The sequence below is a fragment of the Oncorhynchus tshawytscha genome, linkage group LG14, assembly GCF_018296145.1.
Source record: "Oncorhynchus tshawytscha isolate Ot180627B linkage group LG14, Otsh_v2.0, whole genome shotgun sequence".
In the NCBI taxonomy this organism is placed as follows: domain Eukaryota; kingdom Metazoa; phylum Chordata; class Actinopteri; order Salmoniformes; family Salmonidae; genus Oncorhynchus; species Oncorhynchus tshawytscha.
Window position 1 is genome coordinate 22,257,592 of NC_056442.1, and position 72,089 is coordinate 22,329,680.

Sequence of the window (72,089 nt, forward strand, 5' to 3'; positions counted from 1 at the left end):
GGGCATACCCTGAAACCAATATTTCTCAAGCTGGAACCCGTGGCATAACCATCACATTTATGTGCACATATTCCATCATATTCCGATGATCTAATACATATTTCTGTTTGGCTCTAGCAACAGAGTTAGCCACCCAGGGCATCTACCACTTTTCACTCTCTTTCTCTTGTTCTTTTCACTTTTCAAACGGTTTCCAAGGCAATCTGTGAGTGAAGCTTTCACAGCAGCCGGGCCCATCTGTTTAAACACTCTGTGAAGCAGGCTAGGATTAGTATCACAATCCCTGCCGTGCTGTCCCCACTGAGGCAGGGCTGCTCAGACAGACACTGTCCATGTCACCATCAAGTCAATCTCTCTCTCTCTCTCCCCCTCTCTCTTCTTGTGTTGTGTCACAACGACGTCACTCTAACCTTCATGACTATCCCTCTGGCAATGTTACGTAAAACTGTCCTAAAGGCAGAGTGTGTTTCCTTCCACCCAACTCCTGAACGGCGTGCGCTCGGGCGTGCGCGCGGGCCGTGTGTCTGTGTGTGTCCGTGCATTTGTGCGTCAGTGAGGTCTACTCCCTTTCACAGTCTGTTTAAGTCCAAATATATCACATACCTCCCTCTCAAATGCCTATGTTAGAATAATAATGTCAAATCATGATGTTGTTACACAATACACATTCAATGTATAATTGTTATATAATTACTGTTTTGTCCCCAAGCAGATGGCTCTATTCACTGTGGATTATACTGTATATTGTTCACAGTGGGTTTTTTATAAATATCAAAAACCTGTTAAGGACCTGCTTAAGGCTAGCCTAACAATGTCAGTGAACTGATACGCTACATCTGCAGAATGTCTTGTAGTGGTGATTATAATCGGTCGATAAGAAGAGGCTCTCCTCTAGTCTATCATTTCTCCGTTTAAAGCCTCACTTTCAGCCATGAAAAAGGTCTGTGTGCTATGTACAAGCTGAAAAGGGAGTCATAAGACCTGTAGAAACTCCACTAAAAGAGTTGTTTCCTCTGATCTCTGGTAAAATACATGAACCACTTTCCAAAGATCACAGACAAGATGAACACTAAGAGAGAATTGATCCAGCTCAATTCTGCCATTTTTCACAGACACGCTCTAGGAAACACCTGCTCAAGCAGGAAATGGATTATGTGATAAGAGGAAGATGTTTTCGGCATCTGCTGGCAGGCAGCATAATATTGGCAGATTTCTCCCAATGTGCTAATACCTTTCACAGTTCCACGCTACCCCGTGGCCAGTAACAACCTTTGAGTCTCTCTCTCTGTCTTTCTCCTCTCTCACTTCATCTATCACACTGTCTCATGCTCTCCCTCACTCTCCTTTTTTCTCCCCCCCCCCATAGGGACAGTCTGGAGGGATTTAATTTGGGTCTTGGTAGATTCAACCTTCAGTACCTTCTGACTGGATGGAGTAAGAGGTACGTGAAGTGTTGGGAGAGGAGCTTGTTACCTTGTGTGATACTTTGCCCGGTAGAACCACCATAGTCCTGGCCAATTGTGCTGCTCCTTTTCCTGGAATCTGAGATCACTGAAGCATCTCCAATCTGAGCTTCAAGAAAGCCTATTGTTCTACTTTGTTTCTTTTATTGAATTCTATTGTCCTCCAAGAGTTGCTGAAACTCCTCTCTCCTTCAGTTTGCTCTTCAATTCGTGGACCTTGGTTGGAAAGGTAGCACCAGTGATCCCTTCCCTTAACCCTATTGATCAGCTTATGTGTTGCATCGCCCACGGTTCTCAAGCACACTGTAGACTTTTAGCCACACTGAGGAGTAGGGACCGTGGGGTTTGCATTCTTTGTTCGAGGACAAAGGATGAGATGTCAGGCAGAAATCTCGCGGTCCTGTGGGTAATTAATTACTGCATGTAGAATGATTACTTTGATTGAGCAGGTGTTGAGCAAAATGGTTGATCAATATAGATCCATCATTAGAAATCACAAATCATGGTCATGTACCAAAATACAAAGATACTGGTCTGGTGTTCTGCAAGAAATTGAAAAGATCCTAGGGGTTGATCTAGAATTGGACCCAGTTTCTTTACTGTTAGGTCTCCCTAGTAGGCATGTTACTTCTGTGGGTAAAAGGAGGCTTTACAACATCCTTACCTTCGCAGCGAGGAAAAACATCCTTTTACAGTGGATTAGTGATAAGGTTCCTTCTATTAAAGATTGGCATAAGATACTATTTGAATGGGTGCCTCTGGAATATCTGACGTGTACATTGCATTCTAAAACAGACCAGTTCTACAAAGTATGGGAACCTTATCTAAATTACCTAGAACCTGAGGTATCAGCTATTATGCTGCAAGGATTCTCTTAGAATGGCGGGGATCTATGTATTTCAGAACTACACTGTACGTTCCATGTGTGGAACCTAACCTCTTGGTTTAAACTGAGCTTTTTTGTTTAATTTCTGTTTGTAAGTTTGTTTAAAATGTATGTATTGAGAGACGCAATGATGGTGATGGGGTGAGAGAAGCACCGAGCGGGAAGAGGAAAATGGTGTACGTATGTATGGGTGTGTATGTGTGTGTGTGCGTGCGCGTATGTATGCGTATGTGTGTGTATATGCATGGGTATATGTATGTGTGTGTATGTATGTGTATCTATGTGTATATATGTGCGTAGATATGTGTAAGTGGGTGCTGTTTTTCTTGTTTTTGTTCTGTGTGCTTTGTCTCTGTTGTTGTATCTCTTAATATGGGTGAAAATTGTGAAATTCCAATAAAAATACTGTTACAAAAAAAGAAATCACAAATCGTTAGTTGTTAAGTTGCTGGGTTTTGGTATAGAATGCAAATGTATCATATGTTAGGGTTGACCATTTTCATCTATAATCATGTTGACTATAAAGTACTGTATGTTCATGCACCACTGCACATGGAGCACATAACTACTGTATGTCTAGACAGTCAGTTTTAGACCTACTCTTCCACCATCTAGCTTTGTAGTTTCATCAAAATGACATGGATGGAGGATAGCTAGACTCCAGAGCATTCTGTCTCTCACAACATTGTAGCCCACTTTGTGAAGAATAATATCTCCTGATGATTTACAACCTCAGACAAACTTGGCAAATCAATACAGATTCATCTTTCACCAACCGGTCCAGAAATAACAGGGTTTTGACACGGCCACTGCCTTTATTGACCACAGATCATGTCGAATCAAGCAAGACCTTGATCGATGCTCGAATGGCGCTTTTGAAGTGAGCAGTGACAGCGACCACTACATATTTATTCCTGGTTCTTGTTGTTGTCTTCAAAGGGAGTAAACATCTGTCACGCCCTGACCTTAGAGAGCTTTTTTTTATGTCTCCATTTTGGTTTGGTCAGGGTGTGATTTGGGGTGGGCATTCTATGTTCCTTTTTCTATGATTTTCTATTTCTAGGTTTTGGCCGGGTATGGTTCTCAATCAGGGACAGCTGTCTATCGTTGTCTTTTCCCACCTGTGTTTGTGGGAGGTTAACTTTGTTTGGTGGCACAATGCTTGAAGCTTCACGTTTTGTTTAGTCGGCGTCATTTCTAAAATAAAGTGAAAATGTACGCTCACCACTCTACACCTTGGTCCGCTCCTTTCAACAGCTGTAACAACATCAATGTGTGGAATACTGGAACAATGTGAAACAGAATGCTATCACATCAAAGTGACTGACATTCTTGTCTAGAGTAGTTACATATAATGATCTCCTGTCACCAGTCAATCCCTCCTGTCAGAAATTGAGGCAGATTCATTCCGAGGTGAATCTCATTAATCACATGGGGGTATGTTGGTTGGGGGGAGGGGTGTAGCAGTGTCGATATTTTTCCTCATTTGGAAAAAGAGAGCAGAGTGGTAGCAGTGTCAATATTTCCCTGTATGAATTGTTTGTTGACAAGTCAAATGCAATAGGTGAACTAGCTTTTTCACATTGTGTTGCATTTCAGCTCTTGAGTATGGAGGCTCTGAGTCTTCAGGGTGTAAATCCTGCAGGGATTTAGACTCAAATTGAATCAGGGGCCAATTCATTCAACTGGGATATTGGCTGGATTGACTGAAGTCTGAAAGTTTTGAGGAACTTGAGTAACCTTAATAGAATAAGTACTTATAAAGCCAGAAGACCCAGCTACCCTTGAAGAACTTGACTGGCCGTCACTGCTCTCTGACAATGATATGGCTAATGTCTCCTCTTCAGCGTCAGTGTCCGATCATAGCTGTGAATGAAAAAGCGAATGAGGCATTTGTGATCCAGGTAGTGCTATCACTCAGTGGAGAGCATCAAGAGGAAACCTTTAATGTAACAGTGAGAGAACTGCCATGTCGGACACAATAAAGATGAGTCACTGAAATGTGACCTAAACTGACTGGGCCAGGATGTTTTGATTGGTGCATCAAAGGAACTCACCTGTCACCTGAGTTCATCACACCAATTGTTTCTGTCAGCTAAGGGCCAATTGGACAATTAGTGAGCTATTGGAAGGTTTTTGATCAGAATTTCCTTCAACCATTTAGATGTTACAAAAGAGATAAGAGTAGTAGACCGCATCTTTGGATGAAGAGAGCTGTTTTCTTGTCTCCTGAAGCCCAACATGAGGCACTTTAGACTGGCTTGCAGGCAGCAAGACCATCTCTTCTGCCTGGCACTACCAGGGAAACCATAGGGGACAAGGAATCAGCACAGTCCATCTGCCACTGCAGCCACCCTGCCAAGACAACATGACACTCCAACACTCTCAGAATTTTGGGTATGGGTCCGTGTGTGTGTGTGTGTGTGTGTGTGTGTGTGTGTGTGTGTGTGTGTGTGTGTGTGTGTGTGTGTTGTGTGTGTGTGCATTTGGGCGTGAACGTTTGAATAGGTGCACACATATAATCATGCAAGTATGCAATGCTGGCAACCTAGGGAAGGTGTGCTTTGACTCCACCTTCTGGCGGACTTTTTCCACATACTCATCTCCCATATCGACAGCAACAACAAAGGCATCATGGGAATTGGTCCCCTCCCCACACTTCCCCTTCCTTTCTCCTCCCTTCCCCTCCCCCCTCCTCTCACTGATCCTGGGGTTGGCAGGGTTTAGGTATCATGCTGGGTGGCTGTAGTGTTTGGAGGGCGTGTAGATGAGGTACTCTTCAGATTGACAGCTGGTGGGTGAGCATGGACCGGGCCACTCTCCAGGCGAGGACAGTATCATCTCAGCCCATCAGGCTTGATTCTCCCTTCATTGATCCGCCCAGTACTCTGCCACGGTGAAGTCTTAATGAGCAGTTTACAAAGACGCTTGGTGAGTAGGTGGGTGGGAGAGAACCATCGGATCCGATTGCATCATAGTAGGGGTTTGCGTTATGATGTTTTAATCATAACCAAATTGGAAATATAAATATTGACGATCACCAGGGTCAGCAATGAAAGATAGCAATGAAAGATACAATGGCAATAGACCCCATCTTGAGATTGTTTTGGAGGATGTCATCTTTAAAGACACTAGAAATCTTACCCTCAGCCCTGTCCTCTCTCTCTCTCTCTCTCTCTCTCTCTCTCTCTCTCTCTCTCTCTCTCTCTCTCTCTCTCTGTCAATTGTATCTCTTGGGTTCAGCTCTGTAGCAAATCTGAGGGCTACAGACATTGATGAAAGATGCAAGAGAAGAGTAAAGGCAAGAAAGACAGGTGAGCAAGATGCAAGAAGAGCGAAAGAAGAGGAAAGAGTGTGAGAGACAAGTTGACTTAAGGGAGAGATATTCAGAGAGCTGAAACCACTTATGCAATTATTCTCCTAACAGATAGAGAGTGACAGAGCGAGAGAGAGAGAGAGAGAGAGAGAGAGAGTGAGAGAGGGATAACAGAGGAGATTTCTAGAGGCGTGTTGGAGCTTTAATCTGGGATTTGGGAGACTTCCGCTGGGCTGAGAGGCGAGCAGCGGCCCGCGATGCAGGCCCTGTGTCTCAACTAATACGACTGTTTTTGCAAAACCTCTTCGCCCCCTTTCCCTCCTCTGTCTTATCGCCCCGCACCAACACCACTGCTGTTGTTGTCATTAGCGATACTATTTTCAGACTTGGGGTGGTGCCATGTGCATATTATCTCCACGTCGAGGAGACATGGAGGGTTTTAATATAATCATTACAATCACACAGAGAGAGAGAGAGAGAGAGAGAGAGAGAGAGAGAGAGAGAGAGAGAGAGACGAGTCACTGAGCCCCACGTATGTCCAGGTAGAAGCTGTTCTGTGGATCCCAGGGGGATTTTGTGATGCGTTGTGCTATATAACTGGCCACCTGCAAGCTTATATAACATGTTGTTGGTGGTTGAATGTGTATGTTAAATAAAACTATGCAAAAACCATGAAATGGTACATCGAGTAGGCTATGAATGCAGGTGAGGCACATAGGAAGATGTTCATCACCTGTTAACTCGGGGTCGATGACTCTGTATTCATGACTGGTTGAGCTTGATGCTGTTGTCAAGAACAGCAGCAGTTTTTATATTGAGTTTATCATTTATCTCTGTTTACATCCTCGGTCTTGTAGGTAGGAGTATCCTGGCTGTGCTCCAGGAACACTCACGGAGCTCCAGTATGTCATTATTACAGCACAGTGTTCCCAGCCTGCCCAGATTCCATCATGGCTGTCCCAACAGGGCACAGATCCTCGTAATTACAGCCTTGTACCCTCCTCCTCCTCCCCACCACCACCACCTCCTCAGTTCCTCCTCTATGGCACATCGCCTAATGTTAGGCCTGCATACCCCCTGCCGACTTCCAAGTCACACGCAGAGACTTTTGCTACGCAAATCAGAGAGAAATCTTTATTGAGATATGCGGAATGTGTTCTTTGGGGAGCCCAGAAGAGAAAGAAGGCCACGTCTCATTTCCATAATTCAATTAATATCTTATCTTATATTGTCCCCTCATTATTGGCATTACCATTCGAGGCAAAGCGTAGTTACGCCACAGGGGATTTCCTCCACAAGATGAATGTGTGAAGATTGTTCTGGCACCAAGAGACCTGCCTGCCACTGAAACAGCCTATCTGCTATGTATTTTATAATTAGCCTGGAGTGATAATTGGCATCATCAGTCCTGAGGAGTGTGTTCATGCTAGTCTGCTTCCGTTGTTCTTTCTCACTACAGTTCAATGGGCCCGTCCCATACATATTGAAGTCTGAGTTTACAATGCTGCATCTTGTCTCTGGGATTTGTAGTCCAGCCAGCTACTTACAAAAAGAGCTTCATGAAATACAGTAAGAATCAAATCAAATTGTATTTGTCACAGTGTTACAGTGAAATGCTTACTTACAAGCCCTTAACCAACAATGCAGTTTTAAGAAAATACCAAAAAAAAGTATGAGATGTGATTAACAAATGATTAATGAGCAGCAGTATATAACAGTGGCGGGGCTATATACAGGGGGTACATGTACAGAGTCAATGTGTGGGAGGAAAAGGTGTTGAGGTAGTTGAGGTAATATTTACATGTTGGTAGAGTTATTAAAGTGGCTATGCGTAGATAATAACAGAGAGTAGCGGCAGTGTTCCAGAGGGGGGCTGAGGCAATACAAATAGTACGGGTTTCCGTTTGATTAGCTGTTCAGGAGTCTTATGGCTTGGGGGTAGAAGCTGTTTAGAAGCCTCTTGGACCTAGACTTGTCGCTCCGGTATCTCTTGCCGTGCAGTAGCAGACAGAACAGTCTATGACTAGGATGGCTGGAGTCTTTGACAATTTTTAGGGTCTTCCTTTGACACCGCCTGGTACAGAGGTGCTGGATGGCAGGAAGCTTTGTCCTGGTAATGTACTGTACTGTATGCACTACCCTCTGTAGGGCGGCGGCCGAGCAGTTGCCATACCAGGCAGTGATGCATCCCATCAGGATGCTCTCGATGGTGCAGCTGTAAAACCTTTTGAGGATATGAGGACCCATGCCAAATCTTTTCAGTCTTCTGAGGGGGAATAAGTTTTGTCGTGCCCTCTTCACGACTGTTTTGGTGTGCTTGGACCATGTTAGTTTGTTGGTGATGTGGACGCCAAGGAACTTGAAGCTATCAACCTGCTCCACTACAGCCCCGTCGATGAGAATGGAGGAGTGCTTGGTCCTCCTTTTCCTGTAGTCCATAATCGTCTCCTTTGTCTTGATCACATTGAGAGAGAGGTTGTTGTCCTTGCACAACACGGTCAGGTCTCTGACCTCCTCCCTACAGGCTGTCTCATTGTTGTCGGTGATCAGGCCTACCATTCTTGTGTCACCAGCAAACTTAATGATGGTGTTGGAGTCGTGCCTGGCCGTGCAGTCATGAGTGAACAGGGAGTACAGGAGGGGACTGAGCACGCACCCCTGAGGGACCCCCGTGTTGAGGATCAGCATGGCAGATGTGTTGTTACCCACCCTTACAACCTGGCGGCGGCCCGTCAGGAAGTCCAGGATCCAGTTGCAGAGGGAGGTGTTTAGACCCAGGGTCCTTAACTTAGTGATGAGCTTTGAGGGCACTATGGTGTTGAACGCTGAGCTGTAGTCAATGAATATAGGTGTTCACGTAGGTGTTCCTTTTGTGCAGGTGTGAAAGAGTAGAGTGCAATAGAGATTCCATTATCTGTCGATCTGTTGGGGCGGTATGCAAATTGGAGTGGGTCTAGGATTTCTGGGATAATGGTGTTGATGTGAGCCATGACCAGCCTTTCAAAGCATTTCATGGCTACAGACGTGGCTACAGTCAGTAGCCATTTAGGCAGGTTACCTTAGTGTGCTTGGGCACAGAGACTATGGTGGTCTGCTTGAAACATGTTGATATTACAGACTAAGACCGGGAGAGGTTGAAAATGTCAGTGAAGACTCTTGCCAGTTGGTCAGCGCATGCTCGGAGTACACGTCCTGGTAATCCATCTGGCCCTTGAGCCTTCTAAATGTTGACCTGTTTAGGCTAGGCATTCCGCTAGCGGGACACCTGTCGACGACATCTGGTGAAATTGGAGGGCGCACAATTCAAATAAGTAATCATAAAAATGATGGATATTAAACATTTATCTTATATTGGTTAAAAGCTTAAATTCTTGTTAATCTAACTGCATTTTCCGATTTACAATATGCTTTACAACGAAAGCATACCATGCGATTGTTTGAGGCTGGCACTCCTCATCAACATATTTTTCAACCAGCACAGGCTTCATAAAATCACAAATAGCAATTAAATAATCACTTACTTTTTGAAATTCTTCCTCTGATTTGCAATCCAAAGGGTCCCAAATACAACATTCATGGTCGTTTTGTTCGATAGAATTCTTCTTTATATCCCAAAAAGTCTGTTTAGTTGGAGCCATCGATTTGAGTAATCCACTCATTCAACGTGCAGACAAAGGAATCCAAAAAGCTACCAGTAAACTTTGTTAAAAAGTCAAACTATGTTTCTATTTAATCCTCAGGTACCCTAAAATGTAATTAAACTATAATATTTCATACGGAAAGAAGTATGTTCAATAGAAAAGTAAAATTATCAAGTGCGCATCCTCTTCGTCTCGAGCCCACAGACTGATTTCAAACTGTGACTCCCAGTACCAAAACTCAAAATTCTTCCTCGTTTGGGAAGAAACAAGCCTGAAATGTTGAACATAGACTGTTGACATCTAGTGGAAGCCATAGGAATTGCAATCTGGGAGCTGGAATTGCATAGGACCCATAGCTTTCCAATGTAAGAGCATGGGATCTAAAACAAAAAATAACATTTTTCTTTGGATTTTCTCCTACCATATCAATTGTGTTATAGTATCATACAGTATTTTAAGATTTCCACAAACTTCAAATGATTTTCTATCCATTGGTACCAATTATATGCATATCCTGGCTTTTGGGCCTGAGTAACAGGCAGTTTACATTGGGCATGTCATTCAGGAAGAAATTCTGAAAAAAGGACCCTAGCCCTAAGAAGATTTGTTAATTAACATGCTGATAGAAATGATATAAAACTGATTTAAGATGCCCTGCATTAACTTTTTGGATATAGGGGGCGCTATTTTAATTTTTGGATGAAAAAACGTTCCCGTTTTAAACAAGATATTTTGTCACGAAAAGATGCTCGACTATGCATATAATTGACAGCTTTGGAAAGAAAACACTCTGACGTTTCCAAAACGATATTGTCTGTGAGTGCCACAGAACTGATGTTACAGAAAAAACTCAGATAAAAATCCAATCAGGAAGTGCCGCATGTTTTGAAACCGCCTCATGGCAATGACTCCGTATATGGCTGTGGAGGAGCTAGGAGTCAGCTTACGTTTTCCACATTTTCCCCAAGGTGTCTGCAGTATTGTGACGTATTTGTAGGCATATCATTGGAAGATTGACCATAAGAGACTACATCTACCAGGTGGTCGCTTGGTGTCCTCCGTCGCAATTATTGCGTAATCTACAGCTGCAGTATTTTTCCGTTTACTCCTGATGAGAAACCAACTGCCACGAATGATTTATCATCGAATAGATATGTGAAAAACACCTTGAGGATTGATTCTAAACAACGTTTGCCATGTTTCTGTCGATATTATGGAGCTAATTTGGAAAAAAGTTTGCCGTTGTAAGTGACTGCATTTTCGGGTTTTTTTCTTAGCCAAACGTGATGAACAAAACGGAGCTATTTCTCCTACACAAATAATCTTTTTGGAAAAAATTAACATTTGCTATCTAACTGAGAGTCTCGTCATTGAAAAAATCTGAAGTTCTTCAAAGGTAAATGATTTTATTTGAATGCTTTTCTTGTTTTTGTGAAAATGTTGCCTGCTGAATGCTAGGCTTAATGCTATGCTAGGCTATCAATACTCTTACACAAATGCTTGTGTAGCTTTGGTTGAAAAGCATATTTTGAAAATCTGAGATGACAGTGTTATTAACAAAAGGCTAAGCTTGTGTTTCAATATATTTATTTCATTTGTGATTTTCATGAATAGGAAATGTTGCGTTATGGTAATGAGCTTGAGGCTATGATTACGCTCCCGGATACGGGATTGCTCGACACTAGAGGTTAAAGTCCCCGGCCACTAGGAGCACCGCCTCTGGATTAGCGTTTTCCTGTTTGTTTATGGCGGTATACAGCTCATTGAGTGCGGTTTTAGAGCCAGCATTGGTCTGTGGTGGTATGTAGACAGCTTGGGGCTGCCTCTCGGGCTTCCTTGCTAGCCGTGTTCCCTCGTAATGCTGCTGTTCTGCTTTCGCTGCCTCCAGTTCCTTCCTTGGACGGCGATACTCCCCAGCCTGCCTCCAGGGTCCCTTACCATCCAGGATCTCTTCCTATGTCCAGGAGTCCTCTCTACCATGCTGCTTGGTCCTTTGGTGATGGGTAGTTCTGTCACGCTCGTCTGATGAAGAAGGAGTGGACCAAAGCGCAGCATGGTACATGTTCATGATATTTCTTTAAATCTGAACACTAGAACAAAAATAACAAAGTGAGAAACGAACAGTTCTGTAAGTTAACTAAAACTATACAGAAAACAACTACCCACAACCCAGGTGGGAAAAAGGCTACCTAAGTATGATTCTCAATCAGAGACAACGATAGACACCTGCTTCTGATTGAGAACAACACCCGGCCAAACACAAAGAAATAGAAAACATAGAAATAAAGAAACTAGAATGCCCACCCTAGTCACACCCTGGCCTAAGCAAAATAGAGAATAAAAGCCTCCCTATGGCCAGGGCGTGACATGTGATCTACAGCTTATCATGAGATACTCTACCTCAGGCGAGCAAAACCTCAAGACTTCCTTAGATATTGTACACCAGCTGTTGTTTACATTAATCCCCCCCGCCCCCGTGTCTTACCAGAGGCTGCTGTTCTGTCCTGCCGATAAAGTGTATATCCCGCCAGCTATATGTTTTTAATGTCATCGTTCAGCCACAACTCGGTGAAACATAAGATGTTACAGTTTTTAATGTCCCGTTAGTAGGATAAACGTGCTTTCAGTTCATCCCATTTCTTTTCCAGCAATTGAACTTTAGCTAGCAGGACGGAAGGCAAGGGCAGATTAGCCTCTCGTCACCTGATCCTCACAAGGCACCCTGATCTCTTTCACAAAATCTGCGTTTCCTTCTCCAGCAAATAACGGGGATCTGGGCCTGGTCGGGTGTCTGTATTATATCCCTCCCATCCCTCCCAGTTATATCCCTCCCAGTTCTGATGTCAGAAGATCTTTTCGGTCATAATAGACGGTAGCAGCAACATTATGTACAAAACAGGTTACGAACAATGCAAAGAAAATATATTTTTAATAGTATGGTTGGCAAAAGCATTTGGGGCAGCCTTCCCCTCCGGTGGCATCATTAGACTTATCATTATTATCATTATCATTATTATTATCATCATTAGACTTATCATTATTATCCTTATCATTATTATTATCATCATTAGACTTATCACCTCCAGGCATCATTAGACCATATACTGTATGTTACAAAGAATACCCGTCAGAGCATTCATCAAACTTTTTGAACAAGTTTTAATTACCATGGCTACTTTTTTAAATTATATTGTGAGGCGATCAATAACATACTATAAATGATGTAGTCGTTTTGTAAATGAACATTTTAGATGAGTGAAAGTTTTTTTCTTCCCCCGTCTGAAATGTTTGTGTGACTCACCCAAATGTTCATTATTTCCGGCGACATTGCGCTGATTTAAAACAGACAAATAGATAGGATTTGTCTCAATTTCTTCTTCCCCCTTCTTTCATTGTCATAATCTCTTGGAGCCTACTCAATGTGTCTGTGCATTCATTCTGGTGCTGTCACCATGCTTTGGGCAGACTCGTGTAGAATTTCCAACATACAATTTAAGTCCTGAAATTTTAGATGTCTCAGTCTCTGCCCCCAATCCTCAAAAATGAATATGAATGTCAGGAGGCGGACAGGGTGTGTAGGGCCAGCATTGGACAATGGACTGATCATCTCTGCTCTCCCTCTCTCTCCATCAAACCGACCCGCTACTAGCGATAATTCCGCAGGAAGGCAGATATTATAGGCCGCTCCTCTGTCTCCTTTCGATAAATATTGAGCCACCTCCTTGTGAAGATGTCACCATGACATGCTTAATAAGCCTGGCGTGACTTTGATTGCTTACAGACGGGGGGGACAAACAAGCCAGTGTGTCTCATTGACAGGCATGTAGTTTATGGCCCGATGCTGGGCTGGCTGCCTCCGATGCTCATTACATACAGGCCAGACATCCTCATACTGAATACACAATTGACAAGTTAAAGTGACTATCAGGACTCGTCTCGTCAAGGGCATGTAGCTTGTAAAAGATCCCAGTCAATTGACAATATAAAAAAGGTTACACTGGATGCCTATAGAAATCAGAAAGTGAGACGAGACAGTATATGAGCTTAGACATGTTTAGAAATTGACTCAGTGCTTCTGAAGTATAATAGATGGTCTTAAAATATGAATAATGGTTCTCATCGGACCTATTATGTCGCTGGCAAATTATAATCTTTATGTACACGTTAGAAGTAGAATGTTTAATAAAGGGCTCTATACTGTAGAGAGGCCTCTTCAAGGCCTTGCAAAGAATGAAGGCCCCATCACAATGAAACTTTATGAAAGCTCAATTTCAAACGTCCGATTAAGTAGAAGAGACATAGGTATTAGCTTGGAATTAAATAAATATGTAGCTATTGTGTTGTAGCATATTCACCCAAGGTTGTCTGTTGCTCATCTACTTTTTATAGTACCGGGTAATTTGGATGAATGAAGGTGGATAATTCATTTAATGAGATGGTTTGGGGAATGAGGACAAAAGCCAAAGGACAATGACACACCACTTGGCCACAGTGCGGCTACGGCGGCCTGAATCTGATGACATGATGGGAGCTGCCATGCAGCATTGCTAAAGAGAAGCTGAGAGTTTCACACATTGGATGGCCCTCTGGGTCATCTGGGTCTGTCTCTCTGGCACAACCTCCCTGTCCCCGGAGAAGGCAGTACAGCACGGCAATGCACGTATTACTCTGGAAGGCTAATCAAATCAGCCTTTTGCTGGGGAGGGCATTTTGAATGGTTCGAAAAAATATTATATTACTATTTCCTCGCCGCATGGGGGTTATATTGGAAGTCATCTGTGCTCGGCTAAATGGACTGGAGATGGAATTGAAATTGCAGACATCGGAAGGTCTGGAATTTTAAATGTGCCGTTTTCAACAATAAAATATTCTTGTTAAACCATTAAATGTTTTTGTGAGTCAGCAAAAAAGTCTCAAAATGGATATGAGGCATTGCAGGGCTGGGTAATTGCCAGCTGCTAGATGGTAGGCACAACACACACAACACCTGTCTAGACAGAAACTGCAGGATAGAACTCTACCCTTGACACTGCCCTGTACTGCTCTGTGCGGTATGTTCATCAGCTGGCTAACTTTAGCCAACCGTATATATGTGCACACAGTTTAAGACATACAGTGCCATAAGAAAGGATTCACACCACTTGACCTTTTCCACATTTTGTTGTGTTAAAGTCTGGATAAAACAAATATGAGTGGAGATGTTTTGTCACTGGCCTATACACAATACCCCATAAGGTCAAAGTGGAATTATGTTTTTCAAAGTGTTTACAAATGAATTTAAAAAAAATTCTCAACCCCTTTGTCGTGGCATAAGTTCAAGAGTAAAAATGTGCTGAACAAGTCATAATGACATCACGTAATAAGTTGGATGGACTCAAATCTGTGAGCAACAATAGTGTTTAACATGATTTTTGAATGACTACCTCATCTATGTCCCCCACACATATCATTTTCTGTAAGGGCCCTCAGTTGAGCAGTGAATTTGAAACACAGATTCAACCACAGAGACTAGGGAGGTTTTCCAATGCCTCACAAAGAAGGGCCCCTATTGGCAGATGGGTGTAAAAAAGCAGACATTGAATATCCCTTTAAGCATGGTGAAGTTATTAATTGCACTTTGGATGGTGTATCAATCCACCCAGTCACTACAAAATGCAGGCGCCCTGAGATTAAGTAAACCGCTCAGGGATTTCACCATGGGGTCAATGGTGACTTTAAAACAGTTACAGCGTTTTATTGGCTGCGGTAGAAGAAAACTGAGGATGGATCAACAACATTGTAGTTAATCCACCATACTAACGTAATTGACAGAGTGAAAAGAAGGAAGCCGGTACTGAATAAAATATTCTGAACCATGCATCCTGTTTGCAACAAGGCACAGTTTAAGCCTTTATACTTAGGCGTAAATGAATCCACATACTTTCAGAAATGTATCTTCTCCAAAAATGCTTGATTTCAATAGATATCCTTACATGATATGTAGGGAACTAGGGGTAAAGTACTAGGGGGAAACTAGTAAAGGACACCAATAAGAAGAAGAGACTTGCTTGGGCCAAGAAACACGAGCAATGGATATTAGACTGGTGGAAATCTGTCCTTTGGTCTGATGAGTCCAAATATGAGATTTTGGTTTCCAACCGTGAACGGATGCTCTCTGTATGTGGGGTTCCCACCGTGAAGCATGGAGGAGGAGGAGGTGTGAAGGTGTGGGGGTGCTTTGCTGGTGACACTGCCAGTGATTTATTTAGAATTCAAGGCACACTTAACCAGCATGGCTACCACAGCACACTGCAGTGATACACCATCCCATCTGGTTTGTGCTTAGTGGGACTATCATTTGTTTTTCAACAGGACAATGACCCAAAACACATCTCCAGGCTGTGTAACGGCTATTTGACCAAGAAGGTGAGTGATGGAGTGCTGCATCAGATGACCTGGCCTCCACAATCACCCGACCTCAACTCAATTGAGATGGTTTGGAATAAATTGGACCGCAGAGTGAAAGAAAAGCAGCCAACAAGTGCTGTAGAAAATAGTAAAAATATAGAAAAACCCTGGAATGAGTAGGTGTGTCCAAACTTTGACATGTACTCTACATCAAGTTGAAATTCAGGGATAAGCCTCTGCACATCAAATGTGCTATTAAGGTCCCACTCTTTTCTATTACCCCTCTATTTTCCCATCAATCAAAGAAAAACTGTCTCGGGATGATGTTAATATAGAATCCAGTCTTGGAATGGAGCCCATGTAGTGTATCACACCTGATTGGGACACATGTTCTGAACTCGTGCGCGAGTGTGGGAAAACTAAACAAGGCATCGTACCTGGCTTTGTGGCACCTGTCAGCAACGTGGGCCTCCTGCAGCAGCGCCAGCCTGCCTCGCCAAGGTCAAAGCTTCCACGTCATGCTGTTGTTTGTTCCGCATGCATATGTTCCCCTACCTACAAGCTGTCATGTCTCTAGAAACACGCCCAGCGGAAATTTCCACTACCGCTAACACTTCCACGCATCCTTTGGATCTAGCTCACTGTACTGTACACACAGTAGCAACTGTATTACTGGGGAATTTTCCCACCTGCAAGCCATTCTGTGCTCTATAGCTGCCAAGTTTCTCCCTGGGTGGCGGATGATAAATAGAAGTCATTCTCTGAGAATCTACGGCAAATGTGGAGGGCCACTTCTGGCGGATAATGCGGGAGGGAGATCCCTGCCGTTGCCTGCCGGGGAGAAATCCCTCTGGCATGGACTCTTCACTTATCCTAGATGAGGTCCCAGTGTATGGGGAAAAGATTAGCCAATCTCAAGTGTCTCCATCACTATCGTATTTCTATCATCTCCATGATCTAGAGTCAAGGGAGCGTAAAGCTGACAAGAGACTCTCTACTACCTTCCAGGGGCTCGGTAGAGAAGCACTCACCAAACATTTGCCAGTAAAGCCACATAGTGTATACCTTGGATACATGCGGTGAGGACTGTGTGGGGAAGTTGGGTGGAGAAGCTGTGTGTGGTCATGAATGCATAATTAACGTGTGAAGAATTCTAACTTGCTGGAATTATGTGGGGAAATGAACCTGTGATACACTGAACATTCTTAAGACGAAGTTGGTTCACTTTGCATAACATGCCGCAGTGTAAATCTGTTATGTGCGATACGTTAATAAGGAATAATTTTCCTGCAAAGTGTAACCGTTACAAAGTGAATCCGCTATTATGACACAATATCGCCAAATGTTCAACGGTTGCTAACTTTTGTTTGTTGTGAATATGGGAAAGAGACTAATTTGATTATTTAGCTACAGCTATGGAGTGATAATGGCAGCTAACATATCAGCGGGCTGATAATCTTCTGCTCCTCCGTTGAGAGAGGTTTTAATCCGTTCACCCGGTCATGGAACTCACTGGGCTGAAGTTGTACACATGGTGTAATCTTTAACATTCTGGCATTCCGTCTTGTGGCTGATATTCACGTCATGCTGGCATTGTGGCTGATATATTCACGTCATGCTGGCACTCACATCCTTTGTTCGATTTCAAGACATCAAACAATACAATTGGAATTTTAGAGCACTTTTTACAACACAATGTGTCGATGAATGCTTTATAAAAACTATTTTAGGAAAGAGACCTTGACAGGAATCAACCCCTGCTATGAGGTCATCTCAATAGGGGAGAGGTTTCTTTATTTTTCTCGATGATTGTAACTTCCCTATGTGGGTCGCATTCATGTTGTTGCATTGTGATGGGTAAGCATAGAGCATTATTCCATGTCATTTAGGAGCACAAAGCAGAAGGTGCCTCTGATGGAATGCTGTGTGTGTGTTCTTGTTTACACGTTGAAGGCCAGTAGTGGGCATTCCGGCAGTGAGGTATCCAAATCATGGTGCTATCCTATCCTCCCCACACAATATCATAGAAAGGCAGGGAAAATAATGACTCTTATAGTCCAAAGGCTGCCGAAGTTTGGTCAATATCCTACATTTCTCCATCGAAATGAGCCTCTTGAGCTTTACTTTGAGTCTAAGCACACACCTATTCAAAGAAAGGTGAGATTCCTGTGTGTGTGTGTGTGTGTGTGTGTGTGTGTGTGTGTGTGTGTGTGTGTGTGTGTGTGTGTGTGTGTGTGTGTGTGTGTGTGTGTGTGTGTGTGTGTGTGTGTGTGTGTTCGCTAGCATTAGCGTGTGCATGTGTGTAGTTTAGTGTTTGTCTTCATAAGCTAGAGTGTTGGTTCTGCTGAGTGTGTGGGTGGAGGTGTAATGCAGTCCCTGGCATGGAGCAGTGTGGGGGAATGGGGAGGCAGACACAAATTGACTGGGCCCTAAGTCACCTCAGTCTATTAGCAGTGAAACTGGAGAGCTCAGCAGACTGCAATGGAGCACATCCAGGTCCAGCTTAACCAGCCCTGCTTCTAACCCAAACCTTCCAGAGCACACATCTCAAACTGATCCAGAAACAACACTTGGCCACTCTAATCGCCTATGTGCCTAAATCTCAATCTAATAAGAAAACAGTAAAGTATTACTACCAGATTATGCTATGTACGTATTATACTTTGTCCAGTTGTTCTGCATAAATGATGCTTCATAGAATTGAAATGAAGTGATCCTTCAAGAAAACGCCTGAGACTTTTTTTCAATTAAGGAGGAGGGGAGAGGAAAGGGAGGTGTAATGTCTGCCAAGGCAGAGTGAGGGAGAAAGGGAGGGAGACAGAGGGCAGCTCCCTCGCTTCCGTCTCAGCTGTGGCTTTCCGAGCTGTGCTTCTCGCTCTGACTGACTCCAGGGCTAGCCAGACATTAGCATTCCCATCTATACCAACCACAGCACAGCAGTAGCCTTTGAAGGTAGTACAGGATGTCAACATGTAGCAGCTGTCCTCTTCCTGGCTGAGGGGCGCTCGTCCGTGAGTTCACTGCCCAAACTGCCGAGCAAAAGCCTCTGCACCGTGATGGAAATAATGCTGACAGGAGACTCTCACTGCTGCCTCTTAAGAGGTGATGTTTCCAGCTGCCCCGGTGGCAGGCTAGGCTGTACCCCGCAGATTTAGAAGATGTGCACTCAGAAAATGGGACAAACCTTAGCCCATAACAAAAGCACTTAAACCCTTCTAGCATTCATCACACCCAGCACCTCGCTGTCAACAAAAGACAATAGCTAAGTAAGGTGAGATTTGGCTAGTGCTTGGAGAGGAGACAACTTTGGGAATGTGTCTCAGTGGGCCAGTATGGGAGATTCCTATGGAAGATCCAAAGTCCCATAGCAGTTGTAGGGACACAGTGCTGTACGGACCTCATTGCTGGGACGGATGTGCCTTCAAAACCAATGTCCTGAACCTGATTCTGGGGTCATAAAGATCCTCTTGCATTTCTTTAGTGAGCCAGGGTGTTCACCCAGCTGTCATGGCCACGTTCCCAGAGTATAATCACCCTCCTCTTCACTTCCATAACTGATGATTGGTGAGTGTTCTGGCTGCCAACCTGTCCAGAATATGCTCACACTGCTACAGAAGGATGATGCATGAGGGGATCTACAGCCCAATGCAATGTTGTGTAGTTGTTTAAAGATCTGAGGATTTATTTTGACCAATGCATTATTATCGTACCATCGTTATATGTCATAAGTGGTCATAGCCCAGTGGTGATAGATGTGCAACTCTGTTCTTTCATGCCAGGCGGGTGTCGACTACAACCCCGGCTGCCTTTTGTCCTGGAGGCAGAGCCTCGTCTCCGTGAGCACATCAGGTCTCCAGTCCTCACCACCACTATCACAACAACAACAACAACAACAACAAGACCTATGTCATTGCAGGGGAGGTCGACACGGCGAAGCGGAGTGAGAGTGTTCTTCTGACCAACGTCTTTGAACAGCTCGTCTTTGAAAGGGAGGCTATGTTCAGCAGAGGACTAGTTTGGGAGAGCATGGAGTTTGGTCTCTAATGGGTGGGAGACACTTAGCCGTTAACATTAGTGATGGGGGGAAAAGTCTATGCAGTTACGTATCGGGATATTACTTTTGACAATATATCGTATTGTTTTGACAATATCGCAAATACTATTTTTTGAGCTAGTGGGCTGTACCTGCACCAACATTTCCCTTCATATCTGTTTCTCCATCTTCTTTTTCATTTGTTTTCAGCACTTTTATTTCCATGACTGAACAAAACGTGTTTCTTCTTGTCCCTCCGCAGTAGACATATGGTAAGCAATATCTTTGGAGAATCGCAATACAAATCGTATCAGCACCTAAGCATCGTGATGTCATATTGTGAGGTCCCTGGCAATTCCCGTCCCTAGTTAACATGTGTAAACTTTGACAGCCTTTAGTGTCACTAGCGACAGAGCAGCTCGCAGCCACTGTCATGGTGGCTTTGTCTGGCTGTAGTCATTGTGTGCGTGCGTGCATACTGGTACGTGTGTGCCTGCTTGCCTCTACGTGTTTGCATTAGTGTGTGCCATAGCCCTAGCAGTTCGCCCCCTGAATGCATCATGTTGCTTTGACAGTCAGGGTAGAGGAGAGAGAGAGAGAGGCGGGAGATGGAGCGAGATGGACCGAGGTGGAGGAGGGAGCGGGCGTACACAGCTGACTTAGGGAAAGGTCAACGGTGTTAAAGCGTACGACAGAGGGATCATGGGCTAATTACGAGCTCTAACTGTCATTAACTGGTTTGGCACTGGGAGTGGAATACCATGTTGCTGCTTCACCTCAACAACGCTATCCTGTTAACCATCGCCAACAGTTGACAGTCTGATTGGGGAGTGGAGGGTGTCCAGTGATGGGAGTGAAATGTGGGGGGTAGAGGGAGGAGAGGATAGAGGAGGTGGGGTGTATTTGCCTGCTTGGGTAATCAGAGTGACAGAGGCACTCCGCCAGCCATCTTGCCATTGTCTTAAAGGGAGACAGCGTTGGCATTTCTGTCAACTAGTTGGCACTCTCTCATCTGTACTGTCAGACTTGTTGCCTGGCTACAATCTGCCACCACCTAGCACCTCCCATTGTATGTGTTATGGCTGTGGGTGAGATATGCTGCAGAATGTCTTGTACTGTACTGTGTCTGCACTGCCTGGTTAGGTGTTGCAGGGCAGGAACTCGCTGCTGTGTTAATTTATGTTGATGTGGAGGTGAATTCCCCCGTCACTGCACTGGAAGTCAAACACGATAGGCCCAATGGAGCACTGTGTTTCCTGAACATTGTTGTAATGCCAGCCTGTTTTTTTTTTGTGTGTGTGTGTGTGTGTGTGTGTGTGTGTGTGTGTGTGTGTGTGTGTGTGTGTGTGTGTGTGTGTGTGTGTGTGTGTGTGTGTGGAGAGATGATGTGTGTGTGTGTGTGTGAGAGATGTGTGTGTGTAGAGAGATGTGTGTGTGTAGAGAGATGTGTGGTGGGTGGGCATAGGGTTGGAAAGGGGGGGTGTATTACTGGACACTTTTGAAGTTTGGTAACTTTCAAGTTGTATTTTGAATTGTATAAGATGACATCTAATGGCCTTTTGGGGTATTTCAGATTAGCACATGCATCTGTAATTATTTCAGGCCCTCTGTGTGTCCTTACCACACTTACAAATAATGAAATAGGTTGACAAAGCTGTAAAACATTATCATAATTATAAACCATCAACTTGTTGAATACCATTGGTGTTTAATATGAGTGTTTCAGCATGAAATGAGTTGCGCCCCCTTTGCCCTCAGAACAATTCGTCGAGGCATGGACTCTACAAGGTGTCGAAATGCTTTTCACAGTTGTGTCAAGTTGGTTGGATGTCCTTTGGGTGGTGGACCATTCTTGATACACACGGGAAACTGTAGAGCTTGAAAAACCCAGCAGCGTTCCAGTTCTTGACACACACAAACCGGTGCAACTGGCGCCTACTACCATACTCCGTTCAATGGCACTTAAATATTTTTGTCTTTCCCATTCACTATCTGAATGGCACACACACACACAATCCATGTCTCAATTGTCTCAAGGCTTAAAAAATCCTTCTTTAACATATCTCCTCCCCTTCATCTACACTGATTAAAGGATTTAACAGGTGACATCAATACCCTTTCACCTAGATTCACCTGGCCAGTCTGTCATGTTACTAATGTTTTGTACACTCAGTGTATATTTATTATTTTACACACTTGAATTGTTTTGGCATCAAACTGGTGGCAGTTGTGAAAAAAAGTCAATAGTTGGAAGACTATTAATGTAAAATAAATGTAATTGTTGATTAGATGCCTTTTCCAGTAATTAGGATATTTTCTCTTGAACCATACAATATGAACACAGGTATAAAAAATATATATACTGTATATATGAATAGATTTGTGTTTAAGTTATTCAAGTATAAATAACCAAAGTTACCATAGATGCTAATTATCAAAACTGCAGAAGATTCCGCTAAATTGGGCACGATTGTTTATCTGTATATTAAATACATGTTTGTATGAAAGAGTTCAAAGTTCAAGGTTGACTCATACCATGCATGATGTACATGTATGCCTTAGTGTTTATGCTAAAGTGGTATAGACATATTGTACTGTATGTATGTGTGTGGGTGGACGGTTGTTTTAAATGAAAATGTTGTGACTTTAGTAAATGTGTATGATTATATGAGGATTTGGTTAAAGATACAGGCTTATCCACTATCCAGTGTATTGGCGTGTATTGGAGTGTTTTCCACGTACACAATACCCCCACTATAACCTCCAGCATAACAACTGTTTACTTACTAGGTTTCTTGAGAAGTCTCTGATGCGCTAACAGACGACATAGAATTCAGTAATGTAACATCTGTCCCACTGAACGAGCCCCCTTGGGGGAGAGTTCAACCACTGTGCTACAATGTTCGCACAGAAAATGTCTCAAAATGAACTGGAACAAAAATTACTCCGCCACACACAATCCCATGAAAGGAATGCTTATGCGAATCAAAATGGGCTATTACATTTATGGCCAACAGCAATGAGGAAGAAACAAAACAACAAAAATAAAATGTTTCCCATTAATCGAAAAGATAGGTATGCTCTCCATTTATTAATTTCTCGCTTTCAATTTGCACTTAGCAATTACAGGTTAGTTGGGCACAATGGAAAGTGATGATTATAAAATCTCTAGGACATTCCATTCGGTCCAGGTGGACTTCCATTCAGGCCACAGAGCGTGTGGAAATGGCAAGTGGCTCAAACCTTTAGTAATGGTTAACAAATACATGGCAACACTGTCGCAGCTGCAATGCATCACCGATAAATACCATGTCAACATCAACAATAGGCTGTTGTTTTTTTATCTCCGCAATGCAAATCTCCATGGACAAAAAAAACCCACACAGAAATGATAGGAGCTTTGGAGAATGCCTGTTACAGTCAAAATCCATTGGCCTGCCACCACAGCAAAAACATTACCCTCCCCATCTCCTCTTTAAAGGCAACCGGCTGCAATTAGTCACTGTGTAACTCCACATCAATAAAACAGCCTCCCTCCCCAGCTTTCCCAAGTAAGTCAGGTCATTAAGTCATAGATGTAGAATTGACCAATCCGCTTGATCCTCTTGATCACTCTCCCTGTCGTTAGGAGATAGCATGCAAATGACACTCCTGCTGATGATGTCCCGATAACACAGCTGATTTGTGTCACGGGCTCTGTCTTGTAATGGAGGGGGGGGTTGCATGAGGGTGGTGTATGGACGTGACCCCTGCCCGTCGTTGCGTGCCAGCCAGGCCGGCAAGCAGAGGCATTCAGTGAGAGAGTTAAGCCAGGCTCAGTGACTCGTCTGCTCCGGTAGCTCCGGTAAGCCCCGGTGACAACACGGGGGAGAGAGAACACCGCAGGCTGCAGGCCCTAGTTGATCAAATACAGTTGCCCTACTTACTCATATTTACAGTGCTGATCACAGGGGCGATTGTACCCACGCACTGAGCCCAGGGAAAGCGCTGTGTCTCTTTTCTATCTGGCACTGGGAGAGGGATGCTTTTAGAGGGCTGGAAGGTGGAAGGGGATTGGGTGGCATGAGCGATCCCTCCCTCTCTCTCTGGAGGAGGGAGGATGCAGGGTTGTGGATGGCTAATACACCCTCAGAAATGTTATATTGCACTGAGAAGTGGAGTGGATTGTGGAGGAATCCGCTTTCACCACACTCGTTTTATCTCACTCTCTTTCAGCTGTCTACCTCCTCTCCTTCTCTCCCCCCCTGCCTCTTTATCCCACTCTCTCTTTCTTTCTCACTCACTCAAGGTCTCTCTATCCTACTGTTCCTTACTCCGTCTCTCTGTTTTTCATTTGTGCGCACACACCATCCCTTCCTCTCCCGTGAGATTGTGTTGATGAAAAAGGAAGCCGGTTCTAAGAGTAGGATATCCACTAACCGGCAGTTTCTGTGTGCTGCCTGTTTTTATCACCTCCTGATCATTATGCCAGCAGGAGCTTGTCGGTAGTGTGTCACTCCATCTCGATCTTCCCCCCACTACCTCATGTTCGGACACTCTCTCCTTTCTTATCTTCATTGAAATGGAAATCCCCCTGTTAACAATAACAACAATGGCTGCGGGTGATGAGTCGCTGTATTCTGTATTCATAACCTAGCATCCCCTTTTAACCACCTGTGCATGTGTATCTGTATCAGTTGGCATGTATTGCCAGTCCTCCTTCCATAGTGAATGTAGGAGAAACACGTCACGTACAGCTTGATCCTTACACAATGCAGTGATTGCAAGACATCCATATGACAGAGTATATACTGTGTATTTACTCCTGAACGCATTAGTCTCTTATTTAATGAATAACATTGCAAGGGGTTACCCACTCTGCTCCCCCTGTCAAGCACTCCTCAAATGATGCTTCACTGAGATTTTGATGGCGCTGGTCAATGCTGTTTGTTCCAGTGCTGGAGAATGGATTGAAAGTTGTTGAACTGTGCACAATATGAGATTCCTGTCTATATTTGCTTTTCTCTGCCCAGACGTACTGAGCTGCTACAGTTTTACAATGCTCAAATACAAATAATGCCATCTTATGTAATTCATAAGTAGCGACATACTGTAATTAAAGCATTGAAATTCCTTGAAACAATGAAAACACCCACCCGTTGCACGCGCTCCAGCAGGTATATTTCACTGGCCATCCCCAAAGCCAACTCCTCCTTTGGCCGATTTTCCTTCCAGTTCTCTGCTGCCAATGCCTGGAACGAGTTTCAATAATCATTGAAGTTGGAGACTTATATCTCCCTCACTAACTTTAAGCGTCAGCTGCCAGAGCAGCTTACTGATCACTGCACCTGTACACAGCCCATCTGTAAATAGCACACCCAACTACCTCATCCCCATATTGTTATTTATTTTTGCTCTTTTGCACCCCAGTATCTCTACTTGCACATCATCGTCTGCACATCTATCACTCCTGTGTTAATGCTAAATTGTAATTAATTTCGCCACTATGGCCTATTTATTGCCTTACCTCCCTAATCTTACTACATTTGCATACACTGTTCATAGATTTTTCCATTGTGTTATTGATTGTATTTTTGTTTATCCCATGTGTTGTATTGTTGTTTTTGTCACACTGCTTTGTTTTATCTTGGCCAGGTCGCAGTTAATGAGAACTTGTTCTCAACTGGCCTACCTGGTTAAATTAAAATAAATAAATAGAATTACTCATGTTAAGCTATTTTCCCAAAAACAATACTTGTAATTAGAATAAGAGCCAACCAGAATGTCAAGAGCCTAAATAATTACGGATTTCATATCCTATTAACAAACTACACGTGCTGTGCTGCTGTGTGCATTTTTAAGGGCACTTATTGTAGATGCCTGCTTCAACATAATTCACTTATTAGTACACAACAAATTGGCCAGTGTTACCTACTGTTGATTTTTCAATGTATAATTTCTAGTGGTGATTCAGGTGTTCAATTAACTGTGTAATTGTTCAAATAACAGGCATTGATGTAAAAGAATCCCATTGTTAAACCAAAACCACACCCATCTATTATATTTCCCAGCATGCTCTAGTGCAGGTTGATTTTTAGAATAGTTTGTTTTTATATCTATGTTTTTGCATCTACATGGATTGCTTAATTATCTTATGCTACTCAAATATAAATAACATACTTTTTTTTCTAAACTAATACGATCTGTTATTTAGACTCATTGCAACCGTTACTGAAATGGTTGTTCCAGTTTAGATGGTTTAGGTATTATCATACCTCTGTCTTCCCAACACGGAAGTCACTCTGACATCAGGTTGAGGCTAGGAACATGCAGAGAAGGGACTGCCGGATCTGTCATAATGGCCCGTTAGTAAAGCCACACTGGGAGACAAATTTGAAATGGAATACATGGAGCAAGGTGGAAAAAAATCTAATTGAAACAGTATTTAAATGTATTTTCAGAAGGGCTGTGGTCACCATTCATGCAATAAAATAAATACATCAAATTTTAGTATTTCCGTGTGGATTCAGCCTATGTTTACTGAAGCCATTAGAAGACTGTTGTTGACTGAGAGGAAGTATGTACAATTGTTTATAATAAATTGTAAAGTCAGTCTTGGTGATTAAATAGCCTTGTTCAGGGTTTCCCAAACTCACTCCTGGGCTCCCCCTGGGTGCACTACACAGCTGATTTAAATAACCAACTCATCATCAAGCTTTGATTATTTGAAACATTTCTGTAGTGCTAGGGCAAAAAACAAAACGTGCACCCAGGGGGGCCCAGGACAAGTCTGAGAAACCCTGGCCTAGTTAATCATTACATGACTTTTAACACACTATCTGTTTTTTGCTCAGTCTGGCAGTAACCCAGAACTATCAGACAGAGGATCTCTCTTTCAGCTGCTGCTGACAACAGCTGCATGTAAGATGTTATTCTACATCATAATAATTATGTCTGCATAGCATTAAGGAAGATTAGCTCATACGTATTTCTGAAAATTAACTTATGTTTTTGCTATTTTTTTCTTCTTTGCTAAAACCAGTCAAGCAGGTAGCCCGGCGGCTAAGGAGTTGTGCCTGTGGCAGGAGTTGGCCGAAAGGTGACCGGGTTTGAATCCTGGGCCGGGTGCTGTAAAAAAAAATGAGAGGAATTTATCTGACAACTGGAGGCTGCTGGGATCACATCCTCAAAACAACGTTCCTCTACTGTTAGGCCCTTGAGCAAGGCCCTTAACCCCACAACATGCTTTCTGTCCAGGGGCAGTTTCAACTGTGTGTTTGAAGGGGGGTTGAGAATGGAGCAGAAGACACATTTTTGTTGTTCACTGTAACTAATGGACAACGTATATTGTTTTGTAATGCAAAGTCGTCAGCCAAAGTTGACATGGGCCATTATTCAAACAAAGAGATACCTCCCTGTCCACCAGTGCATATTTCCAAACTATGTTTGCATATAATGACAATAAATTCTAAAATCTATGGTTTTCTTTTGTCCCTTATTTAACTGTTTATTAACTTATATTCTTAACTCAAAACATTACAACTGAATAGTATTTTGATATTACATTGCCTTATGAACTTGTCCATTTCCTTTGTGATTATTCTGAAGAAGACCGAAACGTCAATCTTTTAAACTTGTTGCGATTTCGTTCTGAAGGTAGGTAAGGAGTCAAGCGCAGGAGAGCAGAGATGTCAATGTAGCGTTTTTTTAATAGGCAAGTCCAAAAATGGAACAGATACAATCACAACAACAAAAAACGCCCAAGACAATGGGAACTCACAGTTACTCACGGAAGGAGAAAAAAACAACGCTAATTACTATAATAAACACACGTGAATAAATTGAAAGCCTCCACAAGCAACATGAAAATAATCCCGCACAAACCTAAGCAGGGAAACAGGGGTCAATATACTCACAGGAATTAAAGCAAATGAAATCCAGGTGTGAATGAACCAAAGACAAAAGAAGCGGAAAAAGAAAAATGGATCCGTGATGGCTAGTCAGACGCTGACCGCCGAGCACCGCCCGAACAAGTTGAGGAACCACCTTCGATGGAAGTCGTGACAAAACTTGTCTAATAAAACCCCAAAATATACATGGTGAGCTAGCGTTGTGCCTGTTCCTGTCCAATTATATTTAACAGTAGTAGCAATAATTCATAAATAGCACCATGCAGGGTTCTATATGGAACCATTTTAGGTGAAGAAGAACCTCTAGGGTTCTGATCAAATAACTATAAAAGGGTTCTATATAGAACTTTCAGGGGTTCCATATATAAAGCAAGCAATAGAACCCTTTTTGGTTCTATAAGGAACCATTTTGTAGAAGAGTGTAAGCTATCACTGGAGTAGCCTATAGGCCTACTATTTCATTTTTTTTCACGGCATCTAAACTGATTGGATCCCCATCACCCATCATCTCCCATCATGTCGGAGAAATCAGACAATAAAATGGCATGCACTGCACGCTTCAGGAGGAGTTTCATGGCTGGGATGGAGTCAATGGAATGGTATCAACAACATGGAAACACGTGGTTTCCATGTTGTTGATACCACTCCATGAACTCCATTCCAGCCATTGTTAGGAGCCGTCCTCCCCTCAGCAGCCTCCACTGATAGGCCTATGGCTAATGTGCCTGCATGAAATAGTCCACCATTGGCATGCGTTGACATGGGTAGCTTTTCCTGTTGTGCTTTTCTTAGTTAGTTGAAGAGAGGTATTGGCTCTCTCTCCGGGGGTGCTGTGACTTCTCATCCTCCCTATAACAGAGAGCAGGGAGCTCAGCCCTGCCTGGGCGTGTCACTGAGACACCGCACTGTCTTTTTTTCTGCCTCTGATATATGGCTCAACTTAGCAGAGCAGAGAGCAGCTCTCCTCTCTCAGTCCCTACCGATAGCCCATGTGTGTGGCTCAGTATCTCCCCCACCTGGCAGAGAGCCATAACTGCACTTCCATGTTTTCTCCACCTTCTCCCTCCTCCTCTTCCCCACTTGACAGTCCCTCTCTTTCATGTCCCTGCAGTTAGCGCATTGATATTCAGAGTGGGTTCTCTGGAAGTGGGAAATAATTATGTTGATGCATTTCTATGTAAACGCTATGAGAATGGAAGGGTGTGCACAAACAATAAACAAAGGATCTGGAATCAGATATCCATTAGCTATTCTGGAGCAGTTCTGAACATATTCATAATGGATTCCCTTGTGAAATACTATTTTAGTGTGTGTTATAGACAGATGGGGTGTCAGATATCACTTCTTTGAGGTGGTGGGGTGCGGTGGAATGAAGTGCAGTGTCAAGGGAGCAGCACTCTCTCTGCAGCCTCCACAGATTTCCCTGTTATCTTGGGGCAACCTGCTCCAAATTCACATCATGACATTCTGACTAAACTGTAGTAAAGCGTGCATGTTTTGATATCCAAGCACACCTTTAGGGAACAGGTCGGGGAATGGAGTAGATATCTTTCCTTAAAAAAAAATCTGCCTTATGTAAATGTATTTTCTGTTTTTCTTTTCCCAATAAAGATGTAAGCATTTCATTTGACAAATATTTAACATTTGCAGCTCGAGGTTCTATCTATCCAACGCAATGATGACAGTGTTGTTGCTTTCCTTGTTGTCCTTGTTTTTCATTGTTGTTGTTGTACGCTAACAGCCTTTCCCCTCCCCTCGTCTTCCAGGAGCCTAGCCATGGAGAGCCTGCTCCTGTTCCTGGCCCTCCTCGCTACGCCCGTCGCCTCCATGCTGTGCCCCAAGCGCTGCACCTGCCAGAACCTCATGCCCTCCTACACTGTCCTCTGCACCAAGACAGGCCTGCTCTTCGTGCCGCCGAATATTGACCGGCAGACGGCCGAGCTGCGCCTCATGGACAACTTCATCACCACCCTTCGTCACCGTGACTTCGCCAACATGAGCAGCCTCATCCACCTGACGCTGTCGCGCAACACCATTAGCCAGATCAAGCCGTACGCCTTCGCCGACCTTCAGGACCTGCACGCCCTGCACCTGGACGCCAACCGACTCACCATACTGGACGACACCCACTTCCAGGGCCTGGTCAACCTCAGGCACATGATCCTTGCCAACAACCAGCTGCACAGCATCTCAGAGGGGTCCTTCCAGGACTTCCTGGAGACCCTGGAAGACCTGGACCTGTCCTACAACAACCTGGTGAACATCCCCTGGGAGACCATCGGCCTGCTGGCTAGTGTCAACACCCTCAGTCTGGACCACAACCTCATAGAGATGGTCCCCGAAGGCATCTTCTCCAACCTACACAAGCTGGCGCGTCTAGACATGACCTCCAACAAGCTGAAGAAGATCCCTCCAGATCCCCTGTTCCTGAGGATCCCAGTGTACGCTAAGCTGAAGGGTTCTCCACTCACGTCGCTGGTGCTGAGCTTTGGTGGGAACCCGCTGCACTGCAACTGTGAGCTAATGTGGCTGAGGCGGCTGACCAGGGAAGACGACCTGGAGACCTGCGCCTCTCCCCGAGAGCTCGCCGGCAAGTATTTCTGGACTATCCGCGAGGAGGAGTTTGTGTGCGAGCCGCCCATGATCACGCGGCACACCTCCAAGATGTTTGTGATGGAGGGTCAGGAGGTGAGCCTACGCTGTAAGTCAGTGGGTGACCCGGAACCTTCCACGCATTGGGTCAGCCCTGAGGGGAAGCTAATCGGGAACACGTCCCGCACCATCTGCTACGAGAACGGCTCTTTGGACATCCTCACCACCACTGTGAAGGACTCTGGGAAGTTCACCTGCATTGCCTCCAATGCCGCTGGCGAGGCCACAGCGCCCGTGGAGCTGGTGGTTAACCCCTCGCCACACTTCGACCCCAAGCTGGAGCCCGAGCCTGGCCCTTCGGACATCCCCACCTCCATTAAGTCCAATGCCAGCGGGGGCCACGCCCACACCGACCATCAGAGGGTCAGCGTGTCGGAGCTGAGCTCAACTTCGGCCACCATCCGATGGCCCTCCCAGGACCACATCCCGGGGGTCCGCATGTACCAGATCCAGTACAACAGCTCCTCCGACGACATCCTCATATACAGGTGAGATGGTCACCGCATGCTTTTGCATGAGATCAGATAAGATGACATGCATCTCTATGGGGGGTGGTTGATGTTACAATGGGGAGTGGTTGATGTGCAACTATCCCTATGAAGCTGACTGGTATTTCTGTGTGGAAGTTGATCTTCACGTTTGCCCTTGCATACTACGAGTCTCTTGTTGTTCTTCGACAGTTCATGAGCCTCCAAATTGATTGTCATTAACCTCTTGCTTACTTGAGACGCAGACGTCTCACCTAGAGCTCTAGAAATGCACACGAGCTATATGCTAATGGTATTAGTTAAAACGCAAACGTTCATTAAAATACACATGTTTGGTATTAAAATAAAGCTACAGTCATTGTGAATCTAGCCACCGTTTCAGATTTTTAAAATGCTTTTCGGCGAAAGCATGAGAAGCTATTATCTGATAGCATGCAACACCCCAAAAGACCCGTAGGGCATGTAAACAAAAGAATTAGCATAGTCGGCGCTACACAAACCGCACAATAAAATATAAAACATTAATTACCTTTGACCATCTTCTTTCTTTGCACACCTTGATGTCCCATAATCAATACTGGGTCGGATTAAATCGGTCCATATATAGCCTAGATATCGATCTATGAAGACTGTGTGGAAAACGGAAAAAAGAGCGTTTCATAACGTAACGTCATTTTTAAAAGTTAAAAATTGACGATAAACTTTTACAAAACACTTGAAATACCTTTCTAATGCAACTTTAGTATAACTACACGTTAATAAGCTATAAAAATCATCAGGAGGCGATGTAAATTCGATAGCCTGCCGTGTGGAAAAAATGTCCGGAGAAAAAGGCAGACAATGCCTCGGGTCGGTGGTCATCGGTTCCCTTTGGGCGGATCTACCAAGAATCAATTCAGATTCAAATGAGGAGACTCTATAGATCCTGTGGTATAGGTACTGCAAGCTTGGCCAAATATATTACGGTTCACCTTTAACAATTCATGGGAGTGGCGCATGGATACTTTTTCCATCAGTGATCAGATTTTCCTGCGCTTTTCGATGAAACAGACGTTCTGTTATAGTCACAGCCGTGATTTAAACAGTTTTGGAAACGTCTGAGTGTTTTCTATCCACACATACTAATCATATGCATATACTATATTCCTGGCCTGAGTAGCAGGACGCCAAAATGTTTGCGATTTTTAACAGAATTTCAGAAAAAGTAGGGGGAAGCTTAAGAAAAAAAAGCCTGGTTCAGAGAGGCACTCGATCACATTGATAATGAATTTAGTGGCCGACGACATCATCAGGGGACTGTAACTCATCGCTAAAAAAGTCACAGAGCGAACTACAGAAGCACAAGAGCATGATGCCCACAGGGAAAAACACATAAAAGTCCTGACATAATGGGTTGGAATGACTCAGTATGCATACATCTATTGGCACACCAACCTATATAGCCTTACTGTGCAGTAGCCATTAGCTGTAATGGGTTTTGCAGTGACATAGAGTGAGGAAGACAACTGTAGGAAGAGAACTTGTTCCCAACAATCATCTCCATAGGACTGAGAGGATGATCCCGTTACATATTGACCTTACTGATATCAGATTCAGATGTTATATTAGGTGGGTTGACTCCCAAGTATCAAAGGCCAAGCATTCGTTGATACGATGGACTGAATGTTGCAATGCCTCACTCGTACTAAGTGTCATGGAAGGGTTTTGAAAAGTGTTGAGTTTGGCATTTGGAATGTTGTATTGTTCCTATCAGAAATATTAATATACTGTGCAAGCTTTCAAGTGATTGTGATTATTTGTAAGCTGTGGACAATAGCGGTATTATCTTCAGTGAGAGAAAATATTACGTATTTTCAATAGCACCCAAAGGAATCCCAGTGCAGAGTTAAACTGATGTAAACACATTACACCAGTGAAGTGCAATCCGTTCCAGAAGGCAATGTTTGATAACTGATTTTAAATGAAGCAATGTTGAGTTGAAATCTTCACCCCGACTTTAGTGATTGAAAAGAACCTGTCCTTATGGGAACAGTGGTTTCTGAGCCTCCTCCATTTCAGAGATTTCAGAGAATGACTGTTGAAGAGCATAAAACACCTGAAACATTCCGATTCACACAGAGAAGAAAGCCGGGTCACTCCCGCAGTAACTACAGTCCTCTGTTTGTCTCTGCTAAGAATCAAGTGGAACATTAACAGAAAAAAATGGAATTCTCTCCTCAAAATGAAAACAACAGAAATCGCCGGCCATTAAATTCCCCCAGAGTCGCCTGCGAACCCCTTTCCTCTCCTAGGGCAATATGCTTTTCAAAGATTTCTTTAAACTCGCTATTCAGCGGCGTATTATTTTTTATAGGCAGTACAGAGGAAAACATCACCATGAATATTGGAGGCTTGACTGCACCTCCAGCCCATGTTATTACAGAGACATAGAAGTGAGAGCACTGTACTGATTTAGAAGTCTTTAAGGGGTGTTTCTTATTTTTCCTGCCCCACGGCAAAAATAGCCAGCGAGCTCAGTTCCATCCACCTCTCTTTTGAAGTTCTTACCGGCACTCACACAGTGGATTATTCCACAAGCCTAAAACAAACGGACGGAGAGTCGTTAAAAGACAGAAATGTAGCTATTGATTTGTTTTTTTTTAAATATTCCGCCACGGCCCTTTTCAACATTTCACTGTGGAAAGATTCTCTGTTAAAGGAGCCCCATTACTACTTAATTAACTTCCGGCCTTTCCCTGAGGATGTATTAAGAAAAAACAAGACACATAAGAGAAGTAATTTGCTGTTAATTATGCAAAAAGCACATGGATGCCTTTGGTTTATGGCACTGCAAAGTAATCGGAATGCGTTTTTTAATCAATTAGGCACACATGAGTCCTGCTCTGTGTGGACTGACAGTTGCATTGAATTTGGGAGGTGGCAATGGGAGGATGGAGGGATGGAGAGAGGGGGGAATGTAAGGATGAGGGGGCTGAGGACAGCTAATATACACTCAGACAAATGAACATTGTTTTGAAAACAGGAGAGGATTGGGACGGTATGAGATTTCCTTTCAGTCTCTCTTCATTCTTACATCAAGTCGACTGCCTTCTCTATTTTCCCTCTCTCTGTCCAATTTTTTTTCTCCAGATATCACTACCTAATTGCCTTTATGTTTGTCTGGCCTCTTCGGAGACGTATATGAGAAGAGGACCATCCTATATAAAAGCCATTATAGACAGCATGTGGTAGGGAGGTTTCAGCACACACTGATATCCATGATCACACACAACACGCGCGCGCATTAGAGTACACACATGCACACGCACCCACACAGTTCTCCATGTCCCCATAACCCTTCCCGGCCCCCGTGCCTGTAACATCCATATTCCCATCTCTAATGTGACAAACTGGTGACAGGAGATGTGGCAAGGTCAGGTCTGACCGTGTCAGGGAGGGCTCCTGCTACTCATTCACCATCCCCACCACCTCCTCCCCCATGGCATACAGAGGACCCAGCCTTCCCCTGCATGTCCATCAAAGCCACACCAGACGAGGTGGATAAGGACACATCTGAAGATACAGTATATTGGGGCCTATTATTTTTTGACCCGGGCGACCTCCCTTTTTATACCTAGACTGTATGCTAGGCTCAGAGCTAATGAAATGGCTAGACCCATCTGTGGGCGTCTAGTGACCTCCACTCATCCAGAGCATCCACTAATGATGAGTGTATATGCACTGGGGCGAACAGAACAGATTCGACATCAAAACTATTCCCCCTAATTAGTGAGATTTCACCTTTCTTAGTATTCTGATCGTCTGTCTTCTCTTTTCTTTTTTTCTTTCAAGGAAATGTTTCACAGAATTGAAATTCACACCAAATCTAATTGTATTCCTCACATGCTTCGTAAACAACAGGTGGAGACTAACAGTGAAATGCTTACTCACGGGCCCTTGCCAACAGTGTAGCGAGAGATGAAATAGAGAAAGAGTAGAAAAATAATAACACGTAATCATAAAAGCAATATCTCACCATGAAACGTTTACTTCATAGTAAAGCACCAGACCATAATGTGACCCTGAATTTATGGGTGGAAGATATTCTGCATGCTCCATAAATGTATTATGATGTGTATAGGAGAATACAGTGGATGAACAGCATGCCAAGAGAAGAGTAATGGTAGTAAGACAGTTTAATAGAAACAGCAGGTTTAACCTGTGGATAAGGCAGGGTAGAGGAGGGTATGCTAAGACAGTATGAATCCCGTGCAAGGGTAGAGGTTGACCCCACTGGCGCCTGCGTTTAGAGGGAGAAATGTTTAATGCACACACTGTCACCCACGCTGTCACCCCTTGGGCACACCGCACTTTCAAATTCCGCTCTGTGTCTCCTCACCTCGGAGCCCCCGGGTCCCTATGTCCCTGTTGATAAATGGAGCACTTTGGCACACCGGGGTAACAGCAAACACACACATACACAAATAAACACACACACTCACCTTAGCCCCTGTGTGGTCTAGCGTTTGTGAGACAGAAAGTAAACCTGTCAATGGAGAGAGGAAAATGAGAGGAGAGGAGGAGTGAAGGTGTGTCTGTGTGTGGTTGGGGTAGTCAAGGTTAAATGTAATCTCCAGGTACTGAAAGTATAGGTTGTTGAGTTCAGTACCTTTGTGGGAGCTCTCAGTTTTCAACAGTTTTCAGATTACTGCCAGAATGTTCACTCTATCAATAACCTTGTTTTCTCTCAAATGTTCTCTCTCTCTTCTATCTCTGTCTCTCTCTCTCTCTAGGATGATCCCTGCGTCTCATAAGTTCTTCCTACTCAGTGACCTGGCCTCTCAGCGGGACTATGACCTGTGCGTGCTGGCGGTGTACGACGACGGCGTCACGGCCCTAACCGGCACCCGCCTGGTGGGCTGCGTGGCTTTCACCACAGAGCGAGAGTACCGCCAGTGCCGCTCCCTCCACGACCAGTTCCTGGGCGGCACCATGATCATCGTGATCGGCGGTATCATCGTGGCCTCCGTGCTTGTCTTCATCTTCATCCTCCTCATGAAGTACAAGCTGCACAGCAACCACTATAAGCAGAAAGCGGCACATGTCAGCAACGTGTGCTCTCAGACCAACGGGGGCCAGGCTGCGGGCGGGGGAGGCGCTCCCATCCCACCCTCCTCCTCTTCCTCAGGCTCGACCAACAGGCCCATGCCTTCTGGCCCAGTGGACAGGGTAGGGCACGACGGACCCCATCAGGCCTCGGAAGGGGGCTTCGGAGGGCCCTTGAAAGGGACCACGGTAGTGGACTTGAACCCAGAGTACGGGAAGTCAGTGAAGGACGAGGATGCTATATCACAATAACACAGGATCTGGGACTGCCCCAACGCCACCCACTTTTTATTTCCTGGTGCTGGGGTCCCTCTGCCTTAACAAGGATTATCTCGTGTCCAAGGTGGGTGATTCCTGTCAGACAAGGCTGGGGTTAGAGCTGACGTGTATTCATTAACAATTCTGCAGACAGCTTCTGTAAGAGCTTACAGATGTGTGCGTGTGTCTGTGTGTGCTTGTGTGCGTGTACATGCTGTGTTTATTCCTGTAAGTATAGGTGCATCTGCATGCAGTGTCTATTTCAAGGGGCAGTACTTATGCTGCATAATCCTTGCCTCTTTAAATGAAGCGCAGTAAACAGTGCAGTGAGCCGGTCCTATTGAGCTGCAGCTGTGGTTGCAGACAGACAGGTAGGCTTTGCTGGTGCCCCACGCCAGGCCCCCAATGCTGATGGGAATAGGCAATCATCATAAAATCACACAGCACATAAACACTAAAGGAGGGCACGCCGTGCTCACTCGCTCCATGCCTCCTTCCTTCTCTCGCTGCCCGATGGGACTTCCACCACTCTCTGTTTCCATGAAACTAATCATAGCTGCCTCCGCTGGCCCTGAGGTATTTGCTGTAAGTTTAATATCCGCAGTATAGCACAATCTTCTCTACATCTGCGCTCTCCAAATACAAATGAACTGAGCGGGGCCCGGGGCTGCTCTGTGGTGTTTTGAACACCATCATCGGTGTCTCTGCCGCCCACCAACAACATCACGTCGTCCCGCGCATTAGCACACTTAATTGTCTAGTGAGGGTGTAATCTTTGGGGTTTCCTAAGGCATTTGTGTTATTCTGAATACTTTTTGGAGGGCAAACTACAGACTGTGTCAGTATCAACTGGAATCAGAATCTGGTTGGATTAGAAAAGGCAAATGGCAGCTACATGCATAATAGCGACCCCTATGGGTATGATCAATTAGGTCATTGGTATTGTTAGCCTAAGGCAGCAGTTCCCAAACTAGGGGCCGCGACCCCATGTGGGGTCACGCATGATGTGAAAATGTTGTTGCAGGAGAATTTCTAAAATGCTGAAGAAAAAAACATATATACACTACTGTTCATGAGTTTGGGGTCACTTAGACATTTCCTTGTTTTTGAAAGAAAAACACATTTTTTTCTCCATTAAAATCATATAAAATAGATAAAAAATACAGTGTAGACATTGTTAATGTTGTAAATGACTATTGTGGCTGGAAACGGCAGATTTTCTAATGAAATATCTACATTGGCATACAGAGGCCCACTATCATAAACCATCACTCCTGCATTCCAGTGGCACATTGTGTTAGCTAATCCAAGTCTATCATTTTAAAAGGCTAATTGATCATTAGAAAACCCTTTTTTAATTATGTTAGCACAGCTGAAAACTGTTTTGCTGATTGAAGAAGCAATAAAACTGGCCTTCTTTAGACTAGTTGAGAATCTGGAGCTCAGCATTTTTGGGTTCGATTACAGGCTCAAAATGGCCAGAAACAAATAACTTTCTTCTGAAATTCATCAGTCTATTCTTGTTCTTGTTCTTGACTCCAGTGGCCTCCATCATTCTTAGATGGAAGAATTTTGGAACCACAAGGACTCTTCCTAGAGCTGGCCGCCTGGACAAACTGAGCAATCAGGGGAGTATGGCCTTGGTCAGGGAGGTGACCAAGAATCCAATGGTCACTTTGACAGAGCTCCAGAGTTCCTCTATGGAGATGGGAGAACCTTACAGAAGGACAACCATTTCTGCAGCACTCCACCAATCAGGCCTTTGTGGTAGAATGTCCAGATGGAAGACAGTACTCAGTAAAAGGCACATGACAGGCCACTTTGAGTTTGCCATAAGTCACCTAAAGGACTCTCAGACCATGAGAAACAAGATTCTCTGGTCTGATAAAACCTGAATGCCAAGTGTCAAGTCTGGAGGAAACCTGATACCATCCCTACGGTGAAACATGGTGGTGGCAGCATTATGCTGTGGGGATGTTTTTCAGTGGGGACTGGGAGACTAGTCAGGATCGAGGGAAAGATGAACGGAGCAAAGTCCAGAGAGATCCTTGATGAAAACCTGCTTCAAAGCACTCAGGACCTTAGACTGAGGCAAAGCTTCACCTTCTAACAGTTCAATGACCATAAGCACACAGCCATGACAATGCAGGAGTGGCATTGGGACAAGTCTCTGAATGTTCTTGAGTGGCCCAGCCAGAGCCTGGACTTGAACCCGATCTAACATCTCTGGAGAGACCTGAAAATGGCCGTGCAGCGAGCATGAATCCAGAGCATGAATCAGCATAGGGGATGTTCAGTGTGCTGTGTAGCTATATTGACAAAAAAACAGATTCCATATGGGATCAAATGGTGGTCTTTTGCACAGATAGGGCTCCATCTATCCAGGGACGGCAGGCAGGCCTCTGCACGCTAGTTATGTATGTGTCTCCGTCTGCCATATGGACGCATTGTATGATACACCGAGAGCAACCGAGCACCGAGCTGAGCACCGAGCTTTGAGATATAATGCGACAGGTAACTTCGATTGTAAAGAACATCAAACCACATCCACTCTGCGCACACCTGTTCGCAAAACTATGTGGAGATATGGGATCAGAGCAGGACAATGTTCTGTTTCACACCGAGGCTTGGTGGTTATCAAGAGGGAGTGTTGGAGAAAACAAATTGCGTTGAGAGAGGAACTGGTTAACTTTCGGTGTCATGAAGAAAAAAAAACAGAAAACAGCATCAGTAACTGTCCCACACCAGTGATGAATGCTCACCTCCAATGCTTGGAAGAGCACTTTGGGATGGACCTACTTCCCAATCCATTTGACTGTGATCCTGGCTCAGTTGACAGTCGCACAGCTGATCGAGCTGTCATGTGACCGAATGCTGCAGGCAATGCATTCACAGGTAACTACAGAAGAGTTTTGGTTCCTGACTCAAAGGGAATACCCTGCCGTCTCCCTCTGAGCATTAATGCCACGTTCAAAACAACTGCGTGCTCGGAAATCTCCGACTTCTGACTTCAGTGCGTTCAAGACAACTGGGAACTCGGAAAGAAACGAGCTCTGACTGGGAAAAATAATTTTGAACAGTTATCCGACTCGGAATTCTAACTTGGGATCTCTGGCTTCTTTCTAGAGCTCTGACTTTCTGACCTAAAGATCACTGACGTCATGATTTGACCTCGTATTTTCCTGAGTTCCCTGTTGTCTTGAAAGCACCATAAAACTCATGGTAGGCTACTCTTCGCCAGCTCATATCTGCGTGAAGCTGGTTTCAGTGCTCTCGTCTGCGTTAAAACCAAATATCGATCCAGGTTGGATGTGACAGCAGAGATGAGATGAGCACTGTCGACCACGCCCCCTGACTTTAAAAAGCTCTGACACGACATGCATCAAGCACTCTAATTAGTGGTGGTGAGATAAGGGACATTATGTCAGACTAATTTGCAATTGACTGCCCCACATTAATAGTATGTGATGGTATATCAATTACAAAGTTATTTTAAAATACAAAGTTCTCATAGATGAGGAAAATTAATGAAACACAGTTCTAGCCCGGTTATGGATTGTAACAATACAATTTTAAAAAATAGATTTTGTATATATCTTCACATATAACTAATTGGAACACACAAGCACTAATTCAACATGGTGAAGATAAAAACTATGTAAACAGAAGGCACAATATGTGTGGATGGTGTGGTGTGTGTTTATGTTTAATTTGATTTGTTATGTTTGGGAAAGTTGAGTGAGTGAGTCATGAAATAGTTGCATATCCCAGAACCAATGTATTGCTGTGGGCCGAGACCAAGGTCAGAGACCAAGAGCAGCACTGCCCCCTCAAGATTCTGAGCCTGCTTGGCAGGATTGGTCCTGCAAAGCCAAAGCCCCCTAAAGGGAGAGCATACTATACAAGGAGATTCTCAAAGCTGCTAATGAGAATCTTAACAACCTTGTACCTAGCCGGTGGGGATTCCGGTGGGGTGCCCCCACCCAGGCAGTGGCAGTGCTGGCAACACTAGCTGCAGTAACCCATGGGGAGGGGGGTCACACTTGGACATTCAGAGAGGGGGTATATTATTGTGACCCTGGTGGCACAAAATCAAAAGTCTGACTGCATGGAGATGCTTGGGAATATGGTCAATATGGGTGACCGTATTGTAGGTGTTTCAGGGAAAAGGTGTACATTTGACCTCCATCATCTAGGATGTGACAATGGTTCATAAAATCTCTCAATTTCTGCCCATTTTTTTTTTGCGCGGTCTTGCAGGCCTTCTCATGCAGCTGCAAAAGTAAGTGCATTTGTAAATCAGGACCTTTCTTGAGTTGGGCTCTGGGATGGTGCAACTGTTGAGAATGTGAGTTTATGGTTGTGTGGGGGGAAAGGGTTGAGTGTGTGTGGGTGTATGTGTGTATCCCACAACTGTTGCGAAGGAGTAAAATATGTTAGGGACAATAGAGGATGATCCACAGCTATATATAATACAAATCGGGGTGAGGGCGATGGAAATGCATTTGGCAGTTGATAAAGTTCAATTCGGTAAATGGCACTGTGTGCTCTTTTCGAAGGATGGATCCCAGTATGTTCAGGGCTATGGGATGCGAGGGGTCGGAGGTGGTCTGTCGGGCATTGGGATGACGGCCCAGCTCGGGATGAGGAGGGCTTTTAGCGGGTGGAATGGTGGGGACCAATTGGAGGTTTACTTAGTAGCAATGCAAATATCATGGTACAGCTATATAGACACTCAATCATCATGTTACTTTTTAATGGTACGTTTACAAACATATATTTTGATAAATAGAATTGAAAGTTGTGTCTCATTATGGTAAGTGGTGAAATAAGTATAGCCAGTTACAATTGCAATGGCCTAGCAGATAATAAGAAAAGACGATCAGTATTTACCTGGCTAAAAGAGAAGGAATATAACATATATTGTTTACAGGAAACCGATTCAACAATCGTTGAAAGTTTTGTGGAAAAAGAACTGGGGGGACGAAATATATTTCTCCCATGGGCAAAGAAATTCAAAAGGGGTGATGGTTTTAATTAACAGTCATTTTGATCTGAATGTGCAAATTATCCAAACAGATTATCAAGGTAGATGGATTATTTGAAATATGTTATTGGACAATAAACAGATATGGCTTATTAGCCTATACGGTCCGAATAATGATGATCCAACCTTCTTTGAAAATATATATAAGAATGTATCAACTCTACAAGGACCACTAAACTCTATTATTATGGTGGGAGATTTTAATACGGTCTTAAATACCTCTATGGACCGGAAAGGAAATCACACTACAAACTATCACCCTCAGGCACTTAAGGAAATCATGAATGTCATGGATATATTGGAATTAGTGGATATATGGAGATTTAAATACCCTGACCTAGTGAGATATACATGGCGGAGGCTTAATCAAGCTAGTCGTCTTGAATTATTTTTTATGCCATTCTCTCTGGCACCAAAAGTTTAAAAAGTGTTGATAGAGGACAGAATGTGGTTGGATCATCACATAATTGGCATATATATTACTCTTACAGAATTTCCACGTGAGCGAGGATATTGGAAATTTAATCAAAGCCTACTAGATGGTAAATTGTTTAGATCCAGGACAGAAGAATTTATAACAGACTTTTTCAGACATAACATAGGTACAGCAAATCCCCTTATTGTATGGGACACTTTTAAGTGTGCCTTTAGAGGCCAAGCAATTCAGTACTCATCAATTAAACAAAAGCAATTTAGATCAAAAGAGTCCATATTAACAAAGGAAATTGAAGGACTAACAGTACAGTTAGATAGCAATAAAAATGGTAACATAGTGGCACAGAATAAGTTAGAGGAAAAACAAAAAGAAATGGAGGAACTTATTCAAGAAGAATCCAGTGTAATAGATTATAAAAAATAAAGCGAACTGGATGGAATATGGGGAAAAATGCACCAAATTCTTTTTCAATCTTCAATATAGAAATGCTACCCAAAAAATGTATTAAAACTTGTTACAAATGATGGAGTCACGCATGATTCACCAAATTATATTTTGAAAGAGGAAGTAAAGTACTTTAAGAATACGTTTTCATTTCAGGCTCCTCCATCTCCACTAACTGAAATTAATTGTATGTATTTTTTTCCTAATAATATTGTAAAATTTAACATCTGTACAGAAAGACTCATGTGAAGGCCAAATTACAGAGGAGGAACTGCTTGATGCAATTGGGGTCTTTAAGAATGGGAAATCTCCAGGGCTGGATGGCATACCAGTGGAAGCATACAAAACATTTTTTGATATACTCAAAGGACCATTATTAGCATGTTTTAACCACTCCTATATAAATGGTAGATTATCAGACACACAACAAGAAGGTCTGATATCATTATTACTGAAACAGGACCCAAGTGGTATATATAAAGATCCAGTCCATTTAAAAAATTGGAGACCTCTTACACTTCAGTGTTGTGATGCAAAAGTCCTAGCAAAATGCTTGGCGCATAGAATTAAAAAAGTATTGTCAGATATTATTCATCCTAATCAGACAGGTTTTTTACATGGATGATACATTGGAGATAATATAAGGCAAGTACTGGAAACAATAGAATACTATGAAATATCGGGGACACCAGGCCTGGTTTTCATAGCAGATTTTGAAAAGGCTTTTGATAAAGTATGACTGGAGTTTATATATAAATGCCTAGAATATTTCAATTTTGGGGAATCTCTTATAAAATGGGTTAAAGTTATGTATAGTAAACCTAGGTGTAAAATAATAAATAATAGCTACATCTCAGAAAGTTTTAAACTCTCTAGAGGAGTAAAACAAGGTTGTCCACTATCGGCATATCTATTTATTATTGCCATCGAAATGTTAGCTGTTAAGATTAGATCAAACAATAATATTAAGTGATTAGAAATCTGTGGCTTAAAAACTAAGGTGTCATTGTACGCTGATGATTCATGTTTTCTTTTAAAACCACAATTAGTCTCTCCACGGCCTCATAGAGGATCTAGATACTTTTGCTATTCTCTCTGGATTAAAACCAAATTATGATAATATTACGCATTGGATCACAAAAAAAATGCTAATTTTACATTACCATGTAGTTTACATAAAATGGTCTGACGGAGATGCGGACATACTTGGGGAAAAAAAAAGCTCTGACGAAGGCCGTGTGGCCGATATGTACGCTTATTAAAGATCTGTAATACTATCAAGAGTAGTGTGCGGTTTCCTTTTTCCTTCAACATACTCGGTATACAAATGCCAAAAGAAAGAAATGATCTCACTCCAATAATTTTTTATAGAAAGTTAGCAAAAATATTGCTACCATGGAAAGGAAAATACCTGTCTATTTGTGGAAAAATCACCCTGATTAACTCTTTAGTCATATCACAGTTTACCTATTTGCTTATGGTTTTGCCATCACCTAGTGATCTGCTTTTTAAATTATATGAACATAAAATATTCCATTTTATTTGGAACGGCAAGCCAGATAAAATTTAAAGGGCCTATTTATATAACGAATATGAATTCGGAGGGCAGAAATGATTAAATATTAAAGCATTAGACCTCTCACTAAAGGCATCAGTCATACAAAAGTTATACTTAAATCCAAACTGTTTCTCTAGTAAATTGGTACGAATGTCTCGTCCTATGTTCAAGAAGGGCCTTTTTCCCTTTATTCAGATTACGCCGGCCCACTTTCGATTGTTTGAAATGGAAATAATCTCCAAAATAACTTTATTTTTTAAACAAGCCTTAGAAAGTTGGTTGCAATTTCAGTTTAATCCACCTGAAAAGACAGAACAAATAATACAACAAATATTGTGGTTAAATTCAAATATACTAATTGATTTTTAAAAAACTGTATTTTTAAAATAAATTATTTAAAAATGTATAATTTTTGTGAATGAAATCATAAATAGGACTGGTGGAGTTATGTCACACATGCAGCTAACACAGACATATGGAAATGTCTGCTCTACCCAAAATTACAACCAATAAATTGCAGCATTACCACAAAAATGGAAGAGGCAAGTAGAAGGGGAAAAAGTAAGGACCTTGTATGTCGGCCCTGTATTAAGGAACATAAATGGTTAAAGACAAGTGTGATAAATAAAAACATATACCAATTCCATTTAAGGACCAAAATACTGACAGCTGTGCCATATAAATTGCAAAATAGTTGGGAAGAGATTTTCGATGTACCCATTCCATGGCACATGGTTTATGAATTTATATGCAAAACAACGCCGGATGCAAAAATTCGAATTTTTCAAATTAAATTACTATACAAAATTCTTGCAACTAATATAATGTTATATACATGGGGGATACAATCTTCCCAGCTCTGCAGATTCTGCTGTGAGGAGGCAGAGTCATTAGATAATTTATTTTGGTATTGTCCATATGTAGCTCGTTTTTGGTCACAGGTCCAGGAATGGCTGAAGAATTGCAACATTTGCCTAGAACTAACACTGCAGATAGCAATACTGGGTGATTTGAAAAGCCATAGTCAAAAATGGCAAAAATGTTTATTTTGAATTTACAATCCATAGAAGCTATGAGAATAGAAAGGTTCAATTCGTTTGTGAAGCATCACAGCAGAGTTGAAACATATATGGCAAATAGAAATACAAAATGGATGATGTTGAGAGATGGATGGGAGGGGTTGAATGGAGCTGAAGGGTGGGACTAATAGCAAGATAAAACATCTAAAACCTGCGGGGTCTGTAAAATGTATATAGGTTCAGAACTTTTGTGAAATAGCACAGTTACAAATAGAAATCAAACTGGATGGACATCAGAAATAGAGGAAGGACTAAAAACAAACAAAAAATAACAATTGTAAAATAGACTGTGTCTGTAAAATTTGTATAAGATGTATAAATTGAAGGTAAAAGCCGAAGTGTTTATTAGTTTACTCCAATTGTGGTAGGGTTAGCGGGGAATACTAATAAAGGTATATTCTTTAAAAAAGTATGTATGTCTATATAGGTATGTGTATGTATATATGTGTACATGTATGCATGCGTGTATGGATATATATATTTACAATTACATTGATGGAACCAATATTCTTTCCGCAATATTAAGCTTATCCACCCCTTAAAATATATATATATTTTTTTTTATTAAAATTTTTAAAAATAGTATGTGATGGTGAGTTGAAAAGACAATCAGAAATAGTGTTAGAATGTTTTTCAATTGAATGCCATAGCCCCAAATAAAAAAGTAAACATTGACTGTTAATTACAATGTTTTTCACATGGGTGAGCATTTTCAGATGGGGTCGTGGGCCAAAAGGTTTGTGAACCCCTGACCTAAACTAAGAGATTATCAACATTACGATCACTGTCTTCATTTAGCACATGTAATAGCTTGCATAATGAGTCATCAACAGCTGTAGCAGTGAAACAATCCATGCAGCTCTCAATTGGGATCAATTGTTTTTGTTGTTGAGCAGTTTATGAGTCCTGGTTGCATTACATATCCATTCAGGAGAAAGATATATTTTTGTCTCAGACGGCCCGAGTGATTAGACCTTGGTTACATATGGTTTACAACCCTATCGATCATCGTCTTACTTCTTGAAGAAGACAGTTTAGTTGGCTCAATTAATGGCCATCTGTGCCGGTACCGTGTGTGTTTATAGCTGTGGGCAGCAGCAGGCAGTGTTCTCCTTCTCTGACAGGCCTGGATGAGGTAGATGAGGTTGCATCCTTCCTCAGCCTCAGTATTCAGCATTTAGCTGTGAAATACTCAGTGTTTGCATCCATAATTCATCTAGGAGCATCAGACAGCCAGCGAGGAGATGACAGATCACTCATTGTGTCGCTCTCACAGCGACGCAATGAGGCTGACAGAGTTACCGGCGACAGGAGGGAGGGAGAACGGTGGAAGGGAGAGAGAGAGAGAGAGACGGGGGAGAGAGATACAGATGAAGGGGAAAAAAGAAAGAAAGAAAGAGAGAGATCAACAGAGTCAAGGAGGACAAAGACGAAGATAGAGAGAACGATGGTGGTGTACAGAGGGAGAAAGGCAGGGAGGGCTTGAAAGAAAGAGAGTGAGAGAAAGAGGTAGGGATGGAGAAGAGAGTGAAAGGGGGTACCGAGACAGTGAGAGAGAAAATAAAGCAGCACAGGAGAGAAACAGGTAAGAAGGTGCAAATTTAGAGCTTGTTCTAATAAAGAAGTGTAGGAAGGGGGGGGGGTCTGAGAGGAGAGGGGATGAGGTGTCAGCGGGAGACGTGATCAGCAGATACTCACCATTGGTGGGGCACTGCTAAAAGTAGGGCGCAACCTCCCCCTTTCTACCTCCACCCCGTCTGTGCTACCAGGAGAGGAGCAGACCCTTTCCCCCTTAGACTGCGGCACAAGCAGCCATGCTATGCATGGAAGTATGTGTGCATTACATAATTGGGCCGTCTCCATACTGTAGCATATCAACCCTCTGAAAATAATTATCTTGGCAGATTTATTAGCATTAGCATTGCTTTGTATGGAAGAAAACGACTTTCCAAATCAGTCAGCGAACCAGGTTCTTAGTGAAGCTTTGTGGTGGTCTCTGGTGGTCTTTTATCATCTCATTTTGAACAAGACATATGTGTAAGACACTGTCAAATACTGGTAGTTGTGTGGCCTGGGGCGATCTAGCGGTTATTGCCATTGCCTTCTGATCTTACAGATATCCCAGTTCTGGAGTGGATTTGGATCTGGCCCATACTATTCTAGCACACCTTCTTACCCTCCTTACTTTCTTGTCTCTTCACTGTCTAAAAGGAACTGGTAGGTGCAGCCACCTAGCCAGATGTGATATTAATATCTACAGACTTGTGGGTACCACCCTGGGTCAGGTAAGACATATGGAAACTTTACAGGTATTCTTAGCTCAGGTGAGAGGTTCATGAGGTTGGTGCACTGATTCCTGTGTCCTGTCTCTTCCAGATTTGCACATCACCCATGCTCGTCCTCTGAGGTGGAGGGATGGAGAATGGAAAGGTGAGTTTGGGGACAGAGAGCTATACATTAGAATGCTATATTAAAGTTCTACATAGAGATGGGGAGGGTATGACGTTACACAAGTCTGCTTCAAAGGGCGAATGAGAAGGGAATAAGGGACAAGTAGACCACAAATAGTATATTTTCACTGAACTTTCCTGAAATGTCACGTTTTTACCAACATTCTGATGAATGTAATTGTCCTTCTATTGCATTAGAGGTTCTAGTAGACAGCAGGTTGTGTCACTACTTAATGATATTTACTCTAATTCTCTCCTCCAGGTGAAGTCCCCCTGGTTCAAGGAAGTTGGAAAAACACAAAATAATAAATATGAAGCCAAGAACAGCATTGGGAGCAGAGATGGGGTGGATGCCATGGAATCGCTGTGCTCTGTCACTTATGCAATTCTATCCGGAACTGGGATGTAATCCAGCCCTGTGGAGTGGAGGGAAATGTTTTCCAAAACCTGGGGCTTCTTTTAATGCGTGAGGAATGAATTGACCTTAACCCAGACGCCTAACATTCCTTTCGGGAATACTTTTTGGGATTCCCATTGAAATTGCCTACTACAGAGGAACACCCTTGGATGGTTTTGATGATGTATTGTGGGTTTCATAGTAAAGCTCCACTCTCCCTTAACGATCGGTCATTTGCCAAAGGAATACAATAAGAGGAAAAGGCAATACAGTGTTTTGTTCTCCTCCCCGAGGGCCTTGGAAGCGTTAGCACACAGCGATGTCGCGTCGATGCACCGATATCAAACGGTTGTTCTTTGATCTCTTAGGGCACTTTATAATCTTTATAATCCTATCTTGCTCTCTTTCTCTCGCTCTCTCTTTCTCTACCCCCCCCATCTCTCTCTCTCTCTCTGTCTATATGGACAATTGAATAGTATATTCATCAATTAAGAGATCAGATACATCCATTTTGGATGATGGTGAAAACAAATCATATTATTTGGCCATGGATATCCCAACTTGGAATAAAAACATGGGCTCTCAAGATGAGGTCAAAATAAGAACCTGGATCTGGTTTGGTTTGATTACATGAACTTACAGCACAAGTATTGCGTTTTGGTTTGATGGTGAAATGGTGAGTTAAGTTTCATTCTGACAAAAGAAACCGACCCTATTGTATAACACTTTCGATATGGAAAAGATGGACACATTGATCGAATACAATTTTTCCCTTACTGTTGACTGTGTATGTATTTGTATGTGAGATATACCTTCAATTTTCTCTGATTTGATACCCATATTTCCTTTGAATTATGAAACAACAATAAGAAAAAAATACGTGAGATGGAATTGTATGCTTTCATAGGTAAAATATGTGGATTTATAAAGAAATAAAATTATTTTTCTTGAAGCTGCGCAGCAACATTATTCACACAATTTCTGAAGCTAATCATATTCATAGATGAATAATTGCATTGTTAAGTGTCCAACTTATTTTACATGAAGAAAATACATTAGAAGCAGTGAATTCATCAGCTTTGTTGGTCAGTTTTTAACCAAACTGACCTCATGACAATGTAATGACAGTTACAGAAGTATGGTTTTGCCACTAAGGGTCGCCAGAGGCTTTTTTAGTGACGTTAACCAGTCCCCCTCAGCTCAGTTCAACTCAGACATAGATTAGTCTGGGAAAGACATATGAGAAGCAGGCGTCTCTATCTTGGTTGAGTTCATTGTTGCCTCTACAAGGGTATTTCTCAGCAGTTTAGGCAAGATATATACAGTAATACTACTTGAACCCTGTGCCATGAAGTTGTCCTTATTTACACTGTCCATGTTAATTAAATACATGCTGTAGTATGCTCCAAAATGCTCCTTTTGCCATAGCCTGACACAGTCTAAAACATGGGACGTGACATGTTAACAACAGAGTAAGTAACAGGGATATAGATGCTAGTGGTTATATCATAGCCAGACACCCCTCATCTCTGAGACCCTTGTACTTTCCACAGACTCTGTTGACGTGATTAACTGTAGGTGTTCTTCTGCTTTCCAGCCTGTGGTCAGACAGTCCATCTAGGCCATTGTTTAAATATGCTGTGTCATTGTGCTAGGCAAATGTCCATGGGCAAACCATATATATATATATATATATGCAGTATGTATTTTAGTAAAGCAAAAAGCATCAGCAGGATTGACAACATTCATTGAGATTCATGTGCAATTGCTTATTAGCATGTTTTACAGAAGGGAGCCCAAAAGTTGCTTTGCAAGGTAACCAGTGAAGTGGTTCCACTCTCACATATTGTTGTCAGCTTTGCCTGCATTATGGTAAATCTTTAATATTATTGATATGTCATTTATCAATTTGGATGCTTTTACAGCAGATTCCTATTCATGCGAGTGCTGATTTACGCAAAGAATATCTGCTTGTCTAAGAGAATGTCTGAATGGATTTAGAGCTTTGCAAAAAAGGCTGAGATTGCCCCTCACTACAAAACACTGCACATCACCTCCTTGTGATTAGATTCAGGCGAAAGTTCTGGATCCCTTTTCTAACTTTCCTCTTCACTTTCCATTAAATGCATGACTACCTTTAACTCTACGACTAGGCCTACCTTTTCGACGTTGACATTTTGAAGAGTCCCTGTTTGAAGTGAAATCATACAACTACTCCTGGTGCTTTTCTAATTAAACTACTTTTGCCAGATGTGGTGCTCATCAATATTCTCCAAAGCAAATAAAACATTCATCACGAGCCCGTTTACACCTGGAGCTAACATATGCCTGATGTCCTGATCTTGTCCACATTCTGATTGTGTCAACAGGTGTAGACAATTAAAAAAGACTCATTCTGATCTGATTGGTGTCAGGACGAAGGACGCATGTGAGCAGCAGGTATAGACGGGGCTTAAGATCCAAAAGAAAAAAAAACATAGAACATGAGGTAAGAACATTAGCCTACATCTGGATTCCTCTACTTTAATCATGGTATGTTTGTAAGTCTTGTAAAATGGAGGAGCAATGATTCAGCATTTTTGCTAGATGGAATTAAATCTAACATCATTGGTCGTTCAGGCTCCAAGCAGGTGGTGTAGAATACTAAACACCCCGGGCAGACAGATCTCTTGGGCCTCTGCTAGTCCCACAGATAACGTCAAAATTCCCACAATTGCTCAGGCAGACAGCTTACATTCTCGGGAATAGTAATGCATTTGATATGCAATTCTGCCTGAACCTGTGACTGTTGTGAGATTGAATAACCCCTATGGGGTTTTTAGGACTAGTCTGTCCTTTTTAAGTGAGTGAATACAAACCTCATGTTGTATTAACTGTCCCCCAAAACTCACTGATATTATGAACTTTCAGTGTACAGAAATGCACAGGACCTTTTCTGGTGATTTGAGCCATGTGACTAAATGTTCAAACAAAATCTTGAGAGAGATGTACATGATGTGTTTCTTTGGGGTATATGAGTGAAGGCTAATTTGGACTGCAAGAGATATTCCCCTGCATGTGTGAGTGTCACTGGTCCTCCATGTGCAGTTGAAAGTGATGGCGGAATACCCAACATGCTCACTTCTCATCCCCCGAAAAACAAAAGCCACAGACAGAAAGAGATTTGTTTAATGACAAAGCTCTTATTCCCTTTTTTTGTAGTACTTGAATTAGTAAGCTGTAATAACAAAATCTAGCTGACCACAGAAATCCCAGTGAGTTTATCACTACTCAAGGAGAGTAAACAATGAAGTGTAACATCCAGGAAACAGTCGTAAAAAAAACACTTCCTGTTCCTAGTGGATGAAAGCAGGTGGTGATGTTGCTGAGGTGACATTCTGGGAGGACTAGCAGGGACATCTCCTATGGATGACAGGCCCACGCTGTCAGACAGGGAGACGCGACCGCTGCCACTGGAATATCAGAGAATAAAGCTACAAGTTCGGCACTTGGCACGTCCACCGATTCCACTTCCTTTACATTTGGCCTAAATGCATGTTCATCCAGGAAAGAAAAGCTGAGCAGTCGGTGTCTAACAGGTATCTGAGGAAGGACCGTTATGCTGCCACATTCTGCTCCTGTCATGTTGTCAGACAAGGTTGCCTGAGTATTTTGGCAGATTACCTTCTCTGCTTGCTATTTTAATTGTCACCAGGCATCGCAAGCAGCACTCTGTTGCATAACCTGGATTTGTCAAACTCAACGAAGATTCAGGCAATTACTACCTATGTCCTTGATTCTCCGTTCTGCCCTGTAAATCTGGGAAAAGGGACAGAAGTGGGGCTGTCGCTCAACACTGCTGGGCGCCAAATTAGTTTTCTCTGTCTGCATATTTTATCTGTCTCCTCAACTAGATCCATTGGTGAATTCTTCCGTTATTACATAATATTACATAAGACACACCCATTTTGTATTGGTTTGGGTAACTAGCATGTGTGCACGTGCCTGTGTGCATGTGAGTCTGTCAATTTGTGTGTAATCATGTTTGCATTTGTGTACACATTTGCCCTTGTGTGCACATTAGTGAATGTGTGGGTATGTGGACAATGGAAATGCAATCCATGTATGAATACATGCGTGCACTCATTTGTCTACATGCTGAGCGTGAAGATTTGTCAGAATAAATGTGTATGTAGAGGTACTCAAGTAGGCCTCTCTTTGATCCCGTCGCCTCCAAATCCCGGTGGCTAGTTTATGAGCTCAAGGGTCCTTTCACACCAGCCAACATCTGTTGGCTTCTCTACAGACCCAGGAAGGACGTAAGGGAAATAATGGCACGGGCTGGGGCTGTATGGGACGGGGTGAGAGGTGGTGGTGGTGGAGGGGGTTGTGAGGGGAGGCTGGTGGGTGTCCCATCACACTTCATTATGCCCACCCTGCTTCACTCCACTTCAAGGGGAACTTCATCCCCAAAGCGAGACCCCTACCTGGCCCGGGACAAAAGAGAGATTACGGCGTCCTCCCTCTACGAGCAGCACAGGCCCCTGCACAGCATTTGTTTTGCCTAGCTCTTTCACAGTTCATTGAAGTGTGAAGTTTTCCCAATTCTGAACTAGGCAGGAATTTTTCCGTTTTTGTCTTCTGTCGGTGACCCATTTTCACCGACATATCTACCCATAGAAATAGAATGAATCTCCATTCGAGTCAATGATGGCATAATGGGTGGACTGGCAGCCATATGAGTGTTCCCATAGGTTGAAGATGACACAGGTTAAGACAACGGGATTCTAATATCCCATAACTCTTTGTAACAATGGCTATGCTAGTTAGCAATGGCGCTGGTAGTAAGCAACGGCGCTGGTCCCAGATTTGTGAAGACGTTGCCTTAACCTGTATATTTTTGATCTCGACCCGTGGCAGGAAGTAAACGCAGGAAGTGTACCTTTAAATCTGCAATTTGTTGAGTCAACTCAACTGACATTACAACAAATACCTTCCACTGGATGAGCCACATAAGTTAGCATCATTTGAATGAAAATCCACATTATCATGGCGACATTTTACATAACATTCCAAATTACCATGGATATGATTGCATCGCAATACAGCCATTGGGAGTGTACCCATGATTTCACCAGTCAAATTACCAGCATTAGAGGCGACAGGTAGCCGTGTGGTTAGAGCGTTGGGCTATTAACCAAAAGGTTGCTAGATCGAATCACTGTGCCGGCAAGGTAAAAATCTGTCATTCTGCCCCTGAACAAGGCAGTTAATTAACACCCTGTTCCAAGGCCGTCATTGTAAATAAGAATTTGTTCTTAACTGACTTGCCTAGTTAAATAAAGGTCAAATAGAGCTCCCAAGCCTGTTCTTTTCATTCTACTTCTATGCATCTACCATCCTATTATAACTTCCTCGGCTTTGTGGAACGTAAGAATTGAAGTTGCGAAAGCTAAAATCAGGACATACTTCTGTCTGGGTTGTAGACCTACTAATGTTTGCTTGATAATACTTAAATTCCTGTACAAACAAAGTGTATTTTACTTCATTTATTTCATGAGATGATGAAATAATGAAATGAAACAATAATCAACCATTCGAAATATATCACAAGAAAAGCAATGGAGGAGTTTAAGAATCGACTTGACACTCGAACCAATTGGAAAACAACGTGAGTGGCATTATTCTGCCTGCCTTGGAGATCCAAGACACATTATACATGAAAGCAGCTACAAATGCTCCGAAAATAATTCCACATTTTTGGATACCACAGGAGAAGGGCACACAAACACTACGGCCATTGTTACATTCCTATTATGCCACAAGCAGACTGAGGCACAATTAAGAGTGACTTGTGTAAAGCTAATTGGTCATTAATTTCAGTGTGTTTTGGAAACAGGACACAAGTGTGCATGTTTTGCTGTAGAAACGAGTTAATAACAGCTCATTGTTGAAACATGTTAGTTCACAGAATGAAACCGTATGAGACAAAGAACATTCTAAAAAAAGAATTAAAGATGTGGTCAATAAAACAGCCCAAAACAACAACAAAGTAGAAAGAAATAACAACTGAATCATCATTAGTAATCAAGGAAATTAGACAGAAAGTTGCTCTCTGTCTGTGAGCACAAGACAAAAGAAGTGGGACATAGACTGGCCCAGTGTGCCCAGCATTGTCGCTAGGCTCCTCAGTATAATTGGTCTTGTCGACGGAGCCGGCCTCAAACACCAGTGGGATGATGGATGCTCTGGCCCCGGGGCCCGGGAGGCTGACCCCTCTGTCAGAATGGGCCGTATGGGGGCCAACCGCCATCTGAAGAACACAAAGAATGGGACTACAGCCTACAGCCCCTTCAGTAGACTCACTCTCCTTTTAGTGATACACACACGGAGGGACGCACTGTACATTACAATCTACACTGCAATCACACAGATGGTTTGTTGAGCACATGGAGAGCCTTTGAGAGGTGTGAGGACATGAGCTCATTCTGTGTGTGTGTGTGTGTGTGTGTGTGTGTGTGTGTGTGTGTGAGAGTGTGTACATGCATGCATGCTTTCGTGCGTGTGTGTGTGGGGCTACATTGACTCACACACTCAGATAAACATAGCCTCACAAACGCCCCAATACCTTGAGGCACGCTGTGACATACAAGGGAGACACATGTTAATATGTTCTTATCTATCATACTACACACAGAAATGACACAATAATCTCAAAGTATCCCGGGGGTTTGAGAGAGAGGGAGAAGGACAGAGAAAGAGAGACGGACAGAGGGAGAGAATTAAAGAGAACATGGCTGTTCTCAGGTAGACATATGTGCCTATTTAAATGGCTTGGCCAGAGGGTCCATCTTTCCCACTGAATGAGACAGGGAATCTCTGTGAAATAGACTATAAGTTGTCCCACCAAACAGCTAGCTCGAAATGACCATTTAAAACTTATGTTCTGGGAACCTATAAAAGACCAATGTATCGACCAAAGGATGATTTAAGAGATGGGAAATATACTGTATGACCAAAAGTATGTTGATACCTGCTCATCAAACATCCATTCCAAAATCATGGGCATTAATATGGAGTTGGTGCCCCTTTGTTGCAATAACCTCCACTCCTCTGGGAAGGCTTGCCACAAGATGTTGGAATATTGCTGCGTGGACTTGCTTCCATTCAGCCACAAGAGCATTAGTGAGGTTGGGCACTGATGTTGGGCGATTAGGCCTGGCTCGCAGTCAGTGTTCCAATTCATCCCAAAGGAGTGGGTTTGAGGTAAGGGCTCTGTGCAGGCCAGTCAAGTTCTTCCACACCGATCTCGACAAACCATTTCTGTATGGATCTTGCTTTGTGCATTGGGGCATTGTTATTCTGAAACAGGAAAGGGCCCCCAAACCGTTGCCACAAAGCTGGAAACACAGAATTGTCTATAGTGTCATTGTACGCTGGAGTGTTAAGCTTCCCTTCACTGGAACTTAGGGGCCTAGCCCGAACCATGAAAACAGCCCAAGCCCATTATTCCTCTTCCACCAAACTTTACCGTTAGCACTATGCATTGGGGCAGGTAGCATTCTCCTGGCATCTGCCAAACCTAGATTCAATCAGTCGGACTGCCAGATTGTAAAGAGTAATTCCTCACTCCAGAGAACGCCTTTCCACTGCTCCAGAGTCCAACGGAGGCGAACTTTACACCACTCCAGTCGACACTTGGCATTGCGCATGGTGATCTTATGCTTGTGTGTGGCTGCTTGGCCATGGAAATCCATTTCATAAAGCCTCCAACAAACAGTTATTTTGCTGATGTTGCTTCCAGAGGCAGTTTGGAACTCAGTAGTGACTGTTGCAACCAAGGACAAACTATTTTTATGCGCTATGCGCTTCAGCACTCGGTGGTCCCGTTCTGTGAGCTTGTGTGGCCTACTACTTCGCGGCTGAGCCTTTGTTGCTCCTAGACGTTTCCACTTCACAATAACAGCACTTACAGTTGACCGGGGCAGCTCTTGCAGGGCAGAAATTTGACGAACTGACTTGTTTGAAAGGTGGCATCCTATGACGGTGCCACGTTGAAACTCACTGAGCTCATCAGCGAGACAATTCTAATGCCAATGTTTATCTGTGAAGATAGAGAAAGGCGGTGTGCTCAATCTTTACACCTATCGGCAACGGGTGTGGCTTAAATACCCGAATCCACTAACTTGAAGGGGTGTCCACATGCTTTGTGGATGCACAGCTGCTCCCGGGTGGCGCAGCGGTCTAAGGCAGCGCATCTCAGCGTTAGATGTATCACTACAGACCCTGGTTCACTTCCAGGTTTGACAACTGGCTGTGATAGGGAGTCCCATATGGGGGCGCCCAGTGTTGTCCGGGTTATGGTTTGGCCGAGGTAGGCTGTCATTGTAAATATTTGTTCTTAACTGACTTGCCTAGTTAAATAAAAGGTCAAATAAATAAATGTCTTGGTGTCAACCTGCATGGTTTGTCAGCACCAGGAGCAGCACAGTGACATGAAGGAGAGAAGCTGGAAGAGTTATGCTATACGACCTCTGATGTATAATTATCTACATTTGCATTGCCGAGTCAGAAAAGCAAGGCCTTCATGGGTCATTGTCCAGTCATACAAAAAAAAAGCTACCCCCCTCCGGGCCCCCCACCTAGCCTAACTCTGAGTGGATAGACTCAGCGGCCTCCATTTAAAGAGCATTCATCTGCAAGGCTGGCATTGACAGCCACTCCTCTGTAATTATCATTAGAGGCTTGAAGAGAGGATGCCTGGACCTCAGGCTAATGGTAGCTAACGAGGAGAAACCCTGAAGGGCTCAAGCCAATCATAGATGGATAGGTAGCCAGGTAGCCACAAATGAAACTCTCGATTGGCCCAATTTGGGTGGGGGGTGGGTTGGGGTGGGGGGGGGGTGTTGTGTTGTATGGAGCACATGAAGGCAATGCATAGCATCTGTTTTCATAAATCTGTCATCTAGACATCAAGTTTGTGTGTACGTGCATGCGTGCGTAGAGGCGTAATCTAAGATTATGTGTAATCTTAGTATCAAAAGGATCTACTTTTTCAATTAGTGTGTAAACCAGATAAATTAGCAAGGGCTCTATTCAATCCATATTGAGGAAGTTCGGTGTTACATCGTGTCTGAAATGTAAAAACAATGTCCCTGCATTATCAGCAACTGCATTCGCGGTAAACGCTGCATATGTCGTCTCAATCTGAAATGACCACATTTCAATCGCTCAATCTATAACGCTTCAGCGATACAGATTAAATAGAGCAATAAATGGAGATAATAATACCATGGTAACGGTCACACCTGCTGGTAAAATTCTATAATTGATGAGTTTCGTTCCAAAACGCTAAATCCACCAATTTTTCCTTTAAACAATATAAACTAATTTACCAACATTTCTGAAAATGGATATAAAAAGTTTTAGAATTAAACTCTTCAATTAAAGACTGCTTTGTTAAATTGTAAAAGAAAAAAAAAGAAAATTCATTTCACTTTGAATGTAGTAATTATTTTGTTTTATTTAACTAGTCAAGTCAGTTAAGAACAAATTCTTACTTCACAATGGCGGCTACCCTCCCCTAACAACACTGGGCCAATTGTGCGCCACCCTATGGGACTCCAGATCACGACCAGTTGTGATACAGCCCAGGATCTAACCAGGGTCTGCAGTGACATCTCTAGCACTGAGATGCAGTGCCTTAGACCGCTGCGCCACTCAGTCCCAGATGAACCTCATAATGCAGACTGCTAATGAAACAATGAGTCGCCTCTTTGTGGCTTTCGAGTTCTTCTTCAGCACCGTGAAAGGGAACCACTTTTGACTCACAGCCATCCTGTCTGCGTGTGAAAATAAGTTTTTAATGAATTGTATTACCATCCAGCAGCGTGCCGATCCCCTCTCTTTGCATTTAGCCCACAGCCAGAGAGAGAGCAGAGAGAGAAAAAGCCTGCTTTAAAGTCAAATGAGGTGGGAAGCCTTGCCAGCCCTGGCCCTGGCCCAAGTCCTTCCTGTTGTGTCTTTGGCAGGTACCAGGCACGTCAACACATTGAGACACAAGGGGATTTAACTCTCAGCAGATGCACTAATAAGACAATGGTGTATGTGCAAGAGAGAGAGACTACAGGGGAGAAAAGAGAGAGAACGTGGTTGAGAGTGGGTGACAGGGAGACAGTGAGAAGGAGAGAGAGGACGAGATATGCACTGGAGTAGAGAGAGGGGAGAGGGAGAGAGCGAAAGAGAGGTGGGTGGGTGAAAGGGAAATAGTTAGATTCAGGGAGAGGAGTAAGACAGAGTAGAAGTAATAATTATTCCCCCTCTCTATATATATATATATATATATATACACAGTGGGGAGAACAAGTATTTGACAACCTGCAAAATCAGCAGTGTGTCCTACTTACAAAGCATGTAGAGGTCTGTAATTTTTATCATAGGTACACTTCAACTGAGACACGGAATCTAAAACAAAAATCCAGAAAATCACATTCTATGATTTTTAAGTAATTAATTTGCATTTTATTGCATGACATAAGTATTTGATACATCAGAAAACCAGAACGTAATATTTGGTACAGAAACTTTTGTTTGCAATTACAGAGATCATACGTTTCCTGTAGTTCTTGACCAGGTTTGCACACACTGCAGCAGGGATTTTGGCCACTCCTCCATACAGACCTTCTCCAGATCCTTCAGGTTTCGGGGCTGTCGCTGGGCAATACGGATTTTCAGCTCCCTCCAAAGATTTTCTATTGGGTTCAGGTCTGGAGACTGGCTAGGCCACTCCAGGACCTTGAGATGCTTCTTACGGAGCCACTCCTTAGTTGCCCTGGCTGTGTGTTTCGGGGCGTTGTCATGCTGGAAGACCCAGCCACGACCCATCTTCAATGCTCTTACTGAGGGAAGGAGGTTGTTGGCCAAGATCTCACGATACATGGCCCCATCCATCCTCCCCTCAATACGGTGCAGTCGTCCTGTCCCCTTTGCAGAAAAGCATCCCCAATGAATGATGTTTCCACCGCCATGCTTCACGGTTGGGATGGTGTTCTTGGGGTTGTACTCATCCTTCTTCTTCCTCCAAACACTGCGAGTGGAGTTTAGACCAAAAAGCTCTATTTTTGTCTCATCAGACCACATGACCTTCTCCCATTCCTCCTCTGGATCATCCAGATGGTCATTGGCAAACTTCAGACAGGCGTGGATATGCGCTGGCTTGAGCAGGGGGACCTTGTGTGCGCTGCATTATTTTAATCCATGATGGTGTAGTGTGTTACTAATGGTTTTCTTTGAGACTGTGGTCCCAGCTCTCTTCAGGTCATTGACCAGGTACTGCCGTGTAGTTCTGGGCTGATCCCTCACCTTCCTCATGATCATTGATGCCCCACGAGTTGAGATCTTGCATGGAGCCCCAGGCCGAGGGTGATTGACCGTCATCTTGAACTTCTTCCATTTTCTAATAATTGCGCCAAAAGTTGTTGCCTTCTCACCAAGCTGCTTGCCTATTGTCCTGTAGCCCATCCCAGCCTTGTGCAGGTCTACAATTTCAAATCAAATTTATTTATATAGCCCTTCGTACATCAGCTGATATCTCAAAGTGCTGTACAGAAACCCAGCCTAAAACCCCAAACAGCAAGCAATGCAGGTGTAGAAGCACGGTGGCTAGGAAAAACTCCCTAGAAAGGCCAAAACCTAGGAAGAAACCTAGAGAGGAACCAGGCTATGTGGTGTGGTCAGTCCTCTTCTGGCTGTGCCGGGTGGAGATTATAACAGAACATGGCCAATATGTTCAAATGTTCATAAATGACCAGCATGGTCCAATAATAATAAGGCAGAACAGTTGAAACTGGAGCAGCAGCATGGACAGGTGGACTGGGGACAGCAAGGAGTCATCATGTCAAGTAGTCCTGAGGCATGGTCCTAGGGCTCAGGTCCTCCGAGAGAGGGAAAGAAAGAGAGAAAGTGAGAATTAGAGAGAGCACACTTAAATTCACACAGGACACCGAATAGGACAGGACAAGTACTCCAGATATAACAAACTGACCCTAGCCCCCCGACACATAAACTACTGCAGCATAAATACTGGAGGCTGAGACAGGAGAGGTCAGGAGACACTGTGGCCCCATCCGAGGACACCCCCGGACAGGACCAAACAGGAAGGATATAACCCCACCCACTTTGCCAAAGCACAGCCCCCACACCACTAGAGGGATATCTTCAACCACCAACTTACCATCCTGAGACAAGGCTGAGTATAGCGCACAAAGATCTCCGCCACGGCACAACCCAAGGGGGGGCGCCAACCCAGACAGGATGATCACATCAGTGACTCAACCCACTCAGGTGACGCACCCCTCCCAGGGACGGTATGAGAGAGCCCCAGTAAGCCAGTGACTCAGCCCCTGTAATAGGGTTAGAGGCAGAGAATCCCAATCCCAATTTAACCCTGATGTCCTTACACAGCTCTCTGGTCTTGGCCATTGTGGAGAGGTTGGAGTCTGTTTGATTGAGTGTGTGGACAGGTGTCTTTTATACAGGTAATGAGTTCAAACAGGTGCAGTTAATACAGGCAATGAGTGGAGAACAGGAGGGCTTCTTAAAGAAAAACTAACAGGTCTGTGAGAGCCGGAATTCTTACTGGTTGGTAGGTGATCAAATACTTATGTCATGCAATAAAATGCAAATGAATTACATAAAAATCATACAATGTGATTTTCTGGATTTTTGTTTTAGATTCCGTCTCTCACAGTTGAAGTGTACCTATGATTTAAAAAAATGAAAGACGTCTACATGCTTTGTAAGTAGGAAAACCTGCAAAATCTGCAGTGTATCAAATACTTGTTCTCCCTACTGTATATACAGTGGGGCAAAAAAGTATTTAGTCAGCCACCAATTGTGCAAGTTCTCCCACTTAAAAAGATGAGAGAGGCCTGTAATTTTCATCATAGGTACACTTCAACTACGACAGACAAAATGAGAAAAAAATTCCAGAAAATCACATTGTAGGATTTTTCATGAATTTATTTGCAAATTATGGTGGAAAATAAGTATTTGGTCACCTACAAAAGAGCAAGATTTCTGGCTCTCACAGACCTGTAACTTCTTCTTTAAGAGGCTCCTCTGTCTTCCACTGGTTACCTGTCCATAACCTCAAACAGTCACACTCCAAACTGTTACGGCTTTCTTCCGTCGAAGGAGAGTCAGACCAAAATGCAGCGTGGTTAAATCGAGACATCTTTAATGACGATAAATACGAAACATACAAAAACAACAAACGGAAATGTGAAAACCTAATACAGCCTGTCTGGTGACAACTAACACAGAGACAGGAACAATCACCCACAAAACCCACAGTGAAACCCAGGTTACCTAAATATGGTTCCCAATCAGAGACAACGAGAATCACCTGACTCTGATTGAGAACGCCTCAGGCAGCCATAGACTATGCTAGACACCCCTACTCAGCCACAATCCCAATACCTACTAAAAACCCAATACAAAAACACAAAATACTAAGACCAGGGCGTGACACAAACTCCACTATGGCCAAGACCAAAGAGCTGTCAAAGGACACCAGAAACAAAATTGTAGACCTGCACCAGGCTGGGAAGACTGAATCTGCAATAGGTAAGCAGCTTGGTTTGAAGAAATCAACTGTGGGAGCAATTATTTGGAAATGGAAGACAAACAAGACCACTGATAATCTCCCTCGATCTGGGTCTCCACGCAAGATCTGCAAGATTTGACCAAGAGGGGTCAAAATGATCACAAGAACGGTGAGCAAAACTCCCAGAACCAGAGCTGGGACCAAAGTAACAAAGCCTACCATCAGTAACACACTACGCCGCCAGGGACTCAAATCCCGCAGTGCCAGACATCTCCCCCTGCTTAAGCCAGTACATGTCCAGGCCCGTCTGAAGTTTGCTAGAGAGCATTTGGATGATCCAGAAGAAGATTGGGAGAATGTCATATGGTCAGATGAAACCAACATATAACTTTTTGGTAAAAACTCAACTTGTCGTGTTTGGAGGACAAAGAATGCTGAGTTGCATTCAAAGAACACCATACCTACTGTGAAGCATGGGGGTGGAAACATCATGCTTTGGGGCTGTTTTTCTGCAAAGGGACCAGGACGACTGATCCGTGTAAAGGAAAGAATGAATGGGGCCATGTATAGTAAGATTTTGAGTGAAAACCTCCTTCCATCAGCAAGGGCATTGAAGATGAAACGTGGCTGGGTCTTTCAGCATGACAATAATCCCAAACACACTGCCCGGGCAACGAAAGAGTGGCTTCGTAAGAAGCATTTCAAGGTCCTGGAGTGGCCTAGCCAGTCTCCAGATCTCAACCCCATAGAAAATCTTTGGAGGGAGTTGAAAGTCCGTGTTGCCCAGCAACAGCCCCAAAACATCACTGCTCTAGAGGAGATGGAGGAATGGGCCAAAATACCAGCGACAGTGTGTGGAAACATTGTGAAGACTTACAGAAAACGTTTGACCTCTGTCATTGCCAACAAAGGGTATATAACAAAGTATTGAGATAAACTTTTGTTATTGATCAAATACTTATTTTCCACCATCATTTGCAAATAAATTCATTAAAAATCCTACAATGTGATTTTCTGGATTTGTTTTTCTCATTTTGTATGTCATAGTTGAAGTGTACCTATGATGAAAATTTCAGGCCTCTCTCATCTTTTTAAGTGGGAGAACTTGCACAATTGGTGGCTGACTAAATACTTTTTGCCCCACTGTATATATATATTATTGAGGTAGTATGTGTATATATATATATATATATATATATATATATATATATATATATATATTTAAAAGAAAAGAACAGGGAGAGTGGGATAAAGAGAGAACATTTAGCTGTTAGACACATTCGAAGTAGAGCGTTGGATGTGAAACAGAAGGGTGAGAAGCTGGGCAATGAGATGAAACAGAGCGACGAGCGGTTGGCAGGGGCTGGGGGGTTGAAACGGTGGTCAGGGGATTATTCTATTGATTGATGACCCTTTCTAATCCCTGGTGTTGAGGCCATGGCATAAGAATGTGGTGCTCCAGGATGACTAAATACATCTGTTTCTCTAACTGACTGTAACCCATTGGGCCCACTGCTGCCCGTGGTGGGCTGCGTGTACATGGGTAGGAGGGGTCTGGTTGAAGGAAAATAAATGATGGATGAGGAACACCCATGAAATAATAATACAGTTTACTATAGAATTTTGTTGTGTACTGTAGAATGCTATACTGTACACTGTACTATCCCTTGACCATGTGTAGTGCTTACTGTAGCATTTTGTATTATAGTAGAGAATACTATACTAGACTAGGGTTGGGCAATTTATTGAATACATTTGATTAATTCAAATCATATCAAAGTTTATTTGTCACGTGTGCTGAATTACAACAGGTTACAGTGAAATGCTTACTTACAGGCTCTAACCAATAGTCTAAAAAAGGTATTTGGTGAACAATAGGTAGGTAAAGAAATAAAACAACGATAAAAAGACAGGCTATATACAGTAGTGAGGCTATAAAAGTAGCGAGGCTACATACAGACACCGGTTAGTCAGGCTGATTGAGGTAGTATGTATATGTAGATATGGTTAAAGTGACTATGCATATATGATGAACAGAGAGTAGCAGTAGCGTAAAAGAGGGGTTGGCGGGTGCTGGGTGGAGGGACACAATGCAGATAGCCCGGTTGGCCACTGTGCGGGAGCACTGGTTGGTCGGCCCAATTGAGGTAGTATTTACATGAATGTATAGTTAAAGTGACTATGCATATATGATAAACAGAGAGTAGCAGCAGCGTAAAAAGAGGGGTTGGGGGGGCACACAATGCAAATAGTCCGGGTAGCCGTTTGATTACCTGTTCAGGAGTCTTATGGCTTGGGGGTAAAAACTGTTGAGAAGCCTTTTTGATCTTGAATTGGCACTCCAGTACCACTTGACATGCAGTAGTAGAGAGAACAGCCACTGGGGTGGCTGGGGTCTTTGACAATTTTTAGGGCCTTCCTCTGACACCACCTGGTGTAGAATTAGAATGTATGTTTTAGTGTGCAATTCCAAATACCTGTGTCGCAAGGTATTGTTTATTTATTTTTTCATGACCGTCCACTTGTTCTCATGTCGTCGTTTTGGTCTCCTCTCCTTTGCTCCTTCTGTGCTGTGCACCTTCCACGAGGCCAGGGAGCATGCTTTCTGCTGTGCTCATAGGGCATTTTCAGTACTGCAATTTATCTAAAGCTGAGCCCAAAAGGCAGTGGTCATTTTAAGTACTACTTAAGTCCTTTTTGGGGGTATCTGTACTTTACTTTACTATTTATATTTTTGACAACTTTTACTTTTACTCCACTACATTCCTAAAGAAAATAATGTACTTTTTATTCCTTACATTTTCACAGACACACAAAAGTACTTGTTACACTTATAATGCTCAAGCTTTGCTCTCCCAACTGCCTCTGATCTGGCCGACTCAAGAAACACAAATACTGTGTTTGCAAATTATGTCTGAGTGTTGGAATGTGCCCCTTTCTGTCCGGAATTAAAAATAATACGAAAATAGTGCTGTCTGGTTTGCTTAATATAAGGAATTTGATATTGAGTGTTTATTTTTACTTTGCACTTTTACTCAAGTATGATAATTGAGTACTTTTTCCACCACTGCCAAAATGACCATTTCCATAGACGGCCCCATAGAGTAGTCCAATTTAAAAAATCAAAAAAGACAGTTTAGCATGACAACAATCAGTTTCAATTCGCTATTTGCATTTGAGGTTTGGTCAAACAGAATTGATCATATGGACACCTAAACACATTGAGACATTATTTTACTTTATACCATGGCATTGGTGAATACTCGTTTCTGATTGGCTTGAAGGGCATTCTTGGGCATCGATTATAACGCACAGTATATCAGCACGGTAGAATTCAATGGCTATAGTTCATTCTTACATGTTCTATGTTTGAGCTGCTTTTGAAAACATAACTTGAATTGAAAACATTATTGGCATTGTTGAATTTGATTTCCATAATAGACCAAATCATTATGTTTTTAATCAAAGCCAGGTAGTTCCAGGTTGTGAACATCATGAAATCTGGACTCGAGAACGCATAGGACACCATATGCAGACCACTGCCGGACTAGCTAGATTACCTAATGAATAATTACTATACACCAGTTTTTCTATAAAATCATCAAAACTACTCTCTTATCAAGCCTCCATTTTTCTAGGTTGTCAGCGAGATAGCTAGTTTTCCTCGTACATGGGGGAGATGCCAACTAGCTACAAAGCTATTTTCTTTTAATTTAACCAAGCAAGTCAGTTAAAAACACATTCTTATTTACAATGACGGCCTACCCCGGCCAAATCCTCCCCTAACCCAGACGACGCTGGGCCAATTGTGCGCCACCCTATGGGACTCCCGATCACAGCTGGTTGTGATACAGCCCGCAATCGAACCAGGGTCTGTAGTGACACCTCTAGCACTGAGATACAGTGCCTTAGACAGCTGTGCCACCCTGGGAGTTTACATTGCCTTGGTTGCAGCTGACCTGTATGCTAGCCACACAGCCATGTATTTGTATGTATTTTTATTGAAATGCATAGCCAGCCAGCTAGCTCTAATTGCAATGTTGGATAGATTGCTAATCGATTCCATTTATTTAGCGACAATTATCCAATCTCAAAGTGTATTAACTTATCCAATCTTCACCCACCGGCACTGTGCAGGATGCATGTATTCAAAAAGAGTATCTAGCTAATGTTAGCTAGTCCATCTGTAGCCCCCAACTACCTAGCTAACTAGCTAGTTAGCTAGCTAAGTTCCAGTTATTGTTTAGTTCTTTTTCAGCTATCTTGTTTGAACACCGAATGACGGCAAGCTGCCTGACATTGGGTGCGGTAGCTAGCTAGATAGATATCCATGCCTTGCCATTGCATTACCATTGCAAGCTACCTGTCTGGCATAAGCCTTGCATACTTGTCGACATGTAATCATTGCAATTTGAGGATTGTTTTCCTCTGCTAGCCATCTTGCTACCAGGTTTGGGCTAGGTGACTGCTTGCTTGTTTGCAATTAGTTAATGGTATACATAGAAAATAACAACCTCTGTTTAAAAGATGATATTATTGCTTGACTGGAATATCCTTCATCTATTTATTTTACTAGGCAAGTCAGTTAAGAAAAAAATCCTATTTTCAATGACAGCCGAGGAACAGTGGGTTAACTGCCTTGATCAGGAACAGAATGACAGATTTTTACCTTGTCAGCTTGGGGATTTGATTTTGAGGTTAACATAAACTCACCCCATTCCGTACAAATGTGCGCAACCACAACATTCAAACGAGGCTACAAAGAAAACTAATGGGACTGTAGCGACTGTGTTGACTTCAAAATCGAGGGTGTGAACTAGGTTTTTATTCAAGCGTTGATCGACATGGTAATGGCTCTATAGTATTGGAGAAAAGTTTAAAAAACGGACCCTCCGTTACATCTAGACATGTCATGCCATAACGTACAGCACGCATAAAGCAACTATTTCTGTCTTACAATCTCTCTCCACCAGGTGTAGCACTCTCATCCTTTAAAAACAAGAAATGGACAGTGACGGGGGTAAGGGGGGTTACCTAGTCATTTTTTTCTTCATCGTTGCATGCGATCATCATTCTCAAAGCCGCTGTTTACTTCTAAGATCACTTTAGCACCGCCTTAAAAACCCGATTCAAATTCGACACAAACCTTCAAATAGGTATGTAATGACACATTATATAAACTCTTTATAGTGTTTTATTTACATTTTAGAGGCGATAAGGTGATAAGTTGGACAGATCGAGTGAAAAAAATCAATTTTCCCACACGACATCTCTCCTTCTCACCATCACGCATTAGTTTCGCTTCTCCACCCGCCATTTTTGAAAAGACCCGACGGGCTCATTGCCTGCTTGAATTATGCAGAAATGGGCAGTGTTTAGGTCATGTAATTGATTCTGTTGGAAAGGGGAGAAATTGTGCTTTACAATGATATTGACATTACAGTTGATCTGGAAGTATTACATTTTTGGGGCGCTAAAATAAGGGCAATTGTACGGACCAAGGCGATGTACGAGTTCACGTGAGTTTACATTACTAGTCCAACACTCTAACCACAAGGCTACCTGCTGCCACTAGGCTACCTGCTGTTCATCTATGAGTGAGTAATTAGGCACGGGCTATCAATGCTAATTGCTTATTATAAACAAACATGGCACACTAACCTCACATAGTCAGCTATTGGAAGTAGTGGTTCACTACCATCATCTGCTGGATAATTTTGAGATTACACCATAAAATAACACTGCGACATTGACAAACCATATATCCGGAGGCTGCATTCATTGTAGCTGGGGATTTTAACAAGGCTAATCTGAAAACAAGACTCCCTAAATTTTATCAGCATATCGATTGCGCAACCAGGGGTGGAAAGACCTTGGATCATTGTTACTCTAACTTCCGCGACGCATATAAGGCCCTGCCCCGCCCCCCTTTCGGAAAAGCTGACCACGACTCCATTTTGTTGATCCCTGCCTACAGACAGAAACTAAAACAAGAGGCTCCCACGCTGAGGTCTGTCCAACGCTGGTCTGACCAAGCTGACTCCACACTCCAAGACTGCTTCCATCACGTGGACTGGGAGATGTTTCGTATTGCGTCAGATAACAATATTGACGAATACGCTGATTCGGTGTGCGAGTTCATTAGAACGTGCTTTGAAGATGCCGTTCCCATAGCAACGATTAAAACATTCCCTAACCAGAAACCGTGGATTGATGGCAGCATTCGCGTGAAACTGAAAGCGCGAACCACTGCTTTTAATCAGGGCAAGGTGTCTGGTAACATGACCGAATACAAACAGTGCAGCTATTCCCTCCGCAAGGCTATCAAACAAGCTAAGCGTCAGTACAGAGACAAAGTAGAATCTCAATTCAACGGCTCAGACACAAGAGGCATGTGGCAGGGTCTACAGTCAATCACGGACTACAGGAAGAAATCCAGCCCAGTCACGGACCAGGATGTCTTGCTCCCAGGCAGACTAACTAACTTTTTTGCCCGCTTTGAGGACAATACAGTGCCACTGACACGGCCTGCAACGAAAACATGCGGTCTCTCATTCACTGCAGCCGAGGTGAGTAAGACATTTAAACGTGTTAACCCTCGCAAGGCTGCAGGCCCAGACGGCATCCCCAGCCGCGCCCTCAGAGCATGCGCAGACCAGCTGGCCGGTGTGTTTACGGACATATTCAATCAATCCCTATACCAGTCTGCTGTTCCCACATGCTTCAAGAGGGCCACCATTGTTCCTGTTCCCAAGAAAGCTAAGGTAACTGAGCTAAACGACTCCCGCAACGTAGCACTCACTTCCGCCATCATGAAGTGCTTTGAGAGACTAGTCAAGGACCATATCACCTCCACCCTACCTGACACCCTAGACCCACTCCAATTTGCTTACCGCCCAAATAGGTCCACAGACGATGCAATCTCAACCACACTGCACACTGCCCTAACCCATCTGGACAAGAGGAATACCTATGTGAGAATGCTGTTCATCGACTACAGCTCGGCATTCAACACCATAGTACCCTCCAAGCTCGTCATCAAGCTCGAGACCCTGGGTCTCGACCCCGCCCTGTGCAACTGGGTACTGGACTTCCTGACGGGCCGACCCCAGGTGGTGAGGGTAGGCAACAACATCTCCTCCCCGCTGATCCTCAACACTGGGGCCCCACAAGGGTGCGTTCTGAGCCCTCTCCTGTACTCCCTGTTCACCCACGACTGCGTGGCCACGCACGCCTCCAACTCAATCATCAAGTTTGTGGACGACACAACAGTGGTAGGCTTGATTACCAACAACGACGAGACGGCCTACAGGGAGGAGGTGAGGGCCCTCGGAGTGTGGTGTCAGGAAAATAACCTCACACTCAACGTCAACAAAACTAAGGAGATGATTGTGGACTTCAGGAAACAGCAGAGGGAACACCCCCTATCCACATCGATGGAACAGTAGTGGAGAGGGTAGCAAGTTTTAAGTTCCTCGGCATACACATCACAGACAAACTGAATTGGTCCACTCACACAGACAGCATCGTGAAGAAGGCGCAGCAGCGCCTCTTCAACCTCAGGAGGCTGAAGAAATTCGGCTTGTCACCAAAAGCACTCACAAACTTCTACAGATGCACAATCGAGAGCATCCTGGCGGGCTGTATCACCGCCTGGTACGGCAACTGCTCCGCCCTCAACCGTAAGGCTCTCCAGAGGGTAGTGAGGTCTGCACAACGCATCACCGGGGGCAAACTACCTGCCCTCCAGGACACCTACACCACCCGATGTTACAGGAAGGCCATAAAGATCATCAAGGACATCAACCACCCGAGCCACTGCCTGTTCACCCCGCTATCATCCAGAAGGCGAGGTCAGTACAGGTGCATCAAAGCTGGGACCGAGAGACTGAAAAACAACTTCTATCTCAAGGCCATCAGACTGTTAAACAGCCACCACTAACATTGAGTGGCTGCTGCCAACACACTGACACTGACACTGACTCAACTCCAGCCACTTTAATAATGGGAATTGATGGGAAATGATGTAAATATATCACTAGCCACTTTAAACAATGCTACCTTATATAATGTTACTTACCCTGCATTATTCATCTCATATGCATACGTATATACTGTACTCTATATCATCGACTGCATCCTTATGTAATACATGTATCACTAGCCACTTTAACTATGCCACTTCGTTTACATACTCATCTCATATGTATATACTGTACTCGATACCATCTACTGTATCTTGCCTATGCTGCTCTGTACCATCACTCATTCATATATCCTTATGTACATATTCTTTATCCCCTTACACTGTGTATAAGACAGTAGTTTTGGAATTGTTAGTTAGATTACTTGTTGGTTATTACTGCACTGTCGGAACTAGAAGCACAAGCATTTCGCTACACTCGCATTAACATCTGCTAAGCATGTGTATGTGACAAATAAAATGTTATTTGATTTGATTTGATTTGATTTGTTATTGGAAAGTCGATTTTGCCAGCTCCTTATCGTGCTGTCAACTACATTATGTGATTACTGATTTGTAAATACAGAGCACAACCACGCAGAGAACCATGCCCAGAACGCAACTTTCTCCACCCGGAACTAAATTTGCTTGCTAATGTTTCATCATGTGGATCTCTCCTATAGCAAGCTCGGACTGGTTTGGTTAGCTAAACTAGCAAGTCTGTTTGTTTGGTTACCACGGCAACTACTGTAGCTTTCTAGTAAACTTTCTAGCTACTTCAGTGGATGTTGAAGAAGTTTCAGAGGTTTTGGAACACTTGTTGAACAATGTTGCGGCAAATGTTTTCAATTATAGCCATGCTATAAAAAGCATAATCAACTTGGGGTTCTATGCGTTCTCTGGAAAATAATGCAACTCAGTGGAAGGTGAGTTCCACTCTGCTAGCACATCGTGTAATACACCTTCCATATCGTTCATTATTTTCAATAGAACGCATAGCCCATCATTGATTATCCCTTAATGTACATAATAGAGGATACTAAGCCCTTCGAACAATGCCTTTTTTTATGTCTCAACTCTCCAAATGTACAGAGAGCCCTACTAAAATGGGAGTGTCAATTAACATTGTTTCTGGAAAATGAATGCTCAGTTTCTGTCGCAACCGAAATTGCGGTTTAGCCACAGAATTTTACGTGCTAGGTGTCTAGATTGTGTTTTATAAATGTACAGTAAGCATTAAAATACTAATTTATATAAGGAATTGGCAACTTCCTATCCAGGTAGGCCACTTGATTACAAAATCTTAACAACGTGGAAAGGCTGGTATGCTGTTCCACTGTTCTACCTTGTTAGCTAGAAAATAGATTCCAAGTTGGCTAAACTTGAAATAAAAAGGATAGCTGGCTATTCACTAGCATGTGGACTTGTGCTTGAGAGATTGTTTATGAGATTCGTTCCAATGTTTCTTGTTTGACATTTTACTGCATTGTTAGTAGCTAGTAACATTTTAATGCACCTGCTATAACATCTTCTAAACTGTATACGCAACCAATACATTTTGATTCGATGTGACCTGTGTTCATTTTTTATTATTAGTGGGGGATGTGCGTTGTGCATGGTTCTGGTGGCAAAAAAATGCAGGTTAAAACTATTTTGATAAAATCATTACATTTGTTGTGGTTCTTATGGTTGTGGAAGGCTTATATTTAGCCTAGATATAATCAGCCCTAAATTAATTAGAATATTGCTGACTGTTTGAAATTCAGTGTATTGAGCTTTAATTGTGCAACAAAGCTTAGATAAAACATTTTACAGAATCTATATATATACAGTACCAGACAAAAGTTTGGACACACCTATTCACTTCAGGGTTTTCCCTGTATGTTTACTATGTTCTACATTGTAGAATAATAGTAAAGACAAACATATTAAATAAGACATATGGACTCATGTGGTAACCAGAAAACTGTTAAACAAATCAAAATACATTTTACATTTTAGTTCTTCAAAGTAGCCACCCTTTGACTTGATGACAGCTTTGCACACTCTTGGCATTCTCTCAACCAGTTTCATGAGGTAGTCCCCTGGAATGCATTTCAATTAACAGGTGTGCCTTGTTAAAAGTTAATTTGTGGAATTTCTTTCCTTCTTAATGTGTTTGAGCCAATCAGTTGTTTTGTGAAAAGGTAGGAGTGGTATACAGAAGATTGTCCTATTTGATGAAAGACCAAGCCCATATTGTGGCAAGAACAGCTCAAATAAGCAAAGAGAACTCACAGTCCATCATTCCTTTAGGACATGAAGGTATTAAAGTAATCAAAACTTTGAACGTTTCTTCAAGTGCAGTCGCAAAAACCATCAATGATGAAACTGTCTCCCATGAGGACCGCCACAGGAAAGGAAGACCCAGAGTTACCTCTACTGCAAAGAATAAGTTCATTAGAGTTACCAGCCTCAGAAATTGCAGCCCACATAAATGCTTCACAGATCTCAAGTAACAGACACATCTCAACATCAGAGGAAACTTCGCTAATCAGGCCTTCGTGGTCGAATTGCTGCCAAGAAACCACTACTAAAGGACACCAATGAGAAGAAGAGACTTGCTTGGGCCAAGAATCACGAGCAATGGATATTAGACTGGTAGAAATCTGTCCTTTGGTCTGATGAGTCCAAATTATAAATGTTTCGTTCCAACAGCCGTGTCTTTGTAAGATGCAGAGTAGGTGAACGGATGATCTCTGCATGTGTGGTTCCCACCGTGAAGCATGGAGAAGGATGTGTGATGGCATGGGGGTGCTTTGCTTGTGACACTGTCTGTGACTTATTTAGAATTCAAGGCACACTTAACCAGCATGGTTACCACAGCATTCTGAAGCGATACGCCATGCCATCTGGTTTGCGCCTAGAGGGACTATCATTTGTTTTTCAAAAGGACAATGACCCAACACACCTCCAGGCTGGGTGAAGGCTACTTGACCAAGACTGAGAGTGATGGAGTGCAGCATGAGATGGTTTGGGATGATTTGGACCGC

General features: G+C 43.1%; 1 protein-coding gene and 1 long non-coding RNA gene across 2 annotated transcripts; both read left to right on the plus strand.

The window, feature by feature from the left end:
* Positions 1 to 16,324: 16,324 nt before the first annotated feature.
* LOC121839263 lies at positions 16,325 to 26,974 on the plus strand. Its single transcript, XR_006078795.1, has 3 exons — positions 16,325 to 16,772; positions 26,560 to 26,626; positions 26,748 to 26,974. It is a non-coding gene; the product is annotated as an uncharacterized LOC121839263 (long non-coding RNA).
* Positions 26,975 to 29,377: 2,403 nt separating this feature from the next.
* LOC112266762 (leucine-rich repeat and fibronectin type III domain-containing protein 1-like protein) lies at positions 29,378 to 48,461 on the plus strand. The gene is made up of 4 exons (XM_024444539.1): positions 29,378 to 30,755; positions 35,528 to 36,183; positions 47,039 to 47,092; positions 47,375 to 48,461. The coding sequence occupies exons 1-2, from the start codon at positions 29,392 to 29,394 to the stop codon at positions 36,090 to 36,092; spliced, it is 1,929 nt and encodes a 642-aa protein (XP_024300307.1). The 5' UTR covers positions 29,378 to 29,391; the 3' UTR covers positions 36,093 to 36,183; positions 47,039 to 47,092; positions 47,375 to 48,461.
* Positions 48,462 to 72,089: the final 23,628 nt, after the last annotated feature.

What these genes read in the sequence shown, in the direction of transcription:
- LOC112266762 (XM_024444539.1), top strand. Translation starts at nt 29,392, where the DNA reads ATGGAGAGCCTGCTCCTGTTCCTGGCCCTCCTCGCTACGCCCGTCGCC. An exon ending in GACGACATCCTCATATACAG is followed by an intron (nt 30,756 to 35,527) that starts GTGAGATGGTCA and finishes CTCTCTCTCTAG; the next exon opens with GATGATCCCTGCGTCTCATA.